This window comes from Haliotis rubra, unplaced genomic scaffold, assembly GCF_003918875.1.
Source record: "Haliotis rubra isolate DU_JTF1 unplaced genomic scaffold, ASM391887v1 Scf328, whole genome shotgun sequence".
NCBI lineage: Eukaryota > Metazoa > Mollusca > Gastropoda > Lepetellida > Haliotidae > Haliotis > Haliotis rubra.
The window spans coordinates 196,867-268,955 of record NW_025767000.1 but is presented as its reverse complement, the minus strand read 5'-3'; the positions used below and the strand labels follow the sequence as shown (position 1 = coordinate 268,955).

Here is a 72,089-nt window from a genome sequence, read left to right as displayed (position 1 = left end):
CGAGCAAGTGTGTCATACGACTTATACGAAACGAGTGTGAAACATTTGCTCGAGTGTAATAATTTCTATATTATCCATTATATTCATGTACATTTGTGCAGTAAACCACGGTAAGCCAATGTGACGGCCCTTTTCATTGACGTCACGTTCAATTGTTTAATGACGTCACAGACGACGAAATACAGAGACAATAGTTGCAAGGCCATAGTAACATGTGCACATTTACGCATATGATGTATATGACACTGGTTATTTTTCACCATATGGGTAATAAAACATATTCCAAGACCAGTGAGACGCGAACTGCACTGACCAGGACTTGCACAAACAGGTTTAGTCACCTAAAATACTAAAACACAATACTTAAACGTAAAGACACATATGCTTACATATATAATTTAACATGTAATTTAATAGTACACATGTCATATCTAACGAGACCTCCAATTCACCTGTCAAGTATTAACTTCAAGTATTTTAATATGTGATGGTTATATTGTCATTTTACCTCAGTGCATTATGTTCCAGTGTTATGTTATGTGATGAGTATAGCACTGATGTGATGTGAGTATAGCACTGATGTGATGAATACTCACAATATGGCGTCTCAATATCGTCAACGAAATCCTGTTATGAGAGAGAATCAGCGTCACAGCGTTGAAATATATCAAACTACAACTAACCAACCTAACAAGTTCATAGGGCCTCTGTCCCTTATCATGGCGGCGGTTCCATCGAGTGGCTGCACTATTTACAAGCAGCCAACACCGACACCAGCCCCTACCTACGCATGAGCGCATGAGCGCACACACGCACACGCACGCACACGTACGCAGACGCACGCACACCCCCACGCACTCTCTCTCGCCCACACTTACACACTCCACACACCTAAACACACACACACACACACACACACACACACACACACACACACACCTAAACACACCAAAAACACACCCTAAACCTATACACACACAGACCCCCCCCACTCTCTCTCTCTCTCTCTCTCTCTCTCTCGCGCGCGCGCACGCACGCACGCACACACACACACACACACACACACACACACACACACACCTGCGCGCACGCACACACACTATGACACTAACACACTAACACATGGATGACGCTGTATAAGTAAGTTGAACTTAACAACCTTCTATTTTAGGTTCCTCCTTCATTTTGGGCGCAGCCTACATAGTAATCAATTGCGTCTGTGCGGTGCTTCAACCATTTGAATGGTGTATTTGTTTCCCGGTGTTATAGATACAAGTACAACTGCAGGGCTACTGGAAGCAGATATAATTTCTCCCATTTTCTCGCTTCTTCCTTTGATAAATCCGTTTTTGGTGGGGGGAGGCCAGTGGTATAATCGTTTACCCAGGCTGAGTACGGTGTTCGAACCGTGCATGGTAATATCTATATCGTGTATGGTAATGCTGCACACTATCATGTTCATTTGTAAACAAAATGTGTCATTGCTTATTTAATAGATATTTTGGAAACTGTTCTTATATTTCTGGGGAAAATGATCTTGAAAATAAATTTAAATAGTAATATATTTGTTTTTTTCTTAAAAGACTGACTGACTGACTGAGTTTGGTTTTACGCCGCTTTTAGCAATATTCCAGCAACATCACGGCGGGGAACACCAGAAATGGGCTTCACACATTGTACCCATGTGGGGATTCGAACCCGGGTCTTCGGCGTGACGAGCCAACGCTTTAACAACTAGGCTACCCCACCGCCCTTTTCTTAAAAGAACCTACATGACACTTAGAACAATATAAAAAGAACAGCCAGAAATTAACAGTAAATCACACGTTGTTGTTTTGTCCTTATATCGTATCTTAAGTGCATTTCCGTTAAACATCCACAGCTCACAGTCTAGTATGAGGAGCAGATACAATGTCTGGAGATATCAAGATAAAGCAGTGAAGTTGACACAGGGCGGATACAAGTGGTTCATATGTTGGAGTTAAAACATGCCATTGTATTCATTCAGTATACCCGGAGAGCGGAAGGTCGCGGGTTCGATCCCCGACCGCGTCATGCTAAAAGACGTTAAAATATGGTACTTGTTGGTCCCTGCCTGGCGCTCGGCATTAATGGGTCGGCTCGGAGTCAGTATAATGTGTCTGAGTGGGGTATTCATGCTTCACTGCGGCATGGTATCTCAGTGCGTAAAACTCGTAAAACTCAATTTCACCTCACCTCACCTCATTCAGTATACAGTGGGAGATCGGACACTTTATGTTATTAGATGGTGGTGGTGGAATTGAATACCCCACTCAGACACATTATACTGACACCGAGCCGACCCGTCCTTGTTGTACCCATTAATGCCGAGCGCCAGGCAGGGACCAACAAGTACCATATTTTAACGTCTTTTGGTATGACGCGGTCGGGGATCGAACCCGCGTCCTTCCGCACTCCGGGCGGACGCTCCAACCACTACACCACGGAGGCGGTCATGTTATGGGGTATGATACATGAGGTAGTGAGCTTAGAGAAAACGGAAATTTACGTTCTCCTGATGAACGGACTCATTGTGTTTTCGCTGTGGTAGTGTGTGGAAAAGGGGCACCTTGGGTTGACTCTACGGTAGTGTGGGGTAAACGGACACATTGTTTTTTCTCTGTGGTGGAGTTTGGGGTATACGGAGACCTTGTGTTGGCTCTGTGGTAGTGTAGGGGTACACGGATACCTCTGTGGTAGTGTGGGGGTAAACGGGCACCATTGTTGTCTCTGTGGAAGTGTGTGGTAAACGGGCACCTTGTGTTGTCTCTGTGGTAGTGTGGGGGTAAACGGGCACCTTGTGTTGTGTCTGTGGTAGTGTGGGATAAACGGACACCTTGTGTTGTGTCTGTGGTATTGTGGGGTAAACGGGCACCTTATGTTGTGTCTGTGGTAGTGTTGGGTAAACAGGCACCTTGTGTTGTGTCTGTGGTAGTGTGGGGTAAACGAGCACCCTGTGTTGTGTCTGTGGTAGTGTTGGGTAAACGGGCACCTTTTGTTGTGTCTATGGTAGTGTGGGGTAAACGGGCACCTTGGGTTGTCTCTGTGGTAGTGCGGGGTAAACGGGCACCTTGGGTTGTGTCTGTGGTAGGTCGGGGTAAACGGACACCTTATGTTGTCTCTACGGTAGTGTGGGGTAAACGGGCACCTTGTGTTGTGTCTGTGGTAGTGTAGGGGTATACGGGCACCTTGTGTTGTCTCTGGCACCTTGTGTTGTCCCTGTGGTAGTGTGGGGTAAACGGGCACCTTGGGTTGTGTCTGTGGTAGGTCGGGGTAAACGGACACCTTATGTTGTCTCTACGGTAGTGTGGGGTAAACGGGCACCTTGTGTTGTGTCTGTGGTAGTGTGGGGTAAACGTGCACCATGTGTTGTGTCTCTGATCGTGTGGGGTAAACGGACACCCTGTGTTGTGTCTGTGGTAGTTTGGGGTAAACGGGCACCTTGGGTTGTCTCTGTGGTAGTGTGGGGTAAACGGGCACCTTATGTTGTCTCTGTGGTAGTGTAGTGGTAAACGGGCACCTTTGTTGTCTCTGTGGTAGTGTAGGGGGGTAGACGGGCACCTTGTGTTGTGTCTGTGGTAGTGTAGGGGGTAAACGGGCACCTTTTGTTGTGTCTGTGGTAGTGTAGGGGGGTAAACGGGCACCTTGTGTTGTGTCTATGGAAGTGTGTGGTAAACGGGCACCTCGTGTTGTCTCTGTGGTAGTGTGGGGGTAAACGGGCACCTTGTGTTGTGTCTGTGGTATTGTGGGGTAAACGGACACCTTGTGTTGACTCTGTGTTAGTGTGGTGTAAACGGACATCTCGTGTTGTCTCTGTGGTAGTGTCGGGATTTAACGGACACCTTGTGTTGTCTCTGTGGTAGTGTGGGGTAAACGGACACCTTGTGTTGTCTCTGTGGTAGTGTAGGGGGGTAAACGGATACCTTGTTTTCTCTGTGGTAGTGTGGGGTAAACGGGCACCTTGTGTTGTGCCTGTGGTAGTGTGGGGGTAAACGGGCACCTTGTGTTGTGTCTGTGGTAGTGTGGGGTAAACTGACATCTTGTGTTGTCTCTGTGGTAGTGTGGGGGTGAACGGGCACCTTGTGTTGTCTCTGTGGTAGTGTGGGGGTAAACGGGCACCTTGTGTTGTGTCTGTGGTAGTGTGGGTGAACGGACACATTGAGTTGTCTCTGTGTTAGTGTGGGGTAAACGGACACCTTGTGCTGACTCTGTGGTAGTGTGGTGTAAACGGACATCTCGTGTTGTCTCTGTGGTAGTGTCGGGATTTAACGGACACCTTGTGTTGTCTCTGTGGTAGTGTGGGGTAAACGGACACCTTGTGTTGTATCTGTGGTAGTGTGGGGTAAACGGATACCTTGTTTTCTCTGTGGTAGTGTGGGGTAAACGGGCACCTTGTGTTGTGCCTGTGGTAGTATGGGGGTAAACGGGCACCTTGTGTTGTGTCTGTGGTAGTGTGGGGTAAACTGACATCTTGTGTTGTCTCTGTGGTAGTGTGGGGGTAAACGGGCACCTTGTATTGTGTCTGTGGAAGTTTTGGGTAAACGGCCACCTTGTGTTGTCTCTGTGGTAGTATAGGGGGTAAACGAACGCCGGTATTTATGTTCTGGTTTGGGGTTGAGTGGGGTTGGGCTCAATGTCCACATTAAGGCATCAACTTCTAGAATCAACAAAATAGGGACATTCTAAAATTGCATGGTATTTGAATGTCCCTATTTCGTGAACTAGGTTTACTATTTGCATCATGATATTTGCTAATGATACGCCATAATTCAACTTGGCTTTTGGAGTTTTGCGAATGCTCAGGTCAAAGTATGGTTCGTTTCTTAAAGACTCGATGGTGGTAACTTTGTCCTTCACTTGTTTGATAACGGTGTAAGTAGCTACACCGAAATGTCGCTCATAGTAATATCAAAGAAGTTGTATATCCATAGAACTCTTCTCGTTGGTCCTTACAGGGTACACGAGTCGCACTAGAAGGTCGTGTTACTAGAGATAAGACTGTCCAACCAATTCCAATGTTTTGCAGCATCCGCTCCATCACCCCGAGCTACCAACTACGACGAAGGCTGGCAATCTAGTTTTCATTAGCAGGGTCCAAGCTACCAAGCCTGATCAAATTTACACATGTGGTCAAGGAGAACATAATCATACATACATCCGGGTCATGCAGCTGAATAGTGGAGGACGCCTGCCACCAGAAGAAACGAATGTCGGGCACTTGCTACCAGAAGAAACAAATAATGTCGGGCACTTACCACCAGAAAAGACAATTGTCGGATATTTGCAACCATAAAATACAAATAATGTCGGGCAACTTACTACCAAAAGAAACAAATGTCGGACATTTGCAACCGGAATGAACAAATAATGTCGGGAGCTTGCCACCAGAAGAAACAAATATCGGGCAACTTACCACGAGATAAAACAAATGTGGGGCACTCACCACCAGAAGAAAGAAATATCGGGCACTTGCCACCAGATGAAACAAAATTGGGGGCTTGCCTCCAGAAGAAACAAATATCGGGCAACTTACCACCAGATAAAACAAATGTGGGGCACTCACCACCAGAAGAAAGAAATATCGGGCACTTGCCACCAGAAGAAACAAATATCGGGAGCTTGCCACCAGAAGAAACAAATATCGGGCAACTTACCACCAGAAAAAACAAATATCGGGCACTTGCCACCAGAAGAAACAAATATCGGGAGTTTGCCACCCAAGAAGGAAATAACACAGGGCGCTGGCCACCAAGTAAGAAAACATAAAAGGTGCTTTCCATCTGCGAAAAAAAAAATATCTGGCGTTTGAGTGCTTGAGGCTCTTTTTACAGTGTCATAATCTGTATTTTGTTCCATAAATTATAATTCTTTCGTACACGATATCGATTCCTTTTGGAAAGTTGTGAAATGCAATATATGCTGTATTTAGGATTGCACTTTTTCAAGTAAATTACAGATTCTAGTACTTCTTGAGAGTGTAGTTTCGAATCCCGAATGGGACTAGAATCCCGAATAGATTGTAATCCAAAATATACTGCATGTTGTGTGTTTTTTCGTTAGTACAGTATGTAAGTTGTGTGTGTAGATTGGTGGATTTATCACGTATATGAAACACATGGAACAGAAAGTGTTTCATCTTTTAAAGGAAACCTCACATCGCATCGAAGTCATCAGTTGTGTCCCCTTGACTGGAGCGTCCCCATCACGCCCGGCGTAGTTAAGCCATGACACAATTGCAGAGTTAACTTTTCTCAGTGAGAAATGGTGATTTTCAAGCAATGTCATTTGCTGAATTATAAATTCAGGATATGGTTGGTGAGAAGTTACGACGGTGCAACTCAAACAATCCCTATACTACGAACATTGTCCAAGCCCATATGTACGTATTGAAAGAAACAGAATATATCCTTCAATCAATGATTTATTACAAAATTGCTTCATTGTTGATCTAAAATTTGTTAAAAATCACAAGTCTTACATTTACATTCACTGTATATTATTACAAAACATTAAACATCGTCCAGCCGAAGTCGACAGTATGTAAACAACCATCGCTTGTGTCCGTCCAACGTCAATCACCACAACAACTTAGACACTAGATTTGGGAACAGTATATACAGTCCTTGCTCAGTATGCTCACTTGGGATAAACACATAGTAAGTTATTACAGTCCTTGCTCAATATGCTCACTTGGGATAAACACATAGTAATTTATTACAGTCCTTGCTCAATATGCCCACTTGGGATAAACACATAGTAAGTTATTACAGTCCTTGCTTCACATGCTCACTTGGGATAAACACATAGTAATTTATTACAGTCCTTGCTCAATATGCTCACTTGGGATAAACACATAGTAATTTATTACAGTCCTTGCTTCACATGCTCACTTGGGAAAAACACATAGTAATTTATTACAGTCCTTGCTCAATATGCTCACTTGGGATAAACACATAGTAAGTTATTACAGTCCTTGCTTCACATGCTCACTTGGGATAAACACATAGTAAGTTATTACAGTCCTTGCTCAATATGCTCACTTGGGATAAACACATAGTAATTTATTACAGTCCTTGCTCAATATGCTCACTTGGGATAAACACATAGTAATTTATTACAGTCCTTGCTCAATATGCTCACTTGGGATAAACACATAGTAATTTATTACAGTCCTTGCTCAATATGCCCACTTGGGATAAACACATAGTAATTTATTACAGTCCTTTCTCAATATGCCCACTTGGGATAAACACATAGTAATTTATTACAGTCCTTGCTCAATATGCCCCCTTGGGATAAACACATAGTAATTTATTACAGTCCTTTCTCAATATGCTCACTTGGGATAAACACATAGTAATTTATTACAGTCCTTGCTCAATATGCCCACTTGGGATAAACACATAGTAATTTATTACAGTCCTTGCTCAATATGCTCACTTGGGATAAACACATAGTAAGTTATTACAGTCCTTTCTCAATATGCTCACTTGGGATAAACACATAGTAATTTATTACAGTCCTTGCTCAATATGCTCACTTGGGATAAACACATAGTAAGTTATTACAGTCCTTGCTTCACATGCTCACTTGGGATAAACACATAGTAATTTATTACAGTCCTTGCTCAATATGCTCACTTGGGATAAACACATAGTAAGTTATTACAGTCCTTTCTCAATATGCCCACTTGGGATAAACACATAGTAATTTATTACAGTCCTTGCTCAATATGCTCACTTGGGATAAACACATAGTAATTTATTACAGTCCTTTCTCAATATGCCCACTTGGGATAAACACATAGTAATTTATTACAGTCCTTGCTCAATATGCTCACTTGGGATAAACACATAGTAAGTTATTACAGTCCTTTCTCAATATGCCCACTTGGGATAAACACATAGTAATTTATTACTGTCCTTGCTCAATATGCTCACTTGGGATAAACACATAGTAATTTATTACAGTCCTTTCTCAATATGCCCACTTGGGATAAACACATAGTAATTTATTACAGTCCTTGCTCAATATGCCCACTTGGGATAAACACATAGTAATTTATTACAGTCCTTTCTCAATATGCCCACTTGGGATAAACACATAGTAATTTATTACAGTCCTTGCTCAATATGCCCACTTGGGATAAACACATAGTAATTTATTACAGTCCTTGCTTCACATGCTCACTTGGGAAAAACACATAGTAATTTATTACAGTCCTTGCTCAATATGCTCACTTGGGATAAACACATAGTAATTTATTACAGTCCTTGCTCAATATGCTCACTTGGGATAAACACATAGTAAGTTATTACAGTCCTTGCTCAATATGCTCACTTGGGATAAACACATAGTAATTTATTACAGTCCTTGCTCAATATGCTCACTTGGGATAAACACATAGTAATTTATTACAGTCCTTGCTCAATATGCTCACTTGGGATAAACACATAGTAATTTATTACAGTCCTTGCTCAATATGCTCACTTGGGATAAACACATAGTAAGTTATTACAGTCCTTGCTTTACATGCTCACTTGGAGTCACGTTGGGGCCCGAGTACACATTCTTGGTCATGTAACTTGTCATTAATATGAGTGTAAATGTTAGCCTCTATGGCAGGTGAGGTGGAGCAATTTTGTGTCAGTGTTTGTCGGGAGAAAGTAGGGAGCACGCCCAGCCCCAACCTCGCCTCCTCCGATCCTGTTTGCCCATAAATGTAACATTGATCTTAGACAGATCTTTCAACATCACATATGAGATCACGTCAGACAGATGAGGTCTAATGCTGTATATATCAATCCCCAAAATTCAGAAGGTCTTGAACACCAACTAACACTACTGTTGATTATTCGCCGTACTTGCTGTCGACGTTGGTGCTGACACAAAAGTTATAGGTCCAATGAAATACGACGAACGGTGCGACGAACCAGTTCCAAACCTTGGTTTGTTTGGACAGTGCTCGACAGTATCGATGGTGGCCAGTTTCATATGCACTGATTCAATAAGAGCAGTCGTTATTACTTAGTTAGTAACTTGTCAACTTAAATGTCAATTTCAAATGATTTCTTAATGCAAACAGTGGAATACAAAATTCTGTTATTTTGTCTTTATACGATTACGTACTTAGGACTATTTACACATCGTGAGAAGTTATGTTGTGCGTATCAAGTGTCTTTTTCAACGTAGATCAATACGTGAATTGGCAAAAAAACGCCTCTCGTCTTCTTACATTTGACATAGATACATAGATACGAATTCGAACAGATGGCAACACACGCGGATCGGGGTAATGACGAGAAGACACACTGGCAACTCGGCTTTCGATTATTGTATTTGTAGTTAATATTATATATATGTTTATATTATAAAAGTAAATTATACCCTAGACATCCATAAGTTCTCGTACATCGAAGCCATTCTCGAAATATTTACAGTCAAACACAATTGTGTTAAACGCTGATGTGACGAAGGAACGGTTGCCTCGAAGTAAAAGTTTGGTTCATACATATTCATTATCTAGTCCTCATCTTGTCGGTGTGTCGAACCTCAGATACCTCGAAGTATTTAGATGCGTTCCCTGAACTTCGACACACTGTACTTTGCAACTCACTGTACATTTTTAAAAATTTGATTATATTCGAGTTTGAACATTAGAAACTGAATTTGTCCTCTATAATCTGCTGAGTGGTCCTACCCTAAAATAATGGAGCGAAGTTCGTGTTGGGAAACACTTCTTAAAGAATACACCGAGCAGCACGCAACGGAATATGAATACTTCACAATGGAATGAACTATCATCTGGGACATACGTGTAGAATTCAAAACAATACAAGTACTGTTAAACATGACCCGACAACATACACCGGGCTGCCGGATTAAGCATTACACATTTACACATTATCGTCTACAAATGTACATTTTCTACACATTCTGTCAAGGATGGAAGACGTTACACACCTCAGTTCGCTTTTGAATCTTGGGTCAAAGAAACCATACAGGAAACAGTTGGAGACAGTGGTGATGTATACAAAGTTGTACAGCACAATGTACCCACCCTGGGACAAGAGTTCATAACCATGACATGGCGCCACTCGGAATATTATGTAGATGGTGAAGAACGGCAGACACGATAAAATGTAGACAACTGTGATTAAGAAAAATATCAAGGTCATTCGCTTCCAGGGGAGTTTCTTATCAGTTGTATAGTTTTGACTGGGGGTCAGGTCCTTGAGGTCTTGCGGGTGCGGATTTTCAGCGGGGATACGCGTTTGTTCCAACACCGCTGGGTCTCCTCCATCGCCATTTTTTTCAAGTGGCGTACCCTTATACATCATGTCTTGTTCCAGCGTGAAGGAAGATATGGAGTTTTCTACATGTAATTCGGCGTTTGTCGGACGTTGGACTGTCGTGTCGGACGTCGGTTGATTTGAAACCCTCGAACCAGAAGAGGACAGTTCTTCGCATTGTTGCGTTTCCACACTTTGGCCGAATGTATTTCCTCTTGGTGCCATCTTACCCCAAACGCGTGAAAGTCTTACATGCTTTGGATACACTTTGTTAAATCGTTTGTTTCTTCGCTTGTTATTCATTTCTAGAGAGAATTCAAGCTGCTGACATGACGGGAGGGCCTTCCCCGAACTAGACGTTCCTGACACAGTAACTACACTTGTTGAATACGCATTCGCTCTTGCTGGGCTGTGAAAAGAAGAGTTTGAATTGCTGCCACAATCACGAATCTCTGATTGTATTCCCGTATCCAACTGTACCACCTTCGGGGCGTCCTTTGAATACGTGGGCAGTGCGGACGCCAGTGAACCATCAGCGTCCTCTGTGGCAACAACGTGCTTGTCGGTGGCTGAACTTTGCGTGCATTTTGGGAGTGTCGTGTCTTGTGGCCCCTCGGCTCCTCTGTTAACAGTCTTGCTGAGTCTTCTGACCTTGACGCCAATTAGAATGTAGACAACAATGAGAATCGGAAGAGGAAGAATAAACGGGAGGATGACAAAAATGAAATTCAACTCCTTTAGCCATACCTGGACAGTCCTGTTGACGAATTCAGAAGAGACGAACGCCTCGGCTCTGTAGCACTGGTCATTGGTATAGCTTGTGACAATCATGCGCACAATGGTAAACATTGTCATTATAGCGATAACACTGGTAACTAATATCTTGGCCACTTTAGGTTTGATCTGCACCTTGAGGGGCTGACATATCCGTCTGTATCTGTCAAAAGACATCAAAGGCAGAATAGACACTGAACCTTGCAGGAAGTATATTCGAACTATCTCCAACCTGGCCAGATTTGGATTGCTAAAAAGACTGCCATATCGTAGAAGTGTGATTTTATAGGGAAGCATCACACATGATATCAGATCGAAAACAGCCAAGGACAGAATGAACACCCTTGTCGTAGACTCCTTGAATTTTAGTCCATATATGTACAGAATGAATACATTTCCGACAACACCCACAGCAGAAAACAGTGAAAACATTATCACAACTGGAATGTTCTTGACAAACTCCTCTTCTTCGTCCAAACATGAATAATTTTTCATTTGTAAACAGCCTGAAGCCATGCTGGTAGTACATATATATATGTGTATAGTTTTGTTGCTAATATAAAAGATGACTACATTATACCATCTGAACCCGACTCTGTGTAGCATCTGGTTCTCGGGTGCATTTCACACGCTCCATCCACACTCAACCGCCAACAACAATGAAAGCAGCCAATCAGAGAGGAGAACTGGCACACAGAGGAGGTGAGAGAATGCTTGTCTGTATCCTAAGTGACACCAAACACAATCCAGGTAATTCTTATTGACACTGATAAGTAGAGTAGGGGAGGATAAATATGTTCAGGGTGTTTTTAAAATGTCTGATTCAGAGCAACCGAAACAACATGACGGTATTGCCGCCCTAGGAGACTCAAGTTGTGGATTGTAAACATTGCTTATCAGCCCCAAGCTTTAACTATTATTTTTATAGACGTCGGGGTTTGTTCTTGTCAATGTTGCCCTGACAATCGTAACTTGTACGAGTCTTAACAATCGTAACAACGTCATAAGGCTTGGGTTATTGTTTTGACCCAGTCGATTATGATTGTGTTTTGCCTCTCAGGTCCACTCCTTATTTCGCTGTACGCACAGGCAGCAAAGGAGAGGTGACGGTGCTTGATTGTCACTGTAATCAGCACAGGGAGTAAGTTTAAATAGTATATCAGTTACATGGCGGCGTGTTATGTTTGTTTGTTTTTTAACTCCACACTCAGCAATATTCCATCTACACGGCGGTCTGTAAATAATCGAGTCTGGACCAGACAATCCAGTGATTAACACAATGAACATTGATCTACGTTATTGGGATAAGATGACATGTGTCAACCAAGTCAGCGAACCCGACAATCCGATCCCGTTAGCCGCCTCTTACGACAAGCATGGGTCGCTGAAGGCCAATCCTAACCCGGATGTTCATGGGGAACACAGTGTGTTTACTTATGTGGGAGGGAAACCCGAAGTGGTGACGTCTGACACTATGATGAAACCATGGAACCCAGGTATGGTACTAGCAAACCTGGAAACATAATCCGCAGAACCGGGAATCGAACCCACGAACACAGATTTTTGTTAGGCTTTAGAAACGCAGCGGCCAGTTTGTGTCGCGATGACAGGCCCCCAATGAGGCGGACAGATATAATCCTTGTAGCACCAGATGCCATATTATAGTCCAATTAACATGGTGACCCTTTATATAGACAGGTATCTTTTGCTTCAAAGGAAATAAGTTTACAAACTGAGGCAAATAGTGGAACTGTAGGAGACAGATTAGGTTGTCCGTGTTATTTTGTGTTTGCCATCTCCTGCCAACCCTGAATTTTCATTCCGAAGTGAAGTATTTATTCAGCTAGTGCTTTAACGTCTACCCATATATTCAAATACTCTTACTGATAATATACATACTCTACCCATGACTACTCAGCAAACAGGCATACATTACATGTAATCCAGGAAGAACGCATATTATACTAACGGAAAGAGTAACTGTTTCAGTTAAAGTTTAATAAAATATACATATTCGTAAATACTATTATGCACATTTCAATACACGTGTTGTCATTTCCTCGTTTTGCATGTGCATGTTAATGCACGTTGGACAACTTCGATGTGTGGATGTATGTGGATGCACACCCACCCACCCCACCCCCTCCCCTTCTGAAAATTTCTGGATCCGCCTATGCATGGGGTCTTTTGCAGTCAGGGGTGGTCATTAAACAATTTTGTTTAGCCGAAATTAAAATTTTTACGCAGTATCACGGGTTGTTGGAAACCAACGTCTACGCTCACAACGATCTCTATACGGGTCGTCATCGTACAACGTCGCCATTAAAACATTACTTTGGTTCAAAGGAGCCCTGATCTGAACCCCATCAAACATTTTTGGGGACTATAATGGGACCCTATTGTTGAAAATCTGCATGAATTGACGCATGCACCCAATGAGGAAGCGTAGAGGATTCCGATGCTGGGACATCGACACTGAGAGAAAGTGAGCAGAAGTGTACGAAATAGTTATGCCTTAAAGTTACTAGCCCACAAAATAATTCACAAGCCCCAAATTTGAATGTAGACACGGGTTTCATCATTAAGTTGCTAATGCGATGAACATTTCTATCAGGCCATGATCTTGCATGATTTAAAAGTGTATAATCATTAACAAGTCGGAGAGAGTGAAATAATTCCCAAACGACCCCATGAAAATTCACTAGCCAGTCGGGCAAGTGACTGTGGAGATTTACTGGCCCAACTGGATTTTTACTAGCCACGGGCTACCGGGCCAGTGGCTATTTCGCACACTGGTGAGGAGGTGACTCGCAGATGACATCTGTGCGAGGAGTGACTACACCAGGTACTGACGTGGTGGCCAGTGGTAGTTCATACAATCACAACAATCATTATTTGAGAATTGTGTGACAATCAGATAGGTGGCGTAGTCCTGGTGACCAATCTTTCCGGCATCGTTGTTATTCACGTTTTTGCTCATTCTCTCAAATCGCAAGTAAATTGTCACTAAAATTCATATTTTATCAGAGTACAGATACCATTTTAAAACGAGGATTTGGTTTTCAATGCACACACAACATGTAGTGTTTTTATACGTATCACTAAAAACGTTGATTAATGCCCATGAGCATAGTTTACCAGGTAAGGCTTTTGTCCATGTATATGTTGTGTTCATCGATTAAAGTAGTTTCTAAAGCATAACATTAATTTATACCATTTTATATGAACCACAGTTAACATGTTCTGCTTGCACAACTCCACATGTTCCCTGAAGTGTTTTATTTTTCCCTTCCAGCATCAACTTTGTTTTGTTCGACACAATACTGGAGTGATTTTGTCAAAGACCAGAACATTATATAGATAATGACACTAAACCCCCAAAACCAAAACCAAAAAACAAAAAAAACAAAAACAACAACAACCAAAAATTGTCAATGACGGACAACAGAATCATTATAAAAAAGATCACTTATTAATTGTGAAATTAAACAAACACCATTTACGGTTGATCATAGAACAATGATAGCTATTTGAAACACTGGATGTAACTCACCAGCGTATGACCACGTGGCTGGCTTTCATTCTCCAGAACTTTATGTTTGCATTCTGGCCCAGGGAGGGCATAGTCCACTTACTTGTCAATCAAACCCGCGAAGATCCAGGTTAGTCTTCAGCAACCGTGCGTGGCGTAAGGGGCGACTAACAGGATCGGATGGTCAGGCTCACTGACATGCTTGACACATGTCACCGTGTCCCGATCGCGTATATCAGTGCTCATGCTGTCATTCACTGGATTGTCGATTATTTACAGAAAGCCGTCATATAGCTGGACAATTCCTGAGTACGGTGTAAAGCAACAAACATCCTGCCAGTTACCTGACTGTGCGGTCTGCATGCCCCGTTGCATGGTAACAGTATTGATGTGTGGCTTCAAGCAACGAGCACTTTTTCACGCAAATCCTGTCGCTCTCAGGTGCTCTGACTTGTGTCACTAAACCTTAACTTTTCTTATTTGTATTTGGCTCAGTTGACACAGTACCCCTGCTCCAATAGGAGCATAGGTTACATAGTTCAGAAATATATTTAAAACATGAATGGACATCGCTTAAAAATATTATGTGTTTATAGGCTGTGGGCGGTCAAGCACGGCATAAAAGCTCAGATTGACGATGATTTAACCGTTATAATATCAAAATATTGACGTCAATATTGAGATGAACAGTTAATTTAAACATTTTATTGCATAGTGCTATAAATCAAACAACTTAAATATGATTCATACACACTCACTCATCAGAGACTCCGACCGTGAAAATATCCATGACTGCAGTTGTATGATCCCCAGGGAGTTGAGATTGACAATATGATGTGCCGTTGAGATTGACATCCAGTGAACGAGGGAAAAACAAAGCGCCTTTGAGCAGCTGAGCTGAGCTGGATATCGGCGCTATACAAATGTTAGTATGTATGGTTGTATGTATGTATGTGCAGTCCAAAAGTGTGGCTTTGAACTTGATTTTCTAAAGTATCCTTTAGACGCAAGGAATTGTTTTCTCTACGGGGACTCCCTCGACCCATGAATACTCTTTTCTGTTGTTCTGGCCTAAATTTTAGGTACATTCGCGTAGTTCCATAAAGGAAAACTTCACAGGCTGGTTCCCTTCATTTTACATTTGCAAAACAGCCTGTCATGCACGGACGACATTACATACCTCAGTTGTCTTTTGAATCTTGGGTCAAAGAAACCATACAGGAAACAGTTGGAGACAGTGGTGATGTATACAAAGTTGTACAGCACAATGTACCCACCCTGAGACAAGAGTTCATAACCATAACATGGCGCCACTCGGAATATTATGTAGATGGTGAAGAACGGCAGACACGATAAAATGTAGACAACTGTGATTAAGAAAAATATCAAGGTCATTCGTTTCCAGGGAAGCCTTGTCTCAGTCGACTTGCATTTACGAAGCGTAAGATCGTTGGCTGCTTTCTCCCGGTTTTCATTTTCCAGTGAGATAATTCTTGATTCCTGTAGGTCTTCTTGATGGTCAGTGTTACTTTTGACGATGTCACCCTTTAACGAATAGCGGAATGTGGATCTTGGAGCTCTCGAACATTGGCGCTGGGAGTAATCGATTGTCGTTTCATCTGAATGTGTCCAAGTAGATGCCTGCCTTTCCTCGTTACCTGACAGGGATCTAACATTTCGGTTGACTGTATTTGGGTGCGATGTTGATGGGCGTTGTCGTCGTGAGAGCCTTATCTTCTTAGGATGTACATGTTGTAATCTTGACTTCTTTTGTGGAACGTCAGACCGCTGACATCCAGTTCCTGTCTGCCCCGCGCTGTCTGTTCCAGACTCTATGGTGTCTTTAACTGTTGACGTGTTTGTGCAATGCAAGGTCGCAGTAGAATGCTGATCCACTGATAGAACTTCAGCAGGCCCTTTTGTCCCAAGTTCCTTTTTTCCAGACGAATTGGTATGCCGTCCAGACGACGCTTCTAAATTACCATGTGCGGTTTCAAGAACGTCAATTTTAACATTGATGATTTCTTTATCTGATTTTGGATTAGCTAAACGTCCTGGATTGAGCGTTTTGTCTTCTTTGTCTTCGATGCCTCTGCTAGTGGACCTGCCTAACGTTCTGACCTTGACACCAATCAGAATGTAGACAACAATGAGAATCGGAAGAGGAAGAATAAACGGGAGGACGACAAAAATGAAATTCAACTCCTTAAGCCATACCTGGACAGTCCTGTTGACGAATTCAGCAGATATGAACGCCTCAGCTCTGTAGCACTGGTCATTGGTATAGCTTGTGACAATCATGCGCACAATGGTAAATAGTGTCATTATAGCGATAACACTGGTAACTAATATCTTGGCCACTTTAGGTTTGATCTGCACCTTGAGGGGCTGACATATCCGTCTGTATCTGTCAAAAGACATCAAAGGCAGAATAGACACTGAGGCTTGCAGGAAGTATATTCGAACTATCTCCAACCTGGCCAGATTTGGATTGCTAAAAAGACTGCCATATCGTAGAAGTGTGATTTTATAGGGAAGCATCACACATGATATCAGATCGAAAACAGCCAAGGACAGAATGAACACCCTTGTCGTAGACTCCTTGAATTTTAGTCCATATATGTACAGAATGAATACATTTCCGACAACACCCACAGCAGAGAACAGTGAAAACATTATCACAGCTGGAATGTTCTTGACAAACTCCTCTTCTTCGTCCAAACATGAATCATTTTGCCTTTGTAAACAATCTGAAGCCATGCTGGTAACGCTGTTCCTCGCGTCGTCTCCGCTGTATACACCTTTCCCGTTCTACCTTCGTGGGGAGTGCATTGTGTAATATACCAGGACCGTCAATCAAAACGATAGCAGCCGTTCAACAACGCCACAATGGACAACAATCATTAAACAGTAAAATGCTGATCTCTATATCTCAAGTTAACCAGAAATTGATAACCACTCTGGCCACGCATTGGTTAATACACCTTCCGAAGCGTTGATAACTTGACACTCTCAAGGAGGAAGTCAGATACTGTTGTAATTTGGACTCTTTAAACGTCCTACTTTGTTTGTCGACAGGGACATCGTTATTATCAGTTGCTCTACTCAGGTCAGAACTATGGAATCCTAGAAGGGACATTGTCGCGTTGTCGCATTGTCCCACTTTGGTTAATTTTGCCACTTTGGGCTTGCTTTTGTGATGGCGACAATGCGATAATGTCCCTTCTAGGATTCCATACAGAACCGATCCCAAGATCTGAATGCTGAATGTCAAAAAAAGAAGGTTTAAACGTTACGGAAACAGCCTGTGTGGTGTAACATGACGTAGACTTGGTTACCTCACCTGCAGCAGTACTGACAGCCGCTCATCCTGATTCATTTATAAGTGATGACAATCAAAAAATTAAATCTACGAGTCCTTTTTGAGGAAGACACGGGTGGCAAAGGCGTGATGGCTACAAATGACCGTGCAGTTTCCTCCCGCATATGTACCAAATACTTATGTTCTTGTTATCGACTCCCATATCGGTATTGTTATATTTGTATGTTTGTAAGCTCCGTTTCTTAGGTAGCAAACATCCGAGACGTGAAATCGTGTTGGTCTTTCCTCTTTCACCGAGCTGATATAACTGAAATACTGCCTCTTCCTTTATATGAATGTCAATTTATACGATTCCCACTTTAATACAAAGATAAACAGATACACTGTTAGTTCTGTTGTAGGTAAATATTTAGTCAATAATTTTCATAAAATGTCTTCTGGGGGGTTCATAGCAGAGAGTTACGCTCGTTAACCTTTGGACCCGTGAAGATCCGGGTTAGAATTCGTCTTCAACAACCCAACCCAGGATCGGGTGGTCAGACTCGATGACTTGGTTGACACATGTCACCGTATCCCAAGTGTGTAGATCGATGCTCGTGATGTTGATCACTGGGTTGTCTGGTCCAGACTCGGTTATTTACAGACCGCCGCCATATAGCTGGATTATTGCTGAGTGCTGCGTTCAACAGCAAACGACGTTAACCTTCGGTGCGGATTCGAATCCCACTGGCGGCACGTTTTTCACGAAACCATACTATCAAGGTAATGACAGCCTCAGTTCCATTATTGCAAACTGACGTTTAACTATCATTTCGGTTGGATAATGCACGACCAAGGGCAAGAACCGTGGTTAATTGCTAGACAGAGTAATTCATAATAAAATAACGAGACTGTTCATATGAACGTTCAAAGGTATCTTCCCGAAGACATGGTTTATGCTTCTGACATAGGACCTGTTCAAGGGAATAGGCCTGCGACAGTGCTACCTTTCATATATTAGAACCTGCGTAGAGAAGATAAGATACACACAACACGTCTTTCAGTAAACTTTGAGCGATTAACTTCAGCTTTGAGAAGTTGGAGATGTATGATTCCTTGTACAAAGCCTTTCAGATGTGTGCACGTAGCATCATCGGGTCTATGAAGGTCGTTTCGTGATAGATTCTCCTGGCTGCTTAATTTGATTTGTGTTTACATGCAAATCGGTCTACAATTTACTTCAAATCTTATATCCTTTGGGCACCTGTGGCCCAGTCGTAGTTACCTCCCTTTGGCATCGAATCCCAGAATTGCTCTCCTGTTGTTTTGTTTTTTTGTTCTTTAACGCCGCTCTCAGCAATATTCCAGCTATATGGCGGCGGTCTGTAAATAATCGAGTCTGGACCAGGCAATCCAGTGATCAACAGCATGAGCATCGATCTACGCAGTTGGGATACGATGACATGTGTCAACCGAGTCAGCGAGCCTGACCATCCAATCCCGTTAGTTACGACAAGCATGGGTTACTGAAGACAAATTGTAACCCTGATCTTCACGGGTTTCTCCTGCACGTTCACAATATTGGTCAACAAGGCGTACACCAAGTCTGGCTTTCCTCCCTCGCCAAGACACACTGGATATAACTGGAATACTTTTCAAAGCAGGTTTAGATAGAGCTCATGGGTTTTACCACAGGTGAAACCCACAAGCCACTCAGGTATTGCTGATATAATCAATGCTACCACGATCATTGGCCGCTGGTACTCGCACATTGTGTGAATCTGGGGCAAGTCAGGTCACTTGCCAGTGGTTGTACAGAAACACGATGCAATTTTCCATGGATGAAACCCACAATGACCATATTTTCAGATAGGTTTATACAGACCAGCTCATGATTACTGATAAATCCATCGATATATGAAGATCTGAGTAAGAACTAATTTACAGTAATCCATATCAACTAACAGAGACCAGGTGATCAGACTTCCTGATATTGCGGATGCTTGTCCATTTCCTAATTGCTTATAATGATGCTCATGACATCAATCACTGGATTGTCTGGACCAGAATGTACAGATTCTAACAAATAGCTGACTGCTTCATTCAACAAACAAACAAATTGCATCCATCAAATGTTCAAGATCCAGTCTTAAACTAAATATCTAACTCAACCATAAAATAATATTATTATTTATTATTATTGGATATTTATATAGCGCACATATCCACGCACTAGTGCATGCTCAAGGCGCTGGTATTTTTTCCCTCGATCATTGGATGTCAATCTCAATGGCACATCGTATTATCAATCTCAACTCCCTGGGGAGTATACAACTCTTGCAGCCACTAGGCGCACCGAGTTATTGTGGCTTTCTCATCCTTACGAGGTACCCATTCACAGCTGGGAGGACTGGGACACAGTCACAGTACTTTGTCCATGTTCACTGCACGTTGCTGTACCCGCAACTAGGTGTTTGCACGTATTCATGTGGCCACCATCTGGTCATTTACCAACGGATTTGTGGGTTCTTTTAAGTGCACAGGGTTGTGTACTGTACACTAGGGGTTGTGACAACACTGAAAGAGTCTGCACACAAAGTTGCCTCCAAGGTTTTTTACACCTGGTCACAGGTGGGCTCGATCCCAACACCCCAACCTCGCTGGATCACTAGCCTGGCGCCTTAGCCAGCTCGCCCACCGCGCCCCATAAACAGGTAAATGTACCATTTTCATGGTACATGTATATGTGAACTTTCTCTTCTGGTGACTAACATATGGTTAGATCCTGGTTAGAATTGGTCTTAGTAAGCCATGCTTGTCATAAGAGGTGACTAACAGGATCGGGTGTTCCCGTTCCCAATCCGTTCCCAATTACGTACATCGATGAGCTAAATCCATTAATAATTGTCATATTCTCTGAGCCACCACATGACAGTTTTCCTGGTAATATTCCCTGTGTATCTACCTTGTGAGTGAAGAGGGAGTGAGTTAGTGATTTTTAGTTTTACTCCGCTTTTAGCAATATTCCAGCACTATCACAGCGGGGGACACCAGAAATGGGCTTCACACATTGTACCCATGTGGGGAATCGAACCCAGGTCTTAGGCATGACGAGCGGACGCTTTAACCACTAGGCTACCCCGCCGCCCCCTGTGAGTGAAGAACAACAGCTGAGAGATACAAACACTTTATTTACATCCTGACAAGAGGTGGAGATGATGATGTAGTGTATAATCAAGCACAATGAACAAATGGTCAAACTTAGATGGACAATGAGTATTTACATTAAATAAATGAAGGATGGTTACGTCAATGCTCCACTTACACTCTAAAAAATTACACAACACTCCATTCTTTCTTACACTAACAGTATTTGGCAATATCATTTGTTCCTCATCTTCTTTCTTTATTTTTCACTGTCATAAACCTATAATTGGACTCTTTTGCAATGGATGGTCTAAAAGTTACTAACTGCAATGTAACTATTTTTGGATTTTGGTTGTTAAATTGTCTAGTGATATAAAAAAATATATGCACACAGAATCTCTCCATTTTCAGAAAGTGAAGAAATCAACACTTGTAAAAGTATTGTAGACTTTCAGGAGAGATTTTGTCTCTTTTTGTTTCAGGGTGGGTATGATGGCATAATTTCAACTGTCTAGGTTGCTAATGGTTGGGTTACCATACTAGCACGGCCAATCAGTTTCTATTTTTCTTCAAACATTTACTAAGGGACTGTCTTGTTGATTATATTTGCAGATGCCAAAGAATTTGCAAGATTTAGCAAACATCAAAGAGACACATGCTGTGCATGATTTTCACACATGTCACCATTTTCACCATCTTCTTACATGCTTAAAGTTTCAAATTTACACATTTTTAGTTTTATCATCAACATTCAATATTAAAAAAACCTGATTTTGATATCCAGTTATAAAGTCTTCTGAATAATAAACATATAGAAATTACAGCACTTTAAATCAGATGCACATAAAACACAAAACAATGAAACATAAACATGATGAATCAGGGGACTATAAAACCGGGGAAGTCTGATCCCAGGTGTACTTACATAGACCAGACTTAATAACATCTAGAGTCAAACATATACAGATTTCATTTCACATTTCTGGGTGTTGTCGAGATTTTTAAGAAGTAAAGTTTCCTACTAGATAATCAGAGAGACTTCAAGTAACTGATCCCCAATTTAAGGCTTTTTTCACTCTCTGCATCGAGTGGTAACAGGTGTTTGGCGCTCAGTGTTAATTATTATTATTGGAGTGACAAGAGTGGAAGTGAGTGAGCTTGGTTTTACACCGATTTTAGCAATATGACACCAGAAATGGGCTTCACACATTGTGTCCATGTGGGGAATCCTACCTGTGTCTTGGGCGTGACTAGCGAACGCCTTAACCACTAGACTACCCCACCCCGACAATGAGTAGTCCCAGAGGTGACTGACCTAGTACCAGGCATACCAAGTGCTAATTGGCATGGAATTGTCACAGCAATGTACAATGAGACATTATCAGCTAGGTGGCACCTGAGAGGTAGTAACACTACCTTGTCACTAGTGGTATTGCTACTTCTTCTGTATTTCCTCAAACAAGAGTTGAATAGTTTGAAAATGAGCTGACCCATAACAAGAGCCTGATGTCTATAGCAGCCTAACCTCAAGAAGAAACTGACCTTAAAGAAGAGCCTTATCTCTATAAGGAGACAACCTCTATAAGGAGCCTGATCTTAATGATGAGTCTGATTGGAATAAGGAGTATGATCTGTTTGGAGAACTGACCTCAAAGCAGCCTGATCTCTGTAAAGAATGGACATTTATAAACTGCCAACCTCTATGAAGACCTCAAGTCTATAGAGTGTCTGATCTCTATAAAGAGCCAGCCTCTGTATAGCTTCAGATCTCTATAAAGGACCAACCTGATTTCTTTAAGGCACCGATCTCTATATCATGTAGAGATTGATCTGTATATGAACAGCCTGACCTGTATAAACAACTGATCTCAATAAGAAGCTTCATCTTTATAAAGAGCCTGATCTCTAGGAAAGGATGGCTGCAAGCAAGAGCAGATGCCCCTAAAGGGACAAATTCTAGAAAGAGCCATGTGTCAGTGTAAGGACAGCTGGAGTTATAAGGGCCTAGGCTCCCTTTTACAAAGTGATCTTAGCACTATGATGATCATAAGTCCTATACTCTAACATAGACTTATGATGGTCTTACCACTATGATCATCATAAGTCCTATACTCTAACATAGACTTAAGATGGTCTTACCACTATGATGATCATAAGTCCTATACTCTAACATAGACTTAAGATGGTCTTACCACTATGATGATCATAAGTCCTATACTCTAACATAGACTTAAGATGGTCTTACCACTATGATGATCATAAGTCCTATACTCTAACATAGACTTATGATGGTCTTACCACTATGATCATCATAAGTCCTATACTCTAACATAGACTTAAGATGGTCTTACCACTATGATCATCATAAGTCCTATACTCTAACATAGACTTAAGATGGTGTTAGCACTATGATGATCATAAGTCCTATACTCTAACATAGACTTAAGATGGTCTTAGCACAATGATCATCATAAGTCCTATACTCTAACATAGACTTAAGATGGTCTTACCACTATGATGATCATAAGTCCTATACTCTAACATAGACTTATGATGGTCTTAGCACTATGATCATCATAAGTCCTATACTCTAACATAGACTTAAGATGGTCTTACCACTATGATGATCATAAGTCCTATACTCTAACATAGACTTAAGATGGTCTTACCACTAATATCGCTTTGTGGAAGTGAGCCCTGGTCATTTACATCCAATGACTTCTCTTACATTAAATACCATCATTTATCAATGTCAAAGATGACCTTTCCATCCTCTCTATCTATCTTTCTAATTCCAGATACAAAACAATTAAAGACCGAGTTTATAATAAGAGGACACACTAATATGGGTTGAGGCCTATGGTAGAAAGAAACTGACATCCTAGGCTTTTCATTCTGGAAATACAGTAACTGAGCAGATTTTAACATTTCTTCACTCTGAAGACCATACTGCAAGTATGAAGCAGGGAGGGACTTGTCAGCAGTGTTTTAGAGGTCTCCTATCATAAACCTCCATCTATCTGTACACGGAGCCGTGTTTCATTGTCCATCATCACCCGCGTCGTTGCTGCACCATAGTAGTCTATCACGTACTCTGACCCGTCCGAGGGCTTCACTACCTGCAAACACACACATCGATGTGGTCACTATTAAGCCTGATATACAGCACACGTTCAAATACATTTTTGCAACAAAAATGAATTTACATTAAATGATTAAGGCTTAAGTCTTATATATTGGTATTATAATGTATAAATAATGTGTCCACTCTCATGAAATAAATAAAACAATAACTAAAACACAAAACGTCAATATAGTTGTAAATATGATTATTGAGTTTGAGAGATAAGACACTCTATAGACTTGAGGTCTTCACAGAGTTTTACACTGCACTCAGCAATATTCCAGCTATATGGCGGCTGTCTGTAAATAATCGAGTCTGGACCAGACAATCCGGTGATCAACAGCATGAGCATCGATCTACGCAATTGGGATACAATGACATGTGTCATCCAAGTCAGCTGGTCAGCTGCTATTGTCTGGCGACTTTACCATGCTAACACTTTGCTCATTCTTGATACAACTTGGTTTTTCCTAGTATTATTTGTCAATATGTATTCCACTAACAAACATTTAGAGAAGAGATGTTGAAAATGTAGGTAGGACAACACTCACAACATTCAGTATTTGTAAGACGACAGCTACTTACTAACATTAGTTAACAAATAATTCCCAAATTAAGATATTTGAAAATTTCAACTATAGAATTGTACATATATTTTATTTATCCTATCTCACATTATGGACTTTCTTGTGTTCTTACGACCCTGTAGTGGAAATGACATGGAACAAAGTTTTCTGTTTCTCCTAACATGCGTAATATGCTGTAGCTATGTAGTCATCAAGGAAAACTATATTTTCCTCTGCAAGTCTCCTCATTCCGTGGACTTACCTGTGTTGCTATGAGCAGAATGTCGATCAGCTGACCCAGGAACATGAACCCTAGCGTGGCAAACTTCACCAAACCTGGAATGCATCAACAAGTCTCAAAGATTTTTTAAAGGCACTATATCACACCACACTTATCTGAAATTGAATAATGCATATCTCTCAATACTACGAACATACTAGCCCTCTGGGAAGCCACCATATAATTTATTTTAAAAAAACAATTACGTATTCAGATTACAGTATTAAATTAAAAAGTTTGAATGAATTAATGCAACGTTGCATTTAATCGACTCTCGTGCCCTCTACCAGCTGAACAGTATTTCAAGCGAACCCCATACAGTTATGTCCCTTGGAGCGCTCTTTATGAATATCCTACGTGCAGCGTGTGTGTTGTGTTTGGAAGCTGTTCGCCTCGAAGTTTCAATTATCGATTTCAGGCAAGTCGTAAGGGATAATAAGTCTTTTATTGCATCAATAGAAACCTAAAGTGAGTGCATATGCCCCAATATATATAACATAGGCAAAACATTGTCGAAAATGTGTGACATTGTGCCTTCAAATTCCTGTTTCTGATAATGTAGCATCTTCATGTTCTGAAAGGTATACATGGGTATTTCAGGCTAAAATTTCCATTGTAAGAGAGCAGAAGAAAGTGTATCCAATAAGCTGTTATCTTACTCAACTGTTAGTCACGTCAAACATATACTGTAAGCCATTAAAAACTCAATTGGTATTTGTTGTCCTGAAACTCACAAAAGGTTTATTGAAGATTTTTGCCTGCGATACAGAGAATGTAGGGATAAAAGGCTGTTATTCTGGCCCATTTCGAGTTCGAGTCCCGGAGCATTCCTCTCACATGAACTTTGATACTTAAAACTGAACCTTTGACATTTCTCGTAAACACAACCACATTCATGAAACACGTTGTGCACATGCATTACCTGCACCCAGGCCCTGTTAAAGCACAAGGAATTGTGGAACTCAATCACTTTGAGAAAATGCCACACTTGATACAAGACGAAAGGAATCAGGTTATCGGTATGGTCAGCCAAGGTGCTTCAGATGTGATGATTGCCAGGCACTTTAATGTGCATCCATCCACTGTAAGTCGACTCAGACAACGTTTTCGGGCTACCGGAAGTGTTGCTGATCGTCCGCGACCTGGTGATCAACCTGTGATAACAGCTCGACAAAACCGCAATATCCGAGTTTCACACTTGCGAAATCGGTTCCAAACAGCTGATGATGAGGCAAGGAGGACAATTGGGACAAGTCAACGTCATTTCAGCGCCCAAAAGGTGCAAGGACACCTTGCTGTCTTCAACATCCGGTGTCGTCACCCGTACCGTGGTCCAACCTTATTGCATCGCCACAGACTTGCCAGACAGCGATGGGCAGCAAATGGGGCCAATCTTGGCAACAGGACATGGCCAGATGTCATTTTGTCAGATGAATCCAGGTTTAACTTATCCTTTGCAGATGGACGTCAACAGATTTATCAACGTAAAGGAGAAAGACTTGCGCCAAACTGTGTCCTTGAACATGATCGTTTTGGAGGGGGTGGTGTCATGATCAGACCACAGACCATCAGAGGCTGCAGACCATCCAACACCTGTTCCTAAGAAATGTGTGTCTTTCAATGCCCCAAAGACTGCGAGCATGTCTTGCAGCGCACGGTGGACACACATGATATTGACTGCAAGTGACCCCTCCTTTGTTTGATGTCGTTGTTGCGTCACTGATGTTGTTGTTGACTGGCCATTTTCAGATGAAATTATTCACAGATGTTCACTTAAAACATATCTGCCAGTTAGGTTTATATATGTTGAAATTGGTGTGAGTAAAGAAAGTATGAATGTCAAATTGCGTTTTTAATGGCTTACAGTATATATTGTTTCCCAAACAGGTTTAGCATTTTATCTTTCAGTCAGTAAGGCCTGACCAGTTAGGTTTTAATATTTAAGACAATTTTCAAGTATGTCAAACTGTACACTGGATATGAAAATGGTCATACTGGGTCCATTATTTAATAATTGGAAATAAAAAAGTATATGACACATGTCAAAAGGGTCACAACTGTCCTTAAAGAATTGTTAATTACAGTTCATTAAACAAATGATTTGTGGGAGTATAATTAGGCTGCATATGTGATATTAGCTGGAATATATATTGTGCAAGGATATTGTTCATTTTGTTTTGTTTCAAATTAATTGTATATTTAGAAATATTTAACTGTGTAACAATTCTGCAAACAAGATTTGTTTGTATACAGCACATTTTCACTTTTTACTTAAGGGAGGACGGGGGTGGGGAGGGATGATTTCAATAGACTTTGAGGAGGCTCATTCATGAAACAGAAAAGGAAATCATCTACTACAGGCAAACACCATTGTGTCAAACTTCGATGGTTGATCATACAAAGTTCAAAGCAAAGCTCGTGTCCTGAGTATTCCTTCTAGATTCATCATTTTTGGTTGTATTGAACCTTGGATTACTTGAATAATTTTCTAAGGTCCCTTTAACTTTGACACATCAGTATTTGACAGTATTTTAACCATTGCCAACCAAAGCACCTGGTGCTTGTGGACATGAAAACCTGGTTGCACCAGACAAAAGAAGGTTGCACTCAAATGAATTATCAAAGTTAAAAGATTGATGTAGAAACCAGTCTCACACCTGTGATGACTGTCATGAAGAAATGAAGAATTGGTAAGTGTTATTAGACAGACAGACAGACAGACAGACAGACAGACAGACAGACAGACAGACATACATACATACATACATACATACATACATACATACATACATACATACATTTTATTCAGTAATAGGCCACTGGCCCAAAATACATTCATATATATGATAGAGCAGAAGAAACAAGCGCCGAGCGGGTAGCAAGCGATGCATTGAAAGCAAGAGCTGAACTGAATGTACCAAGCGCGGAACCAGAAACACTGGGAGTAGGCGCTGAACCCGACGTACTGAGAGCAAGCGCCGAACCGAATGCACTGTGAGAAAACGCTCAACCCAACGCCCTGTGAGTAAGCGCCGAATTGGATACACTATGACTAAGTGTCGAAACGGAAGCACTGTGAGTAAGCGCGGATCCGGGAGCAAACGGTGATCTGAACGAAAGCGCTGAATCAGGACCAAGCGGCGCTCTGCAAACAGGCACCTGTCCCGATGTAAGCGATGCTTCGGAGGTAAACGACACACTAGAATAAAGCGGTGGTCCGTAACCAAATGGTTCAGAATAAGGGATAGATGTGGAAAGGGTCGCACTGGGAATCATCGGCAAACTTACAGACCCCACCGGAGGATGAGAAAGCGCCGAACCGAAACTATCCACTGTACCAGAACAAAGTGTCACATTAGAAACAAGCATCGATTGGGTAGTCGATGCAGAACCAACCACCAAAGTGGAAAGCGCCGATCTGAAAGTAAGCGTCGCTTGGGAGGTAATGTTAGGAACCACACCAAGTGCCGCATAAGAAACTCCCACCGAAGGAACATAGGGGTGCTGGGGTACAGTCACCACCGATGACGGACGGGGTTGAACAGCAGATGTAGATAAAACGACAACCTTAGGTGGTGAGGAGTCCTCTAATGTGATAGGGCTGGATGCATGCGGACGGAAAAGTCGACGCAGATTTTCACTGAGGTAAGAATCAGACACCTCCTCTTGGAAATCCTCCTTGGGAGACGGGGACTTTGAACGTTGAACCGCAGTTTTCTTACGGCGTTCTGCCTTAGGACGTTTAGACGAAGACGGACCCTCAGATGTTTTATGACGGTCCCTATCTGACATGCGTCTACAAGCTACCCGACGATATTCAGAGAAAGCATCGTCGTCGAGGCCAGCACAAAAAGTGCAGCGATGAGACCAATCATAACGACCTAAACAATCTACACATAAAGCATGTGGATCTGCCGCCAAGAAATAACTGTTACAATTGTCACAATGTTTGCGCTTCTTAGAACCATTAGGATTCAATTTACCCATGATGAATCACAATCAAACTTTCTTTGAGACAAGCACCTGTCCACACTACATAGCGACAAGAAAGAGAATGACACTGACAGGCACAGGTCGTCACGTGATCACCTGAGCGATCTGCACGCTTATTGAGATGATTGACAGGTGCTGATATCGGACTGGAGGCAGAGGTCAGGTGGTCAGAGGCCAGTAAGATTTGATTCAACTTAGCCTACAGCACGTTTCCACACATGGTCGTAGAAGAAGAGGAGAGGTGCATACCGTGAGATAGGATAAGTTTAAAAATTAGTATGTTTCAAATATTTATCCAGAAACTTATTCCTTATATCTATGTAGGCTTTACAATAAAGTACAACATGTATTTCATCTTCAATTAAATTGTTATTAATTTTGTGGCAAAAAGGACATAATCTTGAATCATAAGGAACATTGTTATATCTACCGGTCTCAGAGCTAAGTTTAAATTTACCACATGTAAATTTTGTTAAACAATTTCTTAAATATGGGGCAATATCTAAACTGAGATAACTTTCAACATTAACATTGATAAATTATCAAAGTTAAAAAATTGACATGACAGATGCAGAAACCAATCTAAATTAATAGAAATCTCACAACTCTGATGACTGTGTCATGAAGAAATGAAGAATTGGTAAGTGGTATTACAAATAACAGGAACATCTTGAAGCATTCACAGTTTGAGACATCAAACCCAAGAAAGCATAACTGATTACCCATAAAAAGATTTATTGGTGTTGAATGGTATACAAGCTTAGAGGTGTTGTTTGAGTTCAAAGATTGTTGCTATGTGTAAATGTTTAGTTAAAGGTTTGTTAAACACAAACTTTGAATTCTTTTTACATACACTTATGCAGACATAAGATTTGGTCGCTCTTTTCAATATTAAATTTCATTGGTACATGATGTAACTGATAAATTGAGTCCTATATTATCTAAAGTGTTTATAATGTCTAATGATTGTTTGTGTGTTTATTGTATAATGCTGCACTCAGCAATATTCCAGCTATATGACGATGGTTTGTAAATAGACCATCCAGTGGTTGACACCATGAGCACTGATCTACACAACTAGGTGACGATGACATGCATCAACCAAGCCAGCGAGCCTGACCACCTGATTCTGTAAGTCATCTCTTACGACAAGCATGGGTTGCTGAAGACCAGGGCCTAAGATAGTAATGTTAATGTATAGCACTTATGACTATCTTAGCGATTAGAGAGCTTCGAAAATCTAGGCAAAGGATCTTCACAGATCTAATGTCTAATGACTTCTATTGACTCTACAGTCAAAACATTTGATAAAACTTAGAGAAAATACATAGTCCACATATATGAAGCTGTCTTATCAATTTCATAGGTATTTAATAAATTTGATGTATACTTTACAGATGGGATCTACTGTGGTTTCAAGCACCTTGTTAAGGAGAACTTTCAACTGTAAACAAGATATCCCGATGGTCTGGAGACAGACAGTTGGAACAGGCCACGTAAATGCAACATGTTCCTTGGAAAACTGAGGAGTATGGCTTTTCTTGTGCGGTCAGACCATGTGTTGTTGATCATGTGCAAAACCATAGATTCAGGCTCACTTGTGTTTGGGTCTTACTTGATATAGGTGACAGCTCATCACAAATCGTTTGATCAGGTTGAACGATTGTCCAAAGATTTCTGAGTGTTACGAAGTTTTCCGAATGCAAGTCAAAATACCGGTTTTCGATCAGCGTATCGCAATACGTATCGTTTTCATGTCTGAACCGATAAGTACCGGTAAACCGTTATATTGCGCAGCCCTAGTAGATAATAGACTTTAAGGTATAAAATTACGTTTCTTTGCCCCATGTGCATTTGTTGAAAGAGATTCATGTTCAGTTCCCCATAATTTATTACTTGAATCATTTCATCACTTTAACAAAGAGAGTCGCGTTTAGTTACCCGAATAGAACCTTTTTCATATTTAGTTAATTTAGTTTCAATTCAACTAGCGCAACACCCAATACCAATATTCTGGTAAATTATCAGTAATAAATCTCTGTGAATGGCTTATGAAAATGTTCTGTTTCAGAAACAATGAAACACATGTTTACCTACATAACCAAGAATTATTCATATTCTGAACAAAACCACCACTGCCCTCAGTGTTCCATCATGGACTGGGGCCTAACTTTTGATTCTGCTTACCTATAGCAGGGTAGCCCAAGTAAAACCTGTCAATACCAAACATCCCAAGGAATATGGACAACAGGAGGGCAGTCTCAAACTTGTGTCCATTTCTGAAAATGAAATACAAAAGTTTGAAATTCGCATTTCATCAATTGTGATGTCTAACTTTATTGATCACATGTCATTGTCATGGTAACAGTTATAATCATGGTAGTGGTGCAGGGATCATTATGCTCATAGGCACAGTTTCAAAACACAGGACAGCAGCTGGAATTCACCCTCTTTTTATTACCCTGTCCTGTAAAACATTTCACACAAAGGTATTCCATGAGTACGTGTATACACGACCCAAAATAAGTAAAAAGACAGATTGTTACATGACAGATGACTTTAATCATATGAGAAGAATCAGATGTTGAATGTCTCTTGGATAGTGTGCATGTCCACAGTGATAGCGAATAATGATCCATAGTTTGACAAAAAACCTTTAGCTGAGGCTCTACCTCTGACCATGCTTGTATATCTGTATGTCTTCATTGTTTTGAGAATACAATATGTTCTAACAATATGTTTGTTTCTTTAACATCATACTCAGCAATATTCCAGCTACTTGATGGTGGTTTGTAAATAACATCTATAAATGTAAATCTGAAATGCATCAGAGTTTGTTTTCGCTTGGCAACTCATGTAAAACTCCAGTACATCTTAAGTGTGTGAAATTTACGCTGGTCCTGTGGTCCCTGGCTAGTAAAAATTCATCAGGACCAGTAAATGATAAGTTTTTAGTGGTCCTGGTGGCCAGTGAATTTTGTATTGATACGAATGTTATTTTGGACCAGTGAAGTACAGACATTATTGTCCACTCACTGGTCCTTTAGTCTAGTGGGAAAGTGTGAAAGGTTTGTTTCCCTTATCTAAACAACAATACACCTATTCTTGCCGAAATGAGTTTTGATTACTCTGAAATATTGAACTCAGCTCATGACTTTCAACCCGTGTTTAGAATGATTTTGTGAAACCTTCAAATTGGTGTAATATGAAAACAAATGGCTTCTCTTGTTGACCTAACCTGGATTGAAAGTTCAAAAAAGGAAGTGAAGTCATACTAGTAGTAGTAACTACTAGTGTATGGCTAAAAAGTCACAGCAATTTGACATGACCCACATTATTTTCTAAATGACCCACATAAGTGGGGGCTGGATAGCTATGGGCTAATGTTTTAGAACTGCTGGAATGAACACTGGAGAGTGAGTATGGTTTTATGTTGCTATTAGCAATATTCCAGCAATATCATGGTGGGGTACACTAGAAATGGGCTTCACATGTTATTCCCATGGAAATAATGAAACTGTATCTTTGGTGTAACAAGTGAATGTTTAAACCATACTCTATCCCCCTCCTCACAATGATGCAGGAAATAATGATGAACCTTCAGATAACTTACGTCCATTTGCATGGAACATTCTTTTTGAAGCCGTTTTTGCTGTTATGTTCTTTGCCATCATAAATACAAGTGATGTCTGCAGCTGGCCGACAGGTCACTGAAATAGAGACGATTATGGAGAATTCAATTTACGTGTTTAAAAGTTCCTACTGAATCAAACTGTGAGCACAATTTCTAAAATCTTGAGTCTTTTGTAAAGATAGTTCTTGTAAGGATAAATCAACATCCATCGTCATAACTTTCACTGCATCCTTAAAAATATTCATAACACAATCAAATGTTCAGATGTAGGGAAGGGAGAAATTTCCTGACAACTTTGAGTATTGTGTACAGTTGTGTGTATGTTAAAGTAAACATGTCAAATACAACTAAATATTCCTGAATTAAAGTAAATGAAGTAAAATATCTGTATTATTACCAGTATATGAAATAAGGCCCATCCGACCGCCTGAGATGGGATAGATTTTGGACGGACGGTCTAACTTTACAGCTAACCATCTAAGTATGTTTTTTAGGATTGCTTGGTCTGGTTAAATCCATTTTGGGCTGGTAACATTTTGAAGTTACCAGCCCTGATGTCTGGCTGGGTTTGGGGCTTATTTCATACACTGTTATTACAATAATCTACTTTCTTGTAACCATAATAACAAGGAGAGTGATGAATATGAAGATGGATGTAGAAAAGAATGCCTAAAGAAACCTTAAATACTATATGAGACTACATGGTGCTTGACTTCAAGAACCAACCTTGAACTGTCCTGCTGTCTGGGTTACATTCCTTTGCCTGCTGGGTTTCAGTGTCTATCTCTGGATCGTCACATAGGTACCTTCACACGTTAAGTTAAATAATTCATTGGGCTTGAACATGAACAAGATAAAACAGACAGAATCATTTTCAGTTCATTTAATGTTCAAAAGCATTATTCACAGCCAACCAAGAGCCTATTACCCAGTCTTTAGATACTAGTATTTTAATTGAATATAATTTAACAGAAATTATTGGATTTATATTTTATACCACAGTAACCATAAGGAACATTGCTATGCTGTCTCACATTCCCTGTACTAAATTATTCTCCCTTCAGCCCATAACTGCCTGGTAATGCTCTAAACACAAAAATGCTAAATGAAGGAAGTCTAGGCTTCCTCTATTGTCCCATCTTACTGGGGCTCCTCTTCAATTTAATTGTTTCTCTCAAGAGTTATTTCAACTCTTGTTCACTTGGGTGGTAACGAGGGGTGTTGTGTCAAATAGACATTGTACATTCTTGAATGATCGCTTGCGTTCAGGATAAAGTTTTCTTTTATAAGTTAGTGATGTTTTTACAATATGCTATACGATAATGGAGACAACCACGAATGTTCTTAAGTGTCTGAAAACCCATAACACGATGATATATTTTTAGAGATTAAGAGAGCGTGAGTGAGTAATATGAGTTTTGTTTTATGCTCCACTCAGCAATATTCCAGCTATATGGCGGCAGTCTGTAAATAATGGGGTCTGGACCAGACAATCCATACTAAGGGACCATTCACAATTTAGGGTTGGGGTAGGTGTGTGTGTGTGTGATGAATTTAAGGGGGGATGTGTGTGTCTTGTACATGACACGCAGGGGGATCACTTACTGTGTCATTACACTTATGGAGGATAATTCACATTGTATATGCTTCTACATAAAAATCCTCATCATAGCAATAGATTATAAACAGTCCCTAGGATCCTTCAACCAAATCTCAGTGAACTAGATGAACTGTATCCCTGCTGTTTTGTTGTTAACTGACATGAACATTACTTCTGCGTATCTACTAAAACCACCAACGCACAGTCGCATCATGATAAAGGATACTGTCCCAACAGCAGGTTTTCACAGGGCGTTTTTCCTGTTTTAGTCTCACTTGATGTATCTTTTAAACAATATAACAACACAACTGCAATTGAGAGAATAACCTGGTGTCGGTACATGTGGAACTGTGCGAGTGCTGTTGAATTTACACAAAAGAGTCAAGAAACTGTCATTTGTGAGAGGTAAACATTGAGAAGCCAAACAACACCGCCGGATGTTAAACCGTAAGCAATATAGTTCTCTTCATAAAGACAATTCCACCAATGATAACACCTGAAAATGAATCCACAATAACGAATGAAAACATGCTACAAATACAGTTCAAACTCAATAATTTAGAAAATGACAAGTTGAGTACACTATTGCGTATTATTCTGCATGCATCCATGAAAGTAGTCCTTGTAGAGAACGGCGAGAATATTACTTCCGGGTTTCACGCGAGTAACCTGGAAAGAGGGATTTACGATAAGTGGTCAAGAAGAAAAGGCGATGACAGTGTTCTTCGGATGCCGTTTGAGGAACAAAAATAATAACGAGTTGTAAACAACGTATGATGCGCGCCCTGAGAAAACTGGAACTCACACTAGCTATTCTGAAACCCGATGTTGTAGCTCAACCTCACATTCTAAAGGTTGATCAGTACTCTTCTCCCATTTAGATCTAATGCACAGACACGGCTGTCAAGGGCGCCTCTTAGTTGGGACGGTTCCCTGTCGTCTCGTTAACTGACATAGCTGATGCTCTACAATCCTCAATTTCCTTGACTAACTCTGCCCTCTCTGTTACCTTTCTTCTGGACTCCCTTTGACCTCAGGCATAGTTTCGTAATTTCATTATCATCTTCATTTCATCTTTACTATCTTTGTCCTCAAAAGTTTCTTAGGGTCAGGACACGCACTGCATTTAAATGCACTTGACGTTTCACAAGTGCTTATGTTCTTAAGTAAATATACTACTGACCAATAAGTGTTATTGGAGGTGTAGACTCGTGAAGGTTCGGGTTAGAATATTGTCTGGTACAGACTCGATTATTTACAGACCGCCGCCATATAGCTGGAATATTGCTGAGTGTGGCGTAAAACTAAACTCACCCACTCACTATTGGAGGTGTAAATATAAAGACAGTCGACCTCACCCTGCGCTTGGTAGTGTTTAGGTATATTTTTTGAGTTTAGACCATTATAATTGTATCAAACCAACAGTCTACATTCTTTTTATGAGACATATATTGAAATACAATAAACAAACCATATATGTATAAATAGAGTGACATTTTTCATCGTGTTATCAGGGGTGGAAATAACGTTACTTTAACATTTATATTGTACTCCGGTACAGTGGCACATGTAAAGTTACTTGCCCTGATAATTTTTCCACTATACCGACCGTTTTCTTGCTGATTTTTTAGATAAACAACATAAATAACATTGGAAAGTCAACTGGACACCGGTACAGTGTGATATACAAATTTGCTTGCCCGACAGAAAAAAACACTGGACTCGGATGTCGGGCAATGGGTTATTTCCACCCCAGTGTTATGGCTTTGAGGTATATTTTTTATCTCTGTAGTATTTAACCCTTTTGGTCATTTTGTATGCTGTTATTTATAAGAATGTTGTTAACTTGTCAGTACTTCCACACCATATACAATCATAATATCTGTCATTATTCACCAGACTGTGCAGGCTATCCATTAAGCATGTTTTAAGAGATACATATTGATATGTGTGTATGGCAAGTGTATGCAGCTTCTAGTCATTATCCAGTGAAACAACTTAACAGAAGGGATGCTGACATTAACTGCATCCTGCATAAGGGACTGCACCTTGCCATGAAGAGTTGTTTCCCCTTGACCAGATCCTCTGTGTTGGTTCAAAACCCAAATACAATCTGGTTACAATTCTTTGACTGTTAGCAATGGCTTGCATCCACTTGTTTGTGGATTCTGACAAAGTGGTGAACATGTATATTACTGTCACTTTGACCTTTTTTTCCCATATTCTTTGATATAAATGGAGGCGGTGGAGTAGCCTTGTGGTTAAAGCGATCGCTTGTCTTGTTCGATTCCCCACATGGGTACAATGTGTGAAGCCCATTTCTGGTGTCCCCCGATGTGATATTGCTGGAAAATTGCTTAAAACGGCATAAAACCCAACTCACTCACTCACTAACTTTGATATAAATGAATTACTGTTCAATAGGATGTAAAGCCCTCAACTTACCCAAAACAAGATTTTGAAAAACATCACAATAAAGTTTAATTTGGGAATGAGAAGTATGACTGTGATGTAATTCCCAGATGTATTTTGTTATTGTAGGAAATCCGTTCAGTAATCCTGCAGCAAGAATTTTTATTTGTGAGATCAAAGAAGCTGATCTTATCACCAACAAGAGCAAAGGAATTTTACAAGGAGCATGATGGCAAGTACACAACTTATAACTTAAACAAAGAAGATTATTGGTTCCTTGTCAAAAGACAATGTCAGACTGAATACTAGGCCTGACTACTGATATAGATCGAAGAGATCTATAATCGTTAAGTAAATCTCTATCAATTATAGATAAATAGTCAGTGAAGTATCTGCAGAGGTACAGATAAGCTGCATATCTGCGTAAATTACGCAAATATTTATGTGAAAACTCAATTCGTATTAAGTCTATTGCGTACAAGTAGATGTGATCTTGCATGCGTATGCACAAAAATGTTGACTCATAGATTTCGTACCGGAGCATCGATAAAATAACTGAGGTATATTCAGAGGTTCTATTTCAACACATGAACTTGGCAACTTGCATGTCTTTCTTGCCGTTTCTCATATTACAGATCCAATACAAATAACATTTAAACTTTATCATATTTTTACAATCAATGGAAAATGGCAAAATACCCAATTGATTTTGTGTGAGGTGGGTACAATTTATTTGTTTACTCAAAGGAAAATTAGGATACCCAATTGAGATGAACACAAGGAAGTACATAACTCAATGACCCAAAATGTTATCTGTAGCTCTGATCTTTGAGCAAAAATGCCTCCCAAATCGTCTGAAAGTAATGAATATATTCCACATCACAGGTGAGTGGTGACATGTTCATCAGGGATAGAAATACTATTTTTTCTAAGTGTGCCTTAGGGCACCAGACAAATATTTTAGGTGTGCCTTTCTGAAATCGAGTATGCCCACATGTTTTTAGAATAAATGACAATAATGATGATCATTTGAAATTTATTGTTAAATGGGTTTAAGAAATGGGTTTATGAGCATTCAAATATGTATGGTATTATTCAATTTGGAAAAAAATAATTGTTTTGGGGATTAAATGACTAAATGTGAGTTATGTCTCTTAAAAAATTAGGCATGTCAAAAGGGCACCGAGAACATTTTTTAGCCGTGCCATTTCTGTATTTACCGTGCCATGGCACACTAGTATATGGGGTATTTCGAACCCTGTTCATGCATGAGTTACTAACAAAATTGTCCTGAACATAATGTAGAAGCAGCCTATGAATAAAAATCTAACTTGGTGTATTGTGAGAGTAAATTAAAACTTTATTCTATGACAAACACTGATGTATGATATTATCGATATCACAGTTTTCATGTCGATAATCATAAATAATTTTTCTATTTATGATATTTCTGATTGTCAATCTTTTTAGTCTGCCCTACTGAATACACTTGTCAGCCTCTGGTTTTGTTGATTGGTTGTCATCATGTCCGATGGCATGGATCGGTACTTGTGTTTTCTGCCTGGTCCAGATTGAATTATTTGCTGGATATTTGGCTGCCAGCAATGTTAAGCAACTTTCACTCACTCATCCACTCATGGATTACCTGGTCAGAAATAGCCCATTATAGGTGATGCCATGACTACCAGCTTAGCATGGAAGGGGAAGTGTTGTTGTGTCTGCATAGTTGCTCCTCTTTGAACCACTCAGTTATCTGATTTAAGTCAGATTAGGAGTTAGGTTTATTTCTTCAGTGCTCATTGTAGAAGCTTCTGACTCCTATTCATGATGCACAGCAAAAGTAATAACAATACTTTCAGCCTGAACTGTGAATTGTCCATGTACTAATGCTAAGTTCTTCACAAAATAATGTAACTTTCAGATGTTTGTATCACAGACTTTATGTATCATGTTTACGTTCATTCTTTATGTATCAGTAAATGTTTCAAGAATTTGGATATTGTGTTTCAGGAAAGTTCTTTCTCAACCGTCTTGTGTCCTTCATGAGCAGGTAATTATTACCCAGTGTTTCCGTTCTCCGGTATATACCTGTATATCGCAGGTAGAATTTGTTGGGGACCGGTAAATTGAAAGCCAGCAGGACACCGTGTCCGGTAAATAATCTTGTATTAAAATAAAAACATCATGGGTAAGCGAAATGAAGTACTTACAGAATGGTAATAAGATATGACCGACAAATTTCATTCATGACCGGTAAAATTTTAGATCACCAGACACAGTGTCCGATAAATAATGAAGTCAGCGGAACACTGATTTACCCCAAAATGTCAAAATGCTGTGTATCTTACATATTTGCAAAGATGCAAGATCAGAAATCGATTGTTTATGTTTGAGGTGATTTTCATGGGTCAATGGATTACTTGGGACTGTATAGGACTGAGCATTTAAAGGGGGACTGACTCAGGTCCAGTTGGCATCATTTAAATCAAGTCTCTTGATTTGTTGGTTCAAATGTGTGATGCATATCAATCCACTAGTTAATGAGCTAGGATAATGTATTGGTAGAATCACACAAGTTCAACTGCGCAATGGTAGAGCTCCCATTGGAGTTTAGTTTGTCAAAATGGAACATCGATGGTCTTGGGCTTGCAGACTACAGAGTTTACATGGCTGATGGTTCTGATGTTGTAGTGCTAAATTCATTTAAAAAACATCCCTGCTAACTCATATGAGCTGACAGATGAACAGAAACGGTAACAATTAATTCCAAACAAACACAAAATGCTATTGAAAAAGTTGTTAAGTTTGTGTTATAAAGTGGATGGATGTGTCTGTATATTTGCAGTGGGCCGATATGGACACACATACTGGCCAGAGAAAATGCCATTCCTGAGTGGAGGAGAATCATGGGCCCAACTAAAGTATTGAAGTAAGGACAAGAGACAGCAGGTTTTGATTGGTTGTTTAGTGCAGTATCAGCAGTATTCCTGCTATATACAATGACCTGGTTGGTTGGGTGTTGTTTAGTGCAGTATCAGCAGTATTCCTGCTATATACAATGGCCTGGTTGGTTGGTTGGTTGTTGTTTAGTGCAGTATCAGCAGTATTCCTGCTATATACAATGGCCTGGTTGGTTGGTTGTTGTTTAGTGCAGTATCAGCAGTATTCCTGCTATATACAATGGCCTGGTTGATTGGTTGGTTGTTGTTTAGTGCAATATCAGCAGTATTCCTGCTATATACAATGGCCTGGTTGGTTTTGTTGTTGTTTAGTGCAGTATCAGCAGTATTCCTGCTATATACAATGGCCTGGTTGGTTTTGTTGTTGTTTAGTGCAGTATCAGCAGTATTCCTGATAAATACAATGGCCGGTTGGTTGGTTGTTATTGTGTACAGTATCAGCAGTGTTCCTGCTATATACAATGGCCTGGTTGGTTGGTTGTTGTTTAGTACAGTATCAGCAGTATCCCTGCTATATACAATGGCCTGGTTGGTTGGTTGTTGTTTAGTACAGTATCAGCAGTATCCCTGCTATATACAATGGCCTGGTTGGTTGGTTGTTATTGTGTACAGTATCAGCAGTATCCCTGCTATATACAATGGCCTGGTTGGTTGGTTGTTGTTTAGTACAGTATCAGCAGTATCCCTGCTATATACAATGGCCTGGTTGGTTGGTTGTTATTGTGTACAGTATCAGCAGTATCCCTGCTATATACAATGGCCTGGTTGGTTGGTTGTTGTTTAGTACAGTATCAGCAGTATCCCTGCTATATACAATGGCCTGGTTGGTTGGTTGTTGTTTAGTACAGTATCAGCAGTATCCCTGCTATATACAATGGCCTGGTTGGTTGGTTGTTGTTTAGTACAGTATCAGCAGTATTCCTGCTATATACAATGGCCTGGTTGGTTGGTTGTTGTTTAGTGCAGTATCAGCAGTATTCCTGCTATATACAATGGCCTGGTTGATTGGTTGTTGTTTAGTGCAGTATCAGCAGTATCCCTGCTATATATAATGGCCTGATTGGTTGGTTGTTGTTTAGTGCAGTATCAGCAGTATTCCTGCTATATACAATGGCCTGGTTGATTGGTTGTTGTTTAGTACAGTATCAGCAGTATCCCTGCTATATATAATGGCCGGTTGGTTGGTTGTTATTGTGTACAGTATCAGCAGTATTCCTGCTATATACATTGGCCTGGTTGGTTGGTTGTTGTTTAGTGCAGTATCAGCAGCATTCCTGCTATATATAATGGCCTGGTTGGTTGGTTGTTGTTTAGTGCAGTATCAGCAGCATTCCTGCTATATATAATGGCCTGGTTGGTTGGTTGTTGTTTAGTACAGTATCAGCAGCATTCCTGCTATATATAATGGCCTGGTTGGTTGGTTGTTGTTTAGTGCAGTATCAGCAGCATTCCTCTATATACAGTGACATGGTTGGTTGTTGTTTAGTGCAGTATTCTCCAAAATAATGATGTTAAAATCCTCCCCACTTTCAAACAATATCGAGATTTTTTTCCTAATTCGCCAAGGCACTTAGTGAAATCATAGATAATCACTCCTATCTAATTTGAACATTGATTACCGGGTTCCACAAAGACCACAATATATTTCCACTAATTGTCAATGTCAGGACTGCCTGTATCCTGAAACATGATATAAAGTAAGAGCTACTACATCACCTGGTGTCCCCCCACCAAAACACTGACTGTGAAGCTGTAACCATGGAAATGTAGCATTTGTTTCTGTATTGTATCAGGACAATCCATGAAGCTCCAGAAACAATCCGTGGTCGGTTTGGATTGACAGATACTCGGAACTGCACACATGGATCTGGTGAGAATATAAGTATGTAGTGTTAGATCCAGATCACGGTGATGAAAGATGGGTGCAGGACAGGTGTGGGCAGACTAAAGCCTGGTAGATAATCATGGCGACCTTCATAGTGGTGAGAAGGGGTGGTGGGGTAGTGTAGTGGTTAAGGCTTTCGCTCATCACGCTGAAGACCCGGGTTTGATTCCCCACATGGGTACAATGTGTGAAGCCCATTTCTGGTGTCCCCCGTCATGATATTGCTGGAATATTGCTAAAAGCGGCGTAAAACTAAACTCACTCACTCACACATAGTGGTGAGAAAACAGGGCTCTGGTGGCATTCTGCTGTCACACAAAATTGCTTGAAGGCCTAAATATGCCACAATTGAACTCGCTTGCTGTGAACTGCAGCAGTACAATATCTCGATTAACAAATGATTGATCAACACTGAATAGTGCAACGTGTTCTGGTCACACAAGTCTACAACCGTGCCATCAATGACTGTTTGGTTGGTTTGTTATTTAATGCCACACTCAGCAGTATTCCAGCTATATTGTGGCGGTTGCACAATAATATGGACCATGCAATCCAGTGATCAGCTTCATGAGCATCGATCTACACAATTGGGATACAATGACAAGTGTCAACCAAGTCAGAGAGTCTGACCGCCCGACCCCGTTAGTCGCCTCTTTTGACAAGCATGAGTTACTGAAGACCCATTCTTCACAGGTCACCATCAGTGAAATGGTAGCAGCAGTGGGAGGTTCAACGATGGGAATGATGAGAATTGTATGTGTATTGGCACATACAGCCTTGTATACAGATCAGATAACAGCGCTAAGATGTATAAAGAGTTGTCCTGTTACCTTTACTTTCCATAACTCTATTTCAATTTGGCAATAACTGATACATATTTATTGAAGTAGTCGTAAAATCTTCAAAGCTTTGGACAGTGTGTGCTTATGAATTTATGAATGCTGATTGATATGAGGGAAAACAGTCTATGAGTCACACGTAACATCATGCATGATCAGAGGTCCAGATAAGCTGCGTATCCGGGTAAAATATGCATAGAAAATTTCCAATTACGCATTGAAAAATAATTGTTGCGTACCAATTACGCATTTAAAATGTTAGATACGCAAAAAGTTAAAACAAATGCGTATGCAATATATTTATAAAAATCGCTTGCGTAATGAAAAAGACATTGATTGCTATCAAGTTGTACTGTTAGTATAGGACTAGTGTTGTACTGTCAGTATAGGATGAGTGATTTTTTATGAAATCATTTCCATTATATTTAAGTTGGTTTTGATTAGGAATGACATAAGGCAGAACATACCTGCTTAGTAAACTAAATCAATGACACAATACTTAGGTGAGTACAATGACTGAAATACGCACATATTTGAAAGCGGTGGGTAACGGAAAATGAAATACACACTCAAAATTCATAATACCCACTCCAAAAAAAAATACAGTGGGACAGTACCCACATGAGGTAAATCTTATCTGGAGCTCTGGATGATGTAACTACACAACAATATGTTCCCCTTTCTAACAACTTCAGATGTACATTATCTTGATAACAAAAATGGTTGATTAATACTGAATTGTGTACGGTGTGTTTATTACACAAAGCCTTCACCTGTACCTCAATGGTTAGAGTTTAGATAGGAATTACATGTATTTTGGTACAACCTTGCAGGAGGTATATCCAAGTAAAATATGTTTAGAAGCAAAAGTTATTGTCACACCAGTATCCAGTATATATATGAAACTGCATATGAAGATGATAAATTTCATCTATTCTGTGTAATGATATAATCTTTGGTAATATTCAGATCTCTGTTGGGGCGGGGGGTAGCCTAGTGGGTTTGCCCGTCACGCCAAAGGCCTGGGTTTGATTCCCCTCATGGGTAAAATGTGTGAAGCCCATTTCTGGTGTCCCCCGCCGTGATATTGCTGGAATATTGCTAAAAGCAGCATAAAATCAAACTCACTCACTCACTCAGATCTCTGTTTATATCTAATGTAATGATTAAGTAAAAAGGTTCCACTTTGGCAGGCAATTGAGTAGATACATTGTATATAATTAAGCAGTCGTAAAATCCTCATCCCTACTCAATGTGGAGAGAAGACACTTCAGCCTTGACCTTTTATTTTAACTGTGGCCCTTGTACTTCAGATTCCACTGAAACTGCCGCTCGTGAAATCAAGTTCTTCTTTCCTGAGTTCTCCATTGGCAAGTGGCATGACACTGAGGAAACTCATTTCTTCAGTCGACAGGTCAGCCTTGACGAGGACTTGTGTCAACATGTTTCCCTTCAAGATGTATCTGATGCCATCAGTTGATAACATCCTAGTCTGTTAGACAGGTCAGCCTTGACGAGGACTTGTGTCAACATGTTTCCCTTCAAGATGTATCTGATGCCATCAGTTGATAACATCCTAGTCTGTTAACCAATTGTTGTAGCCCCTGTTACCATGGCGGTGTGATAAAGAAATGTGTGTGTGAGAATGTGGGTTAGGATATTTTCACAGGTTATATGAAGAAATACAGTGATCAAGCTGTGACTGACTGACTGACTGAGTTTGGTTTTACCCCGCTTTTAGCAATATTCAAGCAACATCACGGCGGGGGACACCAGAAATGGGCTTCACACTTTGTACCCATGTGGGGATTCGAACCCGGGTCTTTGGCGTGACCAGCGAACGCTTTAACCACTAGGCTACCCCACCGTCCTGATCAAGCTGTGAAATGACAAGTATGTTGGTGTGTAGGCAAGCCAGATGTGTTTGCTTGTATTGGATTGTATCTCATTCAAGTAAGACTTTTCCCATTTATTGCTCCAAAGCACATGTAAGCAGTCTCTATGTTACATAATGAAATGTAATATGTATCTGACTGGAGAAGCCTAGGGGTTAAAGCATTCCATTGTCACCCGAAGACTGTGTCCGAATGCCAACATGAGTACAATATGTGAAGCCCATTTTTGATGTCTCTCACGATGAAATATAATGTATATTGGGTATTGCTGAAAGTGGTATATAGTACACAAATGTCCACCCGTTATGCCCGTGTGCAGATACTGGAGGGTCGTTTTGATTTTGCAAGGAGTGATGAGAGCTTGTATGATCATGTGCATTAAAAATTACATCCTCTATAGAATGTGTACATCATAGTGTCTCTTTTCTGACATGATGTTTTTCTGTGCTTGACTCACTTTGATTATAATCAATTATGACATACATGTGAGTGTCTGCTGCAGCACTCTCAAACCATTGGACCCGTGAAGTTCCAGCTTATCGTAAGAGGCAACTAACGGGATTGGGTGGTCAGGCTTGCTGACTTGGTTGACACATGTCATTGTATCCCAATTGCGAATATTGATGCTCGTGCTGTTGATCACTGGATTGTCTGGTCCAGACTCGATTATTTACAGACCGCCGCCATATAGCTGGAATATTGCTGAGTGTGGCGCTAACAACAACCAACCAACCATCAAACAGTTGGAAGATAAACTTTAGTTGAAAACTATTGGGGTGAACATTAGCTGGAAACTATTGGGGTGAACATTAGCTGGAAACTATTGGGGCGAACATTAGCTAGAAACTATTGGGGTGAACATTAGCTTGAAACTATTGGGGTGAACATTAGTTGAAAACTATTGGGGGGTAAACTTTAGTTGAAAACTATTGGAGTGTGAACATTAGTTGAAAACTATTGGGGGGTAAACTTTAGTTGAAAACTATTGGAGTGTGAACATTAGTTGAAAACTATTGGAGTGTGAACATTAACTGGAAACTATTGGGGTGAACATTAGCTGAAACTATTGGGGTGAACATTAGCTGGAAACTATTGGGGTGAACATTAGCTTGAAACTATTGGGGTGAACATTAGCTGGAAACTATTGAAGGGTGAACATTAGCTGGAAACTATTGGGGGGTAAACATTAGCTGGAAACTATTGGGGGGTAAACATTAGCTGGAAACTATTGAGGGGTAAACATTAGTTGGAAACTATTGGAAGATAAACTTCAGTTGAATTGGAAACTATTGGAGTGTGAACATTAGCTGGAAACTATTGGAAGATAAACTTTAGTTGAAAACTATTGGAGTGTGAACATTAGCTGGAAACTATTGGGGGAGAACATTAGTTGAAAACTATTGGAGTGTGAACATTAGTTGAAAACTATTGGGGGGTAAACTTTAGTTGAAAACTATTGGAGTGTGAACATTAGTTGAAAACTATTGGAGTGTGAACATTAACTGGAAACTATTGGGGTGAACATTAGCTGAAACTATTGGGGTGAACATTAGCTGGAAACTATTGGGGTGAACATTAGTTGAAAACTATTGGGGGGTAAACTTTAGTTGAAAACTATTGGAGTGTGAACATTAGTTGAAAACTATTGGGGGGTAAACTTTAGTTGAAAACTATTGGAGTGTGAACATTAGTTGAAAACTATTGGAGTGTGAACATTAACTGGAAACTATTGGGGTGAACATTAGCTGAAACTATTGGGGTGAACATTAGCTGGAAACTATTGGGGTGAACATTAGCTTGAAACTATTGGGGTGAACATTAGCTGGAAACTATTGAAGGGTGAACATTAGCTGGAAACTATTGGGGGGTAAACATTAGCTGGAAACTATTGGGGGGTAAACATTAGCTGGAAACTATTGAGGGGTAAACATTAGTTGGAAACTATTGGAAGATAAACTTCAGCTGAATTGGAAACTATTGGAGTGTGAACATTAGCTGGAAACTATTGGAAGATAAACTTTAGTTGAAAACTATTGGAGTGTGAACATTAGCTGGAAACTATTGGGGGAGAACATTAGTTGAAAACTATTGGAGTGTGAACATTAGTTGAAAACTATTGGGGGGTAAACTTTAGTTGAAAACTATTGGAGTGTGAACATTAGTTGAAAACTATTGGAGTGTGAACATTAACTGGAAACTATTGGGGTGAACATTAGCTGAAACTATTGGGGTGAACATTAGCTGGAAACTATTGGGGTGAACATTAGCTTGAAACTATTGGGGTGAACATTAGCTGGAAACTATTGAAGGGTGAACATTAGCTGGAAACTATTGGGGGGTAAACATTAGCTGGAAACTATTGAGGGGTAAACATTAGTTGGAAACTATTGGAAGATAAACTTCAGTTGAATTGGAAACTATTGGAGTGTGAACATTAGCTGGAAACTATTGGAAGATAAACTTTAGTTGAAAACTATTGGAGTGTGAATATTAGCTGGAAACTATTGGGGGAGAACATTAGTTGAAAACTATTGGAGTGAGAACATTAGCTGAAACTATTGGGGGAGAACATTAGCTGAAAACTATTGGGGGGTAAACATTAGCTGGTAACTATTAGGGGAGAACATTAGCTGTAAACTATTGGAGGGTGAACATTAGCTGAAACTATTGGGGGAGAACATTAGCTGAAAACTATTGGGGGGTAAACCTTAGCTGGTAACTATTGGGGGAGAACATTAGCTGTAAACTATTGGAGGGTGAACATTAGCTGAAACTATTGGGGGAGAACATTAGCTGGTAACTATTGGGGGGTAAACATTAGCTGGAAACTATTGGGGGGTAAACATTAGCTGGTAACTATTGGGGGTAAACATTAGCTGGTAACTATTGGGGGAGAACATTAGCTGGTAACTATTGGAGGGTGAACATTAGCTGGAAACTATTGGAGGGTGAACATTAGCTGAAACTATTGGGGGAGAACATTAGCTGAAAACTATTGGGGGGTAAACATTAGCTGGAAACTATTGGGGGGTAAACATTAGCTGGTAACTATTGGGGGTAAACATTAGCTGGTAACTATTGGGGGTAAACATTAGCTGGTAACTATTGAGGGTAAACATTAGCTGGTAACTATTGGGGGGTAAACATTAGCTGGTAACTATTGGGGGAGAACATTAGCTGAAAACTATTGGGGGGTAAACATTAGCTGGAAACTATTGGGGGTAAACATTAGCTGGTAACTATTGGGGGTAAACATTAGGTGAAAACTTTTGGACGGCTTCTGTTCAATACTCACACTATTTGAGGCTTTTATTATGAATGGATGGACCAATTTTCAACTAACATTCATCTGACTGTTGGAATTTACTATACTCACTGTGAGTATATTTTACAATAGCAGCAACAAGAAAACATATTGAAAACATTTTTCACAAAACATTTTTAATGCATATTGAACTGGCCATTGGTGAGAAACATTAGCCGTTGCTCATTAAAGATTAAGTTATGAACACAGCCTGTGCTGACTCCACCGTATATCATTGACACCATCACCTGTGTCTACTGTTGGGATCTAACAGCAAGAACACGACTGATACAAACACCTGTGTCTACTGTTGGGATGTAACAGCAAGACCAAAACTGATACAAGCACCTGTGTCCACTGTTGAGATGTAACAGCAAGAACAAACTGATACAAACACCTGTGTCTACTGTTTGGAAGTAACAGCAGGAACACGACTGATACAAGCACCTGTGTCTACTGTTGGGATGTAACAGCAAGAACACGACTGATACAAGCACCTGTGTCTACTGTTGGGATGTAACAACAAGAACACGACTGATACAAGCACCTGTGTCTGCTGTTGGGATGTAACAGCAAGAACAAACTAATACAAGCGCCAGTGTCTACTCCCATTGGTATGTAGCAGCAGGAACACAACTAGGAGTATGTGTACTCCTGTAGAGCTGGAACTGCAAGTACACCATCAGCAACTTGAAGTATGTCTACTCAGTAGAGATGTACCTGCTTGCACACCATCAGTACCTAGGAGTATGTCTACTCAGTAGAGCTGTACCTGCTTGTACACCACCAGCACCTAGGAGTATGTCTATTCAGTAGAGCTGTACCTGCTTGTACACCGTCAGCACCTAGGAGTATACCCACTCAGTAGAGCTGTAACTACAAGTACACCACCAGCACCTAGGAGTATGCCTACTCAGTAGAGATGTACCTGCTTGTACACCACCAGCACCTAGGTGTATGCCTACTCAGTAGAGCTGTAACTGCAAGTACACCATCAGCACCTAGGAGTATGTCTACTCAGTAGAGCTGTAACTACAACTAAACCATCAGCACCTAGCAGTATGCCTACTCAGTAGAGCTTTAACCGCAAGTACACCATCAGCGCCTAGAAGTAGGCCTACTCAATAGAGCTGTAACTACAAGTACACCATCAGCACCTTGGAGTATGTCTACTCAGTAGAGCTGTAACTACAACTAAACCATCAGCACCTAGCAGTATGCCTACTCAGTAGAGCTTTAACCGCAAGGACACCATCAGCACCTAGAAGTAGGCCTACTCAATAGAGCTGTAACTACAAGAACACCATCAGCACCTAGAAGTAGGCCTACTCAGTAGAGCTGTAACTGCAAGTACACCATCAGCACCTAGGAGTATGCCTACTCAGTAGAGCTCTAACTACAACTAAACCATCAGCAACTAGAAGAAGGCCTACTCAGTAGAGATGTTACCACAAGTAGACCATCAGCACCTAGGAGTATGCCTACTCAGTAGAGCTGTAACTACAACTAAACCATCAGCACCTAGCAGTATGCCTACTCAGTAGAGCTGTAACTGCAAGTACACCATCAGCACCTAGAAGTAGGCCTACTCAGTAGAGCTGTAACCACAAGTACACCATCAGCAACTAGAAGTATGCCTACTCAGTAGAGCTGTAACTACAACTAAACCATCAGCACCTAGGAGTATGCCTACTCAGTAGAGCTGTAACTACAACTAAACCATCAGCACCTAGGAGTATGCCTACTCAGTAGAGCTGTAACTACAACTAAACCATTAGCACCTAGAAGTAGGCCTACTCAGTAGAGCTGTAACCACAAGTACACCATCAGCACCTAGAAGTATGCCTACTCAGTAGAGCTGTGACTACAACTAAACCATCAGCACCTAGGAGTATGCCTACTCAGTAGAGCTGTAACTACAACTAAACCATCAGCACAGATGCTACACAGATTAGTAATAACATGCTATGATCACGAAGCGAACCGAGTCAGTCTCCCTTTCGAAAGGGTTGCTCCGGAAACGAACGGATGTTACCTGGAGTCTGAATGATGTATAAACGTGGAACTGAAAGCGCAACATCAAACTATTTGTTTCAATCTGAGATTCATATTGAAGCTTGAAAGCTCTGACACAGAACCCAGCAATTTTCTGAAATCATTTAAGCAAACCTGTTTGAGTTAATTCTGTTGTCCAGCTTATAATCAAATGTATTATCGAAATATAGTTGCGGGCAACGATGGGGGCTTTAGTTCTATGTATTGTATCTGAGGGCTAGAAATCATCGTCCAAAGCGGAACCAGAACACGTTTTTGACAGGCGAGCGGATCTTCCAAATACAGCCCCCGGTGTCACGGGGGTGATGTACCTTTTAAGAAGTTCCGGAGAAGAAATAGTTCCCTCTTTAAAAGGCTGTATCTCAGTTGTACTTGGTTCTGCGGTCAAAACAATTAGTGTTCTGGAATCACCAAGACATCATCTATCATACTGGCAGAATTTGCACATTTTGGGAGCAAACTACTCAGAAAACCGCTGAAAAGTGGAAGTGTTGGAACAATTAGTTCTTGATATATTTGCTGTCAAACTTTGAAAGTTTGGAATTAATTTTGAATTATGTCCCCTTTGCTATTGGGCCTAGAGCCTAGAGATTTTTAAGGGGAGTATCTACACCTCGGTGCGCATCTGTGTGATTTTTTGCGATTCGGGGCATTGGTTTAGGAGTTATGTTTGGTACAAAAATAGGCGGAATAATAAATAATAATAATAATAATCCGAACGATTGCAATAGGTCTCCTGCCTAGAGGCCAGGAGCCCTAATTATTAATATTATCAAATAGATACATAAGACAGTAACTGATTAGAATACACTCGTAATGGCAATCGTAAAAACCATCTTCGGTAATATTGGAAGAGCATAGGAAATGAACAGGCAGTGAAACCTTTTCGCTGTCTCTATTTTCAGCTTGTTCGTGACGATTCACGCTGCTTTCGGCAAGACACTCGACAGGTTTCAGTGAAGAGACATAGTGATGGATGGTTCAAGGTTCTATGGACAAATCGGCTTTTAGCCAACTCAGCTACTGAGATCATTGTGAATCACTTCTGTGGTTATCCGCATTGCATGAAGATACAACTAAAGTAACAGTTTTTAATCGCAGGAGCGGCGGGTTAGCCTAGTGGTTAAAGCGTTCGCTTGTTACGCCGAAAACCCGGGTTCGATTCTCCTCATGGGTACAGTGTGTGAAGCCCATTTCTGGTGTCCACCGCCGTAATATTGCTGGAATATTGCTAAAAGCGGCGTGAAACTAATCACCCTCGCTCTCTCAGAGAGGGGCACGCTTTTAAGTATGCTTACCGAAGATACTTTAAAAAATGAAATATACAGAGGATATTTTACGCACATTTAATTTATAAATGATGAATCTGCTCACCAAACAGGTCTTATTTGCAAATAAGTCGTTTTTAATTATTCTACATTTCTGAATTGCTATGTATACAAGTTAACCTAAATATTCGCCATCACTTAAATCACAATGACTATGAAATCTATGAAGAATAATTGGATACACATGAAGTTTTTAAAGTTCAAGTGAATCTTTACGATCTAATCATACAAACTTTGCTTACAATAGCTTACAAAACAATTTAGCTAATCATTGCACGGCCAACAACAATGACTGGTGAAACCGACATTGGGATCGAAAATCAGTATTATTTAACTAATTGTGACCATTTAATGACACATTCACATATCGGTTCTTGCACAACATCGCAGTGTCTCAATCTTAGGAAACGATCAGTGTTGTTTTTATATGTTTGCTTGACCCTAAAAATCCTTTCTGGTGGAATATTCGTTTGTCTTATCAAAACACAAGACATTTTACAATTTTTTAATATAAATAATATATTACAATTCAAATTTATGACAGATATGTATAGTCATAGTGTATGAGTATTAAGGGTAGAATAAAGGTAATCTCGATTTTCAAATTGAAACAATAAATAAATACAGAAATGTGTACACAAGAGATTCGGTGTGAAACCAATAAATAATAAAATACACAATGGTATTTTAGAAAGTGGTCAAATGTAACATATGTTCTTAGTAAAGTACAGATTCCATCCGGGATTCGAACCCACACCCTCAGAGTCGGGCACCTAATCGCCAGCACACAACTCTAGAGTGTGCTGGCGATTCGGACTCTGATGAGAGTGTGGGTTCGAATCCCGGATGGGACTCAACCCCCAAAAAGTACTAGAATCTGTACTTTACTAAGAAAGTGTAATCCCAAATATAACATATGTTACAATAAATAAGAAAGAAATGAATATTATGAATTAACAATTAAATAATTAAGTTAACTGGAATTACAAATCAATACAAATAACTTCAAGGTAATGACAATGGAAGTACACTGCAGTGAGTGAATGGGTTTAGGCCTTGTCTTCTAATAGAAGGTTAAAACATATGTTCATATCACCACTGGTTTTAATGCAATGTGAGATGAGAGAAGCATGCGCTTGCCCATTTTTACAGTCACTAGTTCTACAATGCAGGATTGTCCATTGCTTTTCTGATTTCGTTAACGTTTGGCTCCAGAAGCATCTAAATAAAGTAATTTCCACACCACTGCTTACATTTGACAGGATATATTCCCTAGCTAACTGTTATTTAAGAAATACAGTTCGTTCTGTCTGATAAAGTACTGTCAGCGCCTTTCATCTTTTAGTGACGCATCTTAGAAAAAAACACAATGTTATGAACTTCTACTGAATTTTAACAGAAAAAGTATAATAAAATACCAGACTGTTTGAAAATATATTGCTGAAAATATTATTCTTAAAAACAGGCATCTGGGGAAAAGTAAGTGGAATTCAATCAACAATTATTGAATGGTTATTAAGTCGACAATAAGGAGCAAAATGTTCCTGATCTGAAGTAGTTGCATGCAATATAAGGCACATATTCCCAGTGTGAATATAACACAGACCGTGATTGATATTAAAGCAGATTAATTAAATAGTCTATATCAGAAGGGCGTAAACAGATCTTTCATTAGATAATAAATAGGGGCGGTGGTAGCCTAGTGGTTAAAGCGTTCGCTCGTCAAGCCGAATGCCCGGGGTCGATTCCCCAGATGGGTACAGTGTGTGTAGCCCATTCCAGGTGTCCCAGGCAGTGATATTGCTAGAATATTGCTTAAAACCTCGTTAAACTAAACTCGCTCACCCAAAAAATGAATAATATTATCTGAGACAGCTGTATTTGAAGATGGCCAATGGCGGCCTCCGTAAGGAAGGACGGCATCCATCAACCATGTTTCGTAATCAATGATGTGTTTTATAATTATTTTGTACCTTGTTACCTGGGTCGTACCCTAGATTCTCTTTGCTCATATATTATCAACAACAGCGCTGAGTGTGCTCCAGTTTCAAGGGAAGCTTAGTTCCAGTATCGCCTCCAGTAATGGAGACTCCAAGACAACATGTCCAGCAGGAGTCCGGCGAACAGACGCCCTCTAGTGGTCGCAAGGCGACAGATGGTGACAAATGTAATCGGTTTATGGCGCTGACAACTGTGAGGATTTAAAAGGATTGTAAAATGTATTATGAATCTGTTGTCATGGAAAGGGAGAAATACTGGTGTGTTAATTTCTGTCATGTGCTTTCGTGAAACATATCATGTATCGGCAGTGATCGATGTTTCTTCTCTTCTTGGTAAATCAATGTCATTAAATGAACAGAAAGCTTTGTCATTAATACAAAGACTCATGTCAAGGTGCATAAGAAATCTTAAGCGATATATTTCCAACGGACGAAGGAAGCCAGTGGGGTTTCGGGGTTAGAACTGGCTGATCCTGTTTGTTTGGAGATATCCTAGAAATGGATCCGATGGTGGATCCGATGGTCCTGGGGTAGCCTAGTAGTTAAAGCGTTCTCTCGTCACCCGGGTTCGATTCCCAACATGGGTACAATGTGTGAAGCCCATTTCTGGTATCCATCGTGATTGCTGGAATATTGCTAAAAGCGGTGTAAAACTAAACACACTCACTCACTCGCACTTGTTTCTTGTTCGTCGACTAACGTAAGAGGCGACTAACGGGATCGGGTGGTCAGGCTCGCTTACATGGTTGACACATGTAATCGGTTCCCAATTGCGCAGATCGATGCTCATGCTGTTGATCACTGGATTGTCTGGTCCAGACTCGATTATTTACAGACCGCCTCCATATAGCTGGAATATTGCTGAGTGCGGCGTAAAACTAAAACTCACTCATTCTTGCTCGTCGACGTAGTTGATTGCGCGTCATCGTACACCGACAGCATTGGACGTCACTGGTGTCGCTGGTCCAGGTTCGATTTGTTAAGGATACCCGTCATATACCCGGGATACTGTTGAATTCAAGCTGTGTAAAACTATAAAAAACAAACAACTATGTAACATATAAATCAGCCAGGTGTGTTAACATTGCCATATGAAGAATTGATTTACTGGAGATATATTAATTATTTAATCACTTATTGGGCTCATCTTACAAGCGGGTGGTACACGCAGTGAGATGACCACTCTCCGTGAAATGTAGGCTGACGTGTAATGAGATTATGAAGAAATCCACCAAAACCACACCAAACCCCAAAACAACAACAAAACAAAGTCCCAGAAATGGAAGGTGACCACCCCGCAAGATAATCACCTGCGCATTCTTCATCTGCGTAACCTGATGCTCACATTGACGTCATCAGCATTAACAACGTTGATTCAGCAGCAGAAACACAGTGATGAGACGACAGCGTGCTGTGGACATCTCATAAACTTGAATCGTCTACTTTGGACTAGGTACGCCAGGCCTAGGCAACGTCGCAACTGTGGTGTTTTGGCAAACAGTACATAATGTTTGTCACTTGCAAGTAGCAATTAAAACACTGGTTATTGATTTTCGGAAAAGTAAAAGTGAGCTGTTGCCAATTGCCATTGATAACGTAACCATAGAGTTGAGGAATATAAGTATTTGTCACAGTGATGGATTCTAAGCTCACCTGGAACAGTAACACGGACTAAAGCGGCTATACTTTTCAGGTCGTCTTCGTTATTCAAAGTATTTTAGTTTTCAATGTACTGGTATGGGGGTCTGTCTGTTGAAAATATATGTAAACCTTCCAAACTTGTTAAACAGGAAGCACATTTACAAGCCTCAAATTGAAATGAAAGCACGCAAAATTTTATATGACAGCACTCATGTCCTATTTCCTGAATTTCAACTTCTTCCTTCTGGCCAACGACTGCGCATGTCGATATTCAGAACAAACAGGGCTCGAAATTCTTCCATCCCAGTAAGCATCAGCATCTTTAAATGAATTAATGTTTGTTAATCATTTGATAATACTTTATCAATTGTTTCAAACTGTTATATTAATAAACTTTTAGTACTTATGTTCCTCAGCATAATTTTTTAATGTCGCCTCTATAGGTTTAATTTATCTTTACCTCATATATTAGACGTTGTTGCTAGGTATTTTAGTGATATTTAACATATGTATGGGCGTTGTTGCTAGGTATTTTAGTGATATTTAACATATGTATGGGTGTTGTTGCTAGGTATTTTAGTGATATTTAACATATGTATGGGTGTTGTTGCTAGGTATTTTAGTAATATTTAACATATGTATGGGTGTTGTTGCTAGGTATTTTAGTGATATTTAACATATGTATGGGCGTTGTTGCTAGGTATTTTAGTATTTTAGTGGGCGTTGTTGCTAGGTATGATTTTAACATATGTATGGGCGTTGTTGCTAGGTATTTTAGTGATATTTAACATATGTATGGGCGTTGTTGTTGCTAGGTATTTTTAGTGATATTTAACATATGTATGGGTGTTGTTGCTAGGTATTTTAGTGATATTTAACATATGTATGGGTGTTGTTGCTATGTATTTTAGTGATATTTAACATATGTATGTGTGTTGTTGCTAGGTATTTTAATGATATTTAACATATATATGGGCGTTGTTGCTAGGTATTTTAGTGATATTTAACATATGTATGGGCGTTGTTGCTAGGTATTTTAGTAATATTTAACATATGTATGGGCGTTGTTGCTAGGTATTTTAGTGATATTTAACATATGTATGGGCGTTGTTGCTAGGTATTTTAGTGATATTTAACATATGTATGGGCGTTGTTGCTAGGTATTTTAGTGATATTTGACATATGTATGGGTGTTGTTGTTAGGTATTTTAGTGATATTTAACATATGTATGGGTGTTGTTGCTAGGTATTTTAGTGATATTTAACGTATTTATGGGCGTTGTTGCTAGGTATTTTAGTGATATTTAACATATGTATGGGCGTTGTTGCTAGGTATTTTAATGATATTTAACATATGTATTGGCGTTGTTGCTAGGTATTTTAGTGATATTTAACATATGTATGGGCGTTGTTGCTAGGTATTTTAGTAATATTTAACATATGAATGGGCGTTGTTGCTAGTTATTTTAGTGATATTTAACATGTGTATGGGCGTTGTTGCTAGGTATTTTAGTGATATTTGACATATGTATGGGTGTTGTTGCTAGGTATTTTAATGATATTTAACAAATGTATGGGTGTTGTTGATAGGTATTTTAGTGATATTTATCATCTGTATGGGCGTTGTTGCTAGGTATTTTAGTGATATTTAACATATGTATGGGTATTGTTGCTAGGTATTTTAGTAATATTTAACATATGTATGGGCGTTGTTGCTAGGTATTTTAGTGATATTTAACATATATATGGATGTTGTTACTAGGTATTTTAGTAATATTTAACATATATATGGGCGTTGTTGCTAGGTATTTTAGTGATATTTAACATATGTATGGGTGTTGTTGCTAGGTATTTTAGTGATATTTAACATATATATGGGTGTTGTTACTAGGTATTTTAGTGATATTTAACATATGTATGGGTGTTTTGTGGTCTTATGTAACTGTAGCTTTTGTTGTACTGTATGTGTTTTCATTGTTAACCGTGTACAGCTGATTTCCTTCGGGATAATAAAGCATTATCTTATCTTATCTAAGGCATTTACGTTTTTTCAAATGTGGTCAAAGCGCCAAGAGTGTAGTTTCTCTAGTGCGTCAGTTTAGTTTTGCAGCTGTACCCGGAGCACGTCAAAAGTGAGAGTTTAATGGCTGATAGCCTCTCTATCTCTATCAGGTCGCCGTCCTTTAGTAGGAACCTCATGTCTACGGCGTGACGAGCGAACGCTTCAACTACTACTACAGTGGCCATGATAACTCAGGAAGGAGTGGTCAACCAACACAGACATCGTTACCTTGTCAGCTTGCTGGGGGTATTGTCTTTGGTCACGTGGACTAGGCGTTCGACATTCCGGCCGAAATTTAGAATGCAGGGTCCCTTTAAGGCACTAGGAAATGACCAGTCATGACAATTACTTTTACTTTATCTGTAAACGACGTTGAGTCATATGTTGTTAATGTAGCCTCACACGGTGTTAGAGCTGATGTCATTCCAGAATTTGTAAATATATTTAGGCTTATTTTTAATGATGACACTGTGTTGTTACCTGAAAGTCTGAAAGCTACTGCATATTTTGAAAGTCGCTACAGACCTAAAATCCATGCATTGGCTTATGTGTATTTACCTCTTGTCTGCTTGTTTACGGCATTTGGCATATGGTTATTCCTATAATATATTGGCGTGAAATGAGGGGTCGTTGTAATATCAGTCTATCAGAAACAGTCCATGAAAAGTTAATACAAATTAATATCACAACGTATATGCTCCATGGGCAAATGTTACTTTTATTTCACTGGTGTAAAATACTATTTTCGAAAACCATAATGACTATCGGGTATAATATAGAGTAAACAGTCTTTATTCAGTACTTCAGGCCTTCGGCGTATGGTACAACTGAAGGTCGACTGAAAACAATATGGCCAAGCAGCGGTTCATTACGTGACGTACAAACATGGCTGTATTTCTAATTAAGGATTTTTCACCGTCAGACATTGGAATATTAAACTTAGATAATATGGATGTACATAAAACTTTCTGGAATGAAATGTTTGCGAAGGCCACCATAGGCGTTATTATTATTATCATCAGTGTCTACCAAAAATATTACAAACAATCAATGGAAACAACCGTTGCTTGTATTTGTTGTAATATCCTTGACGAATGTGGCTTATTCCGGTGAAGATCCGAGTTGGAATTGTTCTTCAGCAACCCATGCTTGTCGTAAGATGCGACTAATGGGATCAGGTGGTCAGACTCGCGGACTTGATTAACACATGTCATCGTATCCCAATTGCGCAGATCGATGCTTAAACAAGCAAACTACTATAGTTCGTGAACTATATACAATCCATACCTAACACGCCGCCATATAGCTGGAATATTGCTGAGTGCGGCGTAAAATTAAACTCACTCACTCATACATACATAACAAAATGGATATTCTTTGTCATAGAACGGACATTAAAAAACAATTTCTGCAAATGGGGCGGCAAGATTTATCTTTATCGTCAAAAGGAAGTGTCTATGATTGTATAGAATCATCCATTTCTTTCTTTAGAATTATATACTCTTCAAAAAAAGAAACTTGACATGGTGTTTTGGAGTTAACTTACTGAGTGCATATAACTGATTCAAACATGACACCATTGCTCAGTCACAGTAAAATCATCACTTTACAAATTTCCAAAACATGATTATCCAGAAAGAATTTGGTAAAACCACAGAGGGCTATTAAAGCTACTTGGTCAGAGTAAAATGTCAGTATCTAGTGTGACCACCATGAGCATCGATAACAGCTTGGCAGCGGTGACCCATAGAAGAAAGGAGATGCCGAATGTTGTCTTGAGGAATGTTTTGAGACTGTTGCTGAAGTGCTGTGTGCAGTTCTTGTAGTGTCTGAGAGGGCTGATTACGCTGGCGCAAGCGTCGATCAAGAGTATCCCATAGATGTTCAATGGGTGACAAATCTGGTGATCGAGTTGGCCAAGGTAATAACTGGACATTGCTGGAGGAAGACCTGCCAAACACGTGCAACGTGAGGTCGAGCATTGTCATGCTCCACAGATCAACCGTTGACGTTGATGTAGGGAACGATGTGACGTTGAACTGGTCTTCTGGCAAAAAGTCTGGCTTTCCATAGCCAAATGCGCACTGTCTGGTCGGTGATTCGGTGCAGTCCAGGGATTTGGATTGTTGTGGATGATGTGGCCGTGGTGTTTGAACGAAAATGGCTGAACCGGATGTGGCGATCCTGAGCGGCGGTGGTAACTCCAGGCCGACCTGACCTGGGTCTGTCATTAACACCCCGGTATTTTTGTATCGCGTCCATAGGTTAGAGATGGTCTGTCTGGACACGCTGAAGTGCCTTGCCACATCATGCTGCAATGTCCATCCTTGTGAACGGCCGATGGCGTTGTGTCGTTGAGCTTCTGTCAGTCTTTTTGTTCTCTTGTCGTCTATTGTGGCTTAAAGCAAAGCATGTGGGGTATCATTGATGTGGCATTTTAAAGCCTACAGTCATTGGCTTCAGCACAGGGTGATACACAATTTCATGATGCTCGTGCATGTCATGTAGGGTGCGTTTTAGAGATTCACTACAGATGTGAGTGTAACGTTACATTTTTGTTAAACGTTTCTTTTTTTCAAACGTTTTGTCGTCGGCAACCAGTCCCCCACATGCTGGGATTCATAATGGACTGGTTTGTGTCAAATATTTTCCTAAAATTTGTCCTATGTCATGTTTCTTTTTTGTGTGAAGAGTATATATTGCTACCACTAAGGTGAGGTGAAATGAAATTGGGTTTAACGTCGTGCTTGAGAATATTTCGCTCATATGACGACGTGCATGCGTTTGTATGTGTATGTGCGGCTGCTTGTAATAGCCCAGACTGAAGCTGGTTTTATAGTGCTAGCCCACTGAGATACCATGCCGCAGTGAAGCATGAACACCCCACTCAGACACATTATACTGACTCCAAGCCTACCAAACCTTGTACCTATTAATGCCAAGCGCCAGGCAGGGACCAAGAAGTACAATATTTTAACGTCTTTTGGTGTGACGCGGTCGGGGATCGAACCCGCGACCTTCCGCTCTCCGCTACCACTAAGCATATCTCAACCTATATTAACATTTCGCATAGGTAATTGTCAGTAGGAAAGGGTCTTGACATATCATTCGTTTTAAAAAATATTGCTGCATAAACACTATTTTCTAAAAATTCCACTTTTCCTTCACAACAAATGATGAAAGGGTGCTAATTCTGAAAGATAAAAAGTGACATTTTGCCGTAATGTATATTGTATATTGTTCTCTTCCTACGAACAGTGCTCACAAATGTATTGTACAGTGTACCACTGTGAGTGGTTTCTGGTGAAATAGAAAAAGAACGAACAGAACCATTTTCCCCCCTAAAAATCAGGAAAACGCGAGTAGTTGCATCTAAACTTATATTTTATGTATCTAAATAGAAGTCTGAACGTAAACAACCCAAATTAACAAACATTTACAGAAATTACGTGGATACGGGTTGATTCCCAAGTTGAAACAAAAACGTTAACCGGGAATCAGCCCGTAAAAAAACTCAGCGGGAAACCAGCAAACAACACATAAATGTGATTGAATTAACATTTGTATTGTATAATGAACTAAGTCCAGAAATCAATACAAAGGTATCACTATGACAGGACAAAACATAGTGGAATTACAAATTCAAATGTAACAGAATACAAGAGCAGTGTTTATAGCTAAAAAGATAGCGATGGAAATAGTTAACCTGGAAAAAAGGCTTAATTAAAGTTCCTATCTTTCTTTCTTCATTTATTTCCGTACTCAGGAGGCCTGAGGCCTATAGTACAAACACGGTGAATAACAGGGCCCGTTTTCTCGAAAACAATTAAGTTTTACTCAAATTTCAAACTGAGTTTGACAATTTGAAACAGCTGAATTTTTAACTCAACTGCATTTTTAAAATAAAAAAGCACAAACAACTTAAATAATCTATTTGAGTTTAATTATCGATTTCAGTTCATTCTGGGAAATGCATTTTCTCAAATTTGAGTAAAAAACTCTAGCTTAAGTCTAAATTTAGACTGAAGTTTGTTTCGAGAAATTTCCCATCTTTCTTTCTTCATTTATTTCCGTACTCAGGAGGCCTCAGGCCTATAGTACAAACACAGTGAATAACAGGTCATCAGTAGAATTTTTAAGAATCAACATCACTTGTCCTCTTATTTCTCAACATCACTTGTCCTCATATTTCTCAACATCACTTGTCCTCTTATTTCTCAACATCACTTGTCCTCTTATTTCTCAACATCACTTGTCCTCTTATTTCTCATCATCACTTACCCTCATATTTCTCAACATCACTTGTCCTCTTATTTCTCAACATCACTTGTCCTCTTATTTCTCATCATTACTTATCCTCTTATTTTCATCATTTCTCATCATCACTTATCCTCTTTTTTCTCATCATCATTTGTCCTCTTATTTCTCATCATTACTTATCCTCTTATTTCCCATCATCACTTATCCTCTTTTTTCTCATCATTTCTCATCATCACTTATCCTCTTTTTTTCTCATCATCATTTGTCCTCTTATTTCTCATCATTACTTATCCTCTTATTTCCCATCATCACTTATCCTCTTATTTCTCATCATTACTTATCCTCTTATTTCTCATCATCACTTATCCTCTTATTTCTCAACATCACATCCTCTTATTTCTCAACATCACTTATCCTCTTATTTCTCATCATCACTTATCCTTTTATTTTTCATCTTGTAACTTGACATGTCATGTGAGGTGAGAGGCAAGAGTTAGCTCCCTCCCCTTATATACTAAAGAATAAGTTTCCAGAATATTCTCCAACAATCCATTGAGTTGTAGTTCCCTGTGGCAACTTCCAGAATTCAGCCTAAATGTAGCACAAGTAGAACATGCTACTGCCCCCAACTGAATATCAACAGGTTCAATGTATTACACTTTTGACACTGTATCACAAGGAATAACACTGATACACAACCATGTAAAATTCCTAAGGTGGCAAAATTAATCATAAATACATGAGAAATATGGTGTATCAGGTGGCAATGTCGAGGTTCCTTTACGTGGTGTCTCATTGTTGAAATAGTTATTTAGACAACTCACCGATAATGATAACAGCGGTTTCAGGTAATGGTCAGGGTGTACATCAAAGAATTCAAATATTACTGCTTTCTTATAATACGACATTCCGGCACCTGAAATGTTAAACATCAGTGTTTTGGTAGCCCTAAATTAAGAAAATATTCAAAATCCCAGAGCTTAACTGTGGGGTCCGTATTGTGAGAGATAGTAAAGAGCTGTGTTGGCCGTATTTTAAGAGATAGTAAAGAAATAGGTGCAGTGTGTTGTAATACAAATGTATTTGGGTAATAAAATCAATGCAGTGTGTTGTAATACAAATCTATTTGGGCATTCTCTTGCACTAACGTTCTATATTAAACTCTATCCTCTATCTCTCTCGTTGTTAAGTTGCCAGTGAGGGTCGAACGCTCTAGCTGGTGATCTCATTCACGTCTGAATTCACGCCTGACTTATTCCGACCAATATTCATTTATCGAGTGCTGTAGCCTTCTCCTTGACTGTGCACCCTCGACAATAACCCCCTATGTATTTGCTGACGAAGTGGAGAAAGTACATCGACCAGCTTCTTCCACCAGACAGCCGTTACACTGCCTTCTCTAATCCTTCTCAATCTCCCCACCGCGACTATTCAACGTTGCGGCGGGCGTCAATTGCCGTCTGGTAAGCCAAGGATTCGGACCGGGTTATTAAGAGGTCAGAGAACCAGTGTTTGTCTGTTGATGAGATCATTCAGAACTACTCGTGTTATTGCAGGAATCCGATTGACCTCGCGACTTACGTAATTATGCCAAATAGAGCACGCTAGACGAAAACATCAGATCCGTTTTCCCCCTGATTCGTCTATGGACTCCCTGGCTAAAACGATTGTGATTCGTGTAAAATAACGTAGATTATATTTCTTTGCTATGGTCATATGCAGTTGTAATAATTAGTGCTTATTTTATGTGTATAAATTGCTTCAGTGCTTGTGAATTATTTTTCAAATTAAAACCATTATTACTTCCTGATGTCCTCTCATCCTCTCGTCTCTGTAAAGGTTAACTACATCGCCATCTTGCCTTACTTTCTCGCCATACATTCCGCAGCTACGTTTGTTTCTTGGTGCTTAACGGCGTTCTCAATAGTTTTCAAGTCTGGGCCAGACCATCCCGTGATTGACATTGTGAGCATCCATGTACGCAGTTGAGATACTATGACATCAGACAAGTGAGGGAACCTGACAACCCGCATGGGTTGCTGCAGACCAATTCTAACCCAAATCTTCACGGGCAGAATCTTTGGAAATACTTTCAAAGCAGATTTCCAGAGAACGAAGATACTGTGCTTGTCTTTGAAGTTCAATATGTGTTTTTTTTGCTCAGCGAAACCGATAATAATGTAATAGTTGAGGAACACACCTCGTTAAAATTGATATTTCACCAACAAATACCAAAGGTAACAATTCGTATATAACGTTTCTACAGACGTACACGTAAGTTTTTTTTAATGTAATTGACGATTGATAGAACAGTTGTTTAATTTGATTATTTTTATTAAAAGGTATGCGTGGGCCGAGTAATTTGTACACCGGTTTTGTATAGACTCGGGAAACAACCGTATGACCCCAACAACATCTGAAATGTTGTTACCATATTGATTGATTTTCAAACAGAAGATGTGTCAGCATTCATGCAAAATTTGTTGTTTTAAGTTTTGAATAGTTTTAAAATGAAAATATGTTTTACATAACAAAATCCACGTGGACGTATTCCTTGAGCCCCAATACAGATTGTTCTTCAATTTAAGATATTTTCAACTGAAAATCAAATACGATAAATCCAGCTGATTTACTAGATTATTTTGTCCTTCAGTCTACGTCAAGGAAAGAGTTATAATTAGCGCTAAGCTGCCATTCTGTAAAGGAGTGACTACATCAGTGTTGCAGTGTAATAAATACACGACTTCGTCGAGATCAAGACAGGGTCCAAATCCCATCATCATCCGCTTTGTGTATCATTAATAACGAAGCTTTCACATTTCACCCTCTTTGTGGATCAAGAACATGCAAGGTGAAAATATTTCCGTACTCTGTGTGGGATGGTTTCCGGTATTAACCGTGGAGTCACAGCGAACAGACGGAGTCAATGGCTCTCATGGAATAGAAACAACAATGTAAGATAAGGGACTGCTTTCAGTAGACAGACAACCGGACAGATGCAGAGAAAATCGGATAAGTACAAAATGAGGCTACTTAGAACAAATCTCTATTTGGCTGGTTTTCTTGTTATTGAGCTAAGTGTCATTATTAAGAAAACTACCATATTAGAGCTTCCACAGGGATAATATATACAAAGAACTTAATTAAGCTACTAATGTGAAAACTTGCATCTTTAAGCTGTCATGTCCTCGCCTACAAGCTACAAATGAGCACCGAGACGTTGTAGTAGAAATTACAAGACTTAATTAATCCAAGACGTGGAGCTGAGCGTGTCACTGGCGGTCGACAGTAGCTGTTCTTCACCTACCTCGATCCCAAAACGCGATTCAACTGCAGCCATATTAAATTTTGCAACGATTTTAATGAAAAACAAGACCATCCGGAACCTAAAACTATTAAAGTCGATAACTTCTTGGAGCTGCATATAAAAGTTGGTGTGATGAACAACGGGGAGAGTTCTATGGATATACAACTTGCTTGATAACGGCGACATCAGCTACACTGAAACGCCGCTTACATTAATAATAAAGAAGTTGTATATATGTTACAGGGAATGTGTGAAACCAGGAATTTCACGTAATCCCTGAAAGTCAGTGATTTCGTGAAATCCCTGTGAACCCCAGGTATTTCTTGTATCCCCTAGAATTTCAAGGGATTTCATGAAATTACTGATTTTCATGGTGTTCCATTACACACATTCCCTGTTATGATATCAATGAATGTGTGAAATTAATGTTGTTTCACGAAATCACTGACCCTTTTAGGGATGAGGTGAAATCCCTGGTTTCACACATTCCCTGTAACATATCCATAGAACTCTCCCCGTTGTTTATTAAAATAGATCCTAAAAAACAAAACCCCCAGAAAACAATAACAGAACACCACTCATGCTAATTGTGTTATATATGCCAATGACACAAGAGCTTGTAGGACAATATCGATTTATTGTTAATGAGGGGAAAAGGATACATATTACAAGAGTATGGTATAACACATCAAGGCTTTTGCCATGATTGGTCTGGTCTGACAACAGTAGACAGAAGGCCATCACATTTCATTATGACTCCGGCTAAGTGTATTATATATGATAATATTGACAGTAACTGGAGTTGATGAATGTGATATCCCCTGAGAATGTGATCACTAAGCTGGAGTAGTGCATGGGTTCTCGGATTACCAGTCTGCGCTGTGGTGGAATAACGAACTGGGATATTTTGACATGTGCATTACACGTTTTACTGAATCGTAATGCTAACTTGAGGTCATAAATGAATTTATATCCCAGGAATTTCATATAATCCGGTTGGCAGGGCGCCTGCTGGAAGAAAGGCCTCGGCTTGACGTAGAATCTCGAGGGCTCAAGATATACACAGGAGAGATTGCACGTTATAATTATATAGAATATGACCTCGGGTCGTGTTATGTGCTACACCAATACGCGGACAATAATGATTTGGTTTGAGGGAACGATCTCAATATAGCTCCTAGGTTGAATGCTAATCTGGTAAACCGCCAAAGGTAGCAAGATCTATTCCCTTTCTCTATTGTTCCCTATTTATAATGCCAAACAGGTTATACTGCCCAAGGATTCCTAACAGCATTGTTGTAATACAAAACTGGCTCTCGTGCCAATCCTGTAGCCAAATGTTTCAATTACCCTTATATAAGGACATATAATGCTGGTGCTCTTGTACAAAAGGCATTATGACATGATGTTTAGAGGTCTGTTAATAAGACCGTGTAGACCAGACAATCTAGTGACTGATGACATGAGCATCGCTCTACGCATTTGGAATCTAGTTAGTCGTGATGGAGTACATTCATACATGTAGGGATACAAAAATATACGGATATGTTTTGGAACTTGTCACATCTACTGCCAGAGAAACCAGAAATAACATATCAAAGTTCACTTATGTGAGTGGGTGAGTATGGTTTTACAAGAATCCCACAAAATCACGGCGGAGGACACCCGAAATGGGTTTTAAACATTGTACCCATGTTGAGAATTGAACCCATGTTTTCAGCGCCATAAGCGAACGCTTTAACCACTAGGCTACCACACCGCCCCATTCAGGTATGTACAATCATAAACAATAAATGACTTTATTATATATTTCATCATATCTCAGAGCAATGTTCCATTATGGGAAAGTGCTACCACCGCCTATAAGCTTTGAGTTTGGCTCTGTGATATAACCTCATGACGATGAAATGTAAGGCTAACTGTTAAGATGACCTTCACATTGCACAAGCATGGCTATGGAACAAGATCCGGTGAACTGTTGAGGAGGTTGTTGTAGTCATCCATGACGCCACAGCAACCAACGTTGACATTGTCGGTGTCTGGCATACACTTGTGTATATACGTAAACGTGAATTACACATCATGAAGACACAGAGTGAGTGAGTGAGTTTGGTTTTACGCTGCTTCTAGCAATAATCCAGCAATATCACGGCTGGGGACATCAGAAATGGGCTTCACACATTGTACCCATTTGGGGAATAGAACGCAGGTTTTCGGCGTGACGAGCGAACGCTTTAACCACTAGGCTACCCCACTGCGCCCTGAAGACACAGAGGATTCAGAGATGGATCATATTAAATCATATATAATATTGCTGGACACTCTATGACGCATCATTGATTCCATGTGTTCCTCAAAGGTTTACATGTGTCTATTCCTTCAAGTCTGGATTTAAGATACAATGATTATCCTGGTCTGGCTTGGAAAGCCTCTGGAATACGGAGGAAGGTGAAAGGATGTATACTTTTGTAAATAGCTATGGCACAGCATCAGAGTAAATGCAGTACCAATCACAGTCCTAACACCGCCTGCCAAAGGTTTCTCGTGTTCATGGCGATACTGACACAAACCTGCCACGTTACTTCTGATGTCAAATTGAGTTTTGAGGATGCCGTTGACCGTGTTAATTGTTTCATTTGACCTTTGGTGGTCACGATCGGCAACTGGTCGTTCAGCCACCACTGTAGGTTATTGATTGTCACATAAGTCCACTAGGATTCGCTTTTGACCACAACATGACGTCACTGGGAGTCACATTAAGCCACTGGAAGTCAAATTCAACCATTATATTACTGCATTTGCAGTCATTAAGACTACTGGTAATCGACCATCACCACAGGTCATTTGTAGCATTTGCCTACATTATTAGATCACTGTGAGCCACATTGGCATTTTAGAGTCGCAGTGACCGCCAAATTAGGCTTGAGACAGCATTGGACTACCACTTTAGGCCATTGCTGGTCATGTTAGGCCACTTGGAGTCGCATTCGTTCACTATACTTTGTCACTGGGAGTCACATTTGGATGATCACATGGTAGTCAGATTTGGCCACTGGCAGTCTGTCAGGTGGCCATTTTGTGGCAGCTGTAATCGCACTGTAGCCACCGATATTTGGGCAAAGAGAGTCACATTAGTCACATCCGGCCACTATATTACGGCATAAGGAGTCACATTAGGCCTCTGGGCGCCGCATCCAGCTACTACATTAGGGGATAGATAGGAACATTAGGCCTCTTGGAGTCACATCCGGCCACTACATTAGAGCCTAGGGAGTCGCATTAGTCACATCCGGCCACTACATTTGGTCATAGAGAGTCACATTAGTCACTGGGACTCACATCCGGCCACTACATAAGGGCCTAAGGAGTCACATTAGTCACTGGGAGTCACATCCAGCCACTACATTAGACCCTAGGGAGTCACATCAGTTACTGAGAGTCACATCCGGCCACTACATTAGGGCCCTAGGGAGTCACATTAGTCACCTTGAGTCACATCCGGCAACTACATAAGGGCCTAAGGAGTCACATTAGTCACTGCGAGTCACATCCGGCCACTACATTAGGGCCTAGGGATTCACATTAGTCACTGGGGGTCACATCCGGCCACTACATAAGGGCCTAAGGAGTCACATTAGTAACTGGGAGTGATATCCAGCCACTACATTAAGGCCTAGGGATTCACATTAGTCACTGAGGAGTCACATCCGGACACTACATTTGGTCATAGAGTCACATTGGTCACTGGGAGTCACATCCGGCCACTACATTAGGGCCAAGGGATTCACATTAGTCACTGGGAGTCACAGCCGGCCACTACATTAGGCCTAGGGAGTCACATTAGTCACTGGGAGTCACATCCGGCCACTACATAAGGGCCTAAGGAGTCACATTAGTCACTGGTAGTCACATGCGGCCACTACATTTGGTCATAGAGTCACATTTATCACTGGTAGTCACATCCGGCCACTACATTAGGACCAAGGGAGTCACATTAGTCACTATGAGTCACATCCGGCCACTACATAAGGGCCCAAGGAGTCACATTAGTAACTGGGAGTCACATCCAGTCACTAAATTAGGGCCCTAGCGAGTCACATTAGTCACCTTGAGTCACATCCGGCCACTACATAAGGGCCAAGGGATTCACATAAGTCACTGGGAGTCGCATCCGGCCACTAAATAAGGGCCTAAGGAGTCACATTAGTCAATGGGAGTCACATCCGGCCACTACATAAGGGCCTAGGGAGTCATATTAGTTACTTGGGAGTCACATCCGGCCACTACACTAGGGCCTAGGGAGTCACATTGGTCACTGGGAGTCACATCCGGCCACTACATCTGGTCATAGAGAGTCACATTAGTCACATCCGGCCACTACATAAGGGCCTAGGGAGTCACATTCGGACACTACATTTTGTCATAGAGGGTCACATTTATCACTGGGAGTCACATCCGGCCACTACATTAAGTCATAGAGTCACATTGGTTACTGGGAGTCACATCCGGCAACTACATAAGGGCCTAGGGATTCACATTAGTCACTGGGAGTCACATCCGGCAACTACATAAGGGCCTAGGGAGTCACATTAGTAACGGGGAGTCACATGCGGCAACTACATAAGGGCCTAGGGAGTCACATTAGTAACGGGGAGTCACATGCGGCCACTACATTAGGGCCAAGGGAGTCACATTAGTTACTGGGAGTCACATCCGGACACTACATTAGGGCCTAAGGAGTCACATAAGTCACTGTGAGTCGCATCCGGCCACTACATTAGGGCCAAGGGAGTCACATTAGCCACTGGGAGTCGCATCCGGCCACTACACTAGGGCCTAGGGCGTCACATAAGTCACTGTGGGTCGCATCCGGACACTACATTAGGGCCTAAGGAGTCACATAAGTCACTGTGAGTCGCATCCGGCCACTACATTAGGGCCAAGGGAGTCACATAAGTCACTGGGAGTCGCATCCGGCCACTACATTAGGGCCTAAGGAGTCACATTAGCCACTGGGAGTCGCATCCGGCCACTACATTAGGGCCAAGGGAGTCACATAAGTCACTGTGAGTCGCATCCGGCCACTACATTAGGGCCTAAGGAGTCACATTAGCCACTGGGAGTCGCATCCGGCCACTACATTAGGGCCTAAGGAGTCACATAAGTCACTGTGAGTCGCATCCGGCCACTACATTAGGGCCTAAGGAGTCACATTAGCCACTGGGAGTCGCATCCGGCCACTACATTAGGGCCTAAGGAGTCACATAAGTCACTGTGGGTCGCATCCGGCCACTACATTAGGGCCTAAGGAGTCACATTAGCCACTGGGAGTTGCATCCGGCCACTACATTAGGGCCTAAGGAGTCACATAAGTCACTGTGGGTCGCATCCGGCCACTACATTAGGACCAAGGGAGTCACATTAGCCACTGGGAGTCGCATCCGGCCACTACATAAGGGCCTAGGGATCTTTCAATAAAAGAGAAAACATGTAACAACAACAACAAAATAAATAAAAATAAATTAAGTTTCGGTTGTATAACCGTCTGATGTGTAAATTAAACGAAGAATGTCGTTGACTTGATAAGTTGTGTTTATCGGTTTCGGCGACGAATCCATATAACGGTGAATCGCTTTGTTCACCCCAGCGTCTACGTTGGTCCAAGGTGGGAGCCACGCGAGCGGCCGTATTTAGTGTGTGTGTTGGCCGTCACTCCATTAGCAACATGTGTACTCCACTGCTGCAGGTTTCCTTCCAATCACCTGTCCTGGCTGGCATCGACCCTGAAAACAGACAGTATGTTTTAAGGAAACACTGTTTATTAAAGATATATATTTGTAGATAGTCTCCTCAAAGACGATTATAAACCGTATTCTTAACGCCTTTTTAACAAAATGAAACCTTTACGTTAGATTTGATGATCTGTTCATGTTCTAATTTATTTTTTCAAATTAAAAACTTGTTTTTTTTAAAGGAAAATGAACACATAGAAGGCTTTCTGTGCAACTAAATAATTAAAACATAACTATATTGTCCTAAAAAACCTCACGTTTTATGTAAAGTAACCACAGAACTGAAAACAGGTATCATGTCAACAAGAGTTGTTAACGTTGACCTACGTATGGTGTATCATGTCAACAAGAGTTGTTAACGTTGACCTACGTATGGTAAAACGTGGAAGACATGTCTAAATTTGAACCCTCTGTAACAAAGATGGAGTTCGATAAAATTCTCTCTTTTGACCAAAAGATTCCAGTATTTCTTCGGGTGAACTGTTGACCTGTCTTTGCATGTGTTTGTGACTGGGCTTATCTTTTATTATCACCGTTTCATAGCGAGTAATAAACACATGTTTATGATATATATGACATCGTACAACTTGCTCTGCTTTTTGTACGCTTCAGTATTCAATTTTAAGACAGCTTTCATTATATGTCGAGCGCTTTTCCAGGAGCGCCAGCTTATGTACATCTCATAATGTTTTAGGTACTACGGAGCAGCCTCTCAGTGCGAACATTTCCAGGAGTGTCATACATTCGCGAACACCTATAGGATCATTACTAACTGGAAGTGATTCAAACAATGCGAAGTTCTTCGTTAACCAATAATATGTTGAAGAACATTCATGCATCGATCGCTGCATTCTGCTGGAGCAGTGTCAAAGATGCAGCATCGTCAGCTCAGAGAAATATCAGTCTAATATGAATTGAAATGCTATGGTTAATTGTTAACTTCTATACCCTACGAAAATAACAGTACTCTTTTGGTATCTGAAGGATGCATCATTAACATCGAAATATTACCCCTCCTGTTAACGTACCGAAGCACCATCATGGTTCTACCCATCTTCACCAAGTTAAATTTTGAAAATGTTTTTCTGACGTTCAAATGTTGTTGTTTTTTATGAAAAACATGTCTAAATGAAGAAAACTCCCCAAAGTATATATTATATAAGGGACATGTTACATCGCTACCAACCCACATGCATGGAATCCGAGAAGGGACATTGTCGCGTTGTCGCATTGTCGCCCTCTCAAAAACAAGCAAAATGAGGCAAAATTAACCAAAGCGACATTTCGCCCGTTTGTCGCATTGTCGCGATGTCGCATGTTGCGTTTTGAATAACATTTTTTTTATTCCTCCAAAGGGCGACACGCGACATAGCGACAATTTTCAAGGTCAAAATATGTCGCGTTGTCGCATTGTCGCCCTATCTAAGATGTGTAAAAAAAGCCTAAAAATTGACTAAAACGCGACATGCGACATCGCGACAAATGTTCGAAATGTCGCGTTGTCGCGCTTTTGCCTCATTATGCTTGTATTTGAGAGTGCGACAACGCGACAATGCGACAACGCGACAATGTCCCTTCCAGGATTCCATACTCATGAGCTTTAAGATCAGCCGGTGATAAACTGCTTCAGGTTCCTAGGACTAAAACAAAGATGGGTGAAGTGGGTCTATGCTTTGCAGCTCCAAAACTGAGGAATGCTCTACCACTGGAAATCAGAAAATGTTCTAAGTCATCTGAGGACTTATCTGTTTTCCGCTCACTTCAACAAGCGCCGTTGAACAGTCATATATAATCTGCAAGCCAGGCGCTATGCAAATCAGTATTCATTCGTTCGTTCGTTCGTTCGTTCGTTCGTTCGTTCGTTCGTTCGTTCGTTCACTCATTCGTCAAACGTGTTGCTGCGCATCACGTCAACGTGTAGAAACTGCGACGACCAACTCAACAGGCGTCAAGCTCACCTAGACGATCGATCCAAGTGGGGTGAAAAATAACACAGAGCGGATAAACAGATTTTCATATCTATTGAAAGGCATGAGGAGGGCAGATCCTTTTTACACGTGCATACTCACGCCAACGCCAACAGTA

General features: G+C 40.4%; 2 protein-coding genes across 4 annotated transcripts; one reads left to right on the top strand and one right to left on the bottom strand.

Annotated features, from left to right (window-relative positions):
• Positions 1-23,652: 23,652 nt before the first annotated feature.
• LOC124284022 (TM2 domain-containing protein CG10795-like) lies at positions 23,653-34,721 on the bottom strand. The gene is made up of 6 exons (XM_046720058.1): positions 34,491-34,721; positions 33,391-33,470; positions 32,644-32,740; positions 31,218-31,309; positions 25,020-25,093; positions 23,653-24,186 (listed from the first exon to the last, which is right to left on the bottom strand). Exons 1-6 carry the CDS (start codon positions 34,604-34,606, stop codon positions 24,070-24,072), a joined length of 576 nt encoding a protein of 191 aa, XP_046576014.1. The 5' UTR covers positions 34,607-34,721; the 3' UTR covers positions 23,653-24,069.
• Positions 34,722-34,888: 167 nt separating this feature from the next.
• On the top strand, positions 34,889-44,176 carry LOC124284023 (nucleoside diphosphate kinase 6-like). Of its 3 annotated transcripts, none has more exons than XM_046720061.1 (7): positions 34,891-35,118; positions 36,806-36,908; positions 38,687-38,726; positions 39,522-39,605; positions 41,430-41,506; positions 43,674-43,844; positions 43,934-44,173. In XM_046720061.1, exons 1-6 carry the CDS (start codon positions 35,038-35,040, stop codon positions 43,838-43,840), a joined length of 552 nt encoding a protein of 183 aa, XP_046576017.1. In that variant the 5' UTR covers positions 34,891-35,037; the 3' UTR covers positions 43,841-43,844; positions 43,934-44,173. The 3 variants fall into 3 exon arrangements, with proteins under 3 accessions (XP_046576018.1, XP_046576017.1, XP_046576015.1); XM_046720059.1 differs by having other exon boundaries at positions 43,674-43,774; positions 43,864-44,172; XM_046720062.1 differs by lacking the exon at positions 39,522-39,605 and having other exon boundaries at positions 34,889-35,118; positions 43,674-43,774; positions 43,864-44,176.
• The last annotated feature ends 27,913 nt before the right edge of the window (positions 44,177-72,089 follow it).

Excerpts from the sequence above, each read along its gene's own strand:
- LOC124284023 (XM_046720061.1), top strand. The coding sequence starts at position 35,038 with ATGATGCGCGCCCTGAGAAAACTGGAACTCACACTAGCTATTCTGAAA. Across the intron at positions 36,909-38,686 it reads ATTTTACAAGGAGCATGATG|GAAAGTTCTTTCTCAACCGT; the intron begins GCAAGTACACAA and ends ATTGTGTTTCAG. Across the intron at positions 41,507-43,673 it reads GAACTGCACACATGGATCTG|ATTCCACTGAAACTGCCGCT; the intron begins GTGAGAATATAA and ends CTTGTACTTCAG.
- LOC124284022 (XM_046720058.1), bottom strand. The coding sequence starts at position 34,606 with ATGTACCGACACCAGGTTATTCTCTCAATTGCAGTTGTGTTGTTATAT. Across the intron at positions 32,741-33,390 it reads AGACAGCAGGACAGTTCAAG|TGACCTGTCGGCCAGCTGCA; the intron begins GTTGGTTCTTGA and ends TCTCTATTTCAG. Across the intron at positions 24,187-25,019 it reads TTCTGCTCATAGCAACACAG|GTAGTGAAGCCCTCGGACGG; the intron begins GTAAGTCCACGG and ends GTGTGTTTGCAG.